At 43.3% G+C, this 63,856-nt stretch overlaps 1 protein-coding gene across 1 annotated transcript; it reads right to left on the bottom strand.

Moving 5' to 3' along the window:
• Positions 1-3,161: 3,161 nt before the first annotated feature.
• On the bottom strand, positions 3,162-17,084 carry npy (neuropeptide Y). Its single transcript, XM_078228331.1, has 3 exons — positions 16,897-17,084; positions 9,500-9,580; positions 3,162-3,268 (listed from the first exon to the last, which is right to left on the bottom strand). The coding sequence occupies exons 1-3, from the start codon at positions 17,082-17,084 to the stop codon at positions 3,244-3,246; spliced, it is 294 nt and encodes a 97-aa protein (XP_078084457.1). The 3' UTR covers positions 3,162-3,243.
• Positions 17,085-63,856: the final 46,772 nt, after the last annotated feature.

Here is a 63,856-nt window from a genome sequence, read left to right as displayed (position 1 = left end):
TGGGGTGTCCATCCGTTTCATGTTTAATACTCCAGTATTTGTTTTCAGTATCATTTATCTCCCCTACGAAAGTTATTTCCTTTTTCTGTGGATCGTCCACTTCTTGCATGTGGCCCTGTTTTAATATTTTCTTTCTTTTTACAGACTGTCACTGCTTTTGAGCGTCAGGTAGTTTTTTTCCCCCCACAGTTGTGGCAATCTGCTCCCCCTGCTCAGCATTCTATCACTTGTACACTTTGTTCCTGCCACAATATATTTTACCCCATTTTGGCAGGCTTAATCATAGAATAGAATCATAGCAACATAGAAACTAGAAGCAGGAGTAGGCCATTCGGCCCTTTGAGCCTGCTCCACCATTCATTTTGATCATGGCTGATCACCAAATTCAATGTCCTGATCCTGTCTTCCCCTCATATCTCTTGATCCCTTTAGCCCCAAGAGCTATAATTAATTTCTTCTTGAAATCACACAACATTTTGGTGTGATCTGTAGGGATTATAGAATCCCTACAGTGCAGAAGGAGCCATTTGGCCCATCAAGCCTACACCGACAACAATCCCACCCAGCCCCTATCTCTGCAACCCCACATATTTACCTTGCCAACCCCCCTAACCTACACATCTTGGGACACTAAGGGACAATTTAGCATGGCTAATCCACCTAACCCACACATATTTGGACTCTGGGAGAGAACTGGAGCATCCAGAGGAAACCCACGCAGACATGGGGAGAATGTGCAAACTCCACACAGTCACTTGAGGCCGAAATTGAACCCAGGTCCCTGGTCCCTGAGGCAGCAGTGCTAACCACTGTGCCAATGTGCCACACCAAGTTTTGGCACACTTTCTCACTTATGACCTACAAGCTAAATGGTCTCGCTTGATCTTCTCCATAGGATATTGCCTTCTCCACAATCAAAAGCCCAATTTTGCTTTCTGAGCTTAGTTTGCAATTTGTACTGCTTTGACCAGTGTTAAATCCTCACTTGTCTGCAAGAGATGTGATGATGCTTTGTCTAGGACCTCTCCTATGATTCTGCCTTGAATCAATTCACCTCTTAAGATTCCATAGTTGCAGTTTCCTGCCAGCCTGTATACATCGTTGATGAATGAATCCAAGCTTTCTCTTGGATTTTACCGTCTCTTGTTAAATTTTACTTTTTCTACAATTAAGTTGCTACAGGGGCTGAAATATGAATCAAATGTTTGCAGGACTTCTTAAGGAGTTGAAGTTTCACCAACTCCCTACCTTGATATCACATAATTGACAATAGATCCAAGTGTGTAAAGTTGTGTACTGACCTGACCTTTTTGATCTTCTTTTGTGCAAGTCAGAAGCAGCTCCATATCTTATCAATTTCTTTCTCCATTTGTCCCAGTTCTGAGCCTGTTGCAAGCTTTCAGCATTCCAGAATGGTGCTGGGAGTGGTAGTGTGGATTCTATGGAATTGTTGTTGCTTTGCTGGTGTTGCTTGTTGCTGTGAGTCAATGCTCATGGCTGCCTGGACTTTGAGGCTGTCTCAGTTTACGCCTGCTGCAGCCAAGATGCCCAATGGAGTCTGGAATCTGTTCTTTTCAGCCTTCTTTCAAGGATCTCTTGATTTGCTGGGTCTGTAGCTGCTTAACTTTTTCTGGATCTTTTGCTCACTGTCCGCCACCACCATGTTTTGTTATGTATTCAGGGTCTAGATGGGGTTATTTGGAGCTTATCTATTCTTCCAAAGAAGGCTACTTGAGACTGTAGTTTGTTAAAACCATCATTCTTTATTTACGGCTACTGTGTACATGTGGGAACTCTGCATGAGGCTGGGACTTCTCCTTCCTCCAGATCTCGGTTACTCAATCATGTGATGTTACATCATCATCACATCAGCAGCCTGACAACTGAGGGAAGGTTTGAGGGAATGGGGTCCTGCTGGAAAGTGCATTTAAGGCAAGGCACAGGCATGTCAATCGTTCGCCCACCAAGTTTACATTCACACAATCAACATCAAGGTTGACCAACTCCCCCTCTCTGTGATGTCTGACATTCCTTTGCACCTCTCCCTCCAGCTGCAATCCTGACCAACTATCAGTCTTACTGGCTGTGGCTGGATAACCAGTGAAAAATCTGAAGTAAATTCTGCCTCAATTTGTTAGGACTAAGAGAAAACCATTTCTTCTGGGTTTATAGACTGCAAGTCCTCTTCCAACACCTCCCACTTCTCCATTTTTCCCTAAGCTTTCATAACTAAAGGGTCTTGCAGCTACGTTACCAAAACGTTGAAGTTAATAGATTGGGTTAACAACTGGGCAGGATGCATTCAAAACTTCAGTTTCGCTCACTGTGGTTACAACTATTGATAACAACTCTTCAAATATCTTCACCATACGGAATTATTCTGTGTACACAAGAGTGCACCAGCTATAAACTTAAAGCTACATACCCCCATGTTTCCATGAAGAGCGTAATCTGCTTGGTTCATGAAAGTAAAATCAACCTTAGTATAGGTTAGCACTACTTACATGAGCATATTTTATTACCAGAGATTGAAGATCTTTATTCCTGTTCTTCTCTAAAATGTTGAGTTCATTAAAACACATTGCCCTTTACCATCTCGTCCTCAAAGAATTGAGTACAACCAATGTAATAAACTAAACATACTAATGAAGTCGCTTCATTTGCTTCTGAGTGAAGCCTAATTTTTCACAGTAGGAAGAGACTGGCATTCTTGACTTGCACTCAAATTGCACCAACACGCGAAGAAGATTTAGGCTTAGTATTTAGTGGTTGTGTTGAAGTAGTATATATTTTGATGTTGGATAAGTACACTGTTGTGAAAACTCATTTATAATCCACAGGAGCTGCAGTGAAGTATGATACACACAACAATTCCACATAGTTCACAAACACTATTAATAGATAACAAGTTTTTCTTGTTCAGCTTTATGTCATGATTAGATAAGTTTATACACATCTCCATTTAGACTGTATTGTTTTATTACTGAATTTTAATAGCACAAACCAGTCCTCACCATACAAAGAATAATTTCCTTTTCACTGTTGTAATGGATTACATATTTAAATAAACATTATATACAATATATGGTGCAGGAAAAAAAAGTTCTACAGATTTCAGTGATGGTTACATGCATTGGCTGCCTTTGAATGTAAAATAAGGGTCTTTAAAACAGTGAGAATGTCTCATTTCCATCACAATGGATGTTGAAGTGTAGGTCACATTAAAGAAAATATGTATTTTCATCACCACATGGAAGGTTCATCATACCTGCAAGCAGAAACAAAGAATGAGTAAATGTGACTTCCAATATAAAATTGAAGACACGTTCAGCATGCAAAGCAATGTTTTTCTGGGCAATGCACTCATTTTCTTGTCTTTCACAAATACAAGTGCCTCAGGTGGAGGCTTTTATCTTCTGCCTCCCTGCCCACGCAATCCCCAACCCCCTCCACCCCACAAGTTTTTTTTTACTGAGACTAGTTGCAGCTAGCAGTTTTGCTGCTATTCCAATTAGACAACTATTTGGCATCACTTTTTCTGCTCTATTTGACACAGTACCACAACAGACCATGCACTGATCCAATGATAAATGTTTGCGAGATGAATTCAATTGACATTTGTAATTATTTTTTTAAATGAACGAAAATATTGGCTGTTCAGTTTTTAGTTTAAAACCTTTCAGACACACACCAAGACTTTCTAGTCCCACCATGGTGGGATTTTCTGGGGCAGAAGCAGCGATCCATTTAAATCCCCATTGACTTTGGCAAGACTGGATGAGCCTGTCAGCGAAAGGGAATGGAAAATCCCTCCCCACAGCCCGTCTGTGGGAGAGACTAGAAAATCCCCTCTCACCAGTACTTACTAGGGGAATCCTATTGAATAGCAGAGCAGGCTTAAAGAACTAAATGACTATTTCTGCTTCTATTTCATACATTCTTATTGCACTTTTAATGCAAAGTTAATTATAGGATCATCTGTAAACTAAACACAATATTGATTATTCCAAAGTTTAAAATCTTTGCAGCCTCGTTCCAATAATGCAATGATAATTATAATGCTATCAGGCTATAGCTTCTGTCTTCTTGTTACACTTGATTTGTTCAGCTCCACCATTCCCATATTCTTCACACCAAATACTCACCTCACCATCGATTAGGTCATATTCTGATAGCATGGAAATAAAGCTGAATTTATGTTTGTGTATCAAATTCAAAGTACAAGTTGAATGTTTGTGCAAGATAGTGGAGCTAAGGAATAACACGATAGCAAACTTTGGTAGTTGTTTATTGGCTACCAATAGTATTGGTAAAGTAGGGCATGGTATAAATCAAGCAATTAGAAGTGCCTGTAACATGGGGAATACAGTAATAATGGGGGACATCAACTCTACATTTAGACTGGGTAAACCCAATTGTTCTAATGCTGTGGAGGACAAGTTCTTGGAAATTATGAGAGATTGTTTTCTAGAACAGTGTGTTGAGAAACCATTGAGAAAATAGGTAATTTTAGGTCTAGTATTGTGCAATGCGAAAGGTCGAATTAATAATCTTGTTATAAAGGAGTCTTCAGAGAAGATTGACCATAATATGATAGAATTTGACATTACGTTTGAAAGTGATGCAGTTCAATTTGAAACTAGGGTCTTAAATCTAAACAAAAGAAACTACAAGGGTATGAGGGCAAGATTGGGAAACTACATTAAAAGCTATCACAGTAGGCAGGCATCTAAAGACTCATGATCTGTAACAAATTTATATTCCTTGAAGGCACAAAACCCCAACAGAAAAAGTGATCCAAATATGGTTAACAAGAGAAGTTAAAGATCGTATGAGATTAAACGAAGAGGCTTATAAATTGCCAAAACCAATAGTAAGCATTTTAGAATTCAGCAAAGGAGAACCAAGAAACTGACAAAAGGAAAAATAGAATATAAAAATAAACTAGCAAGAAACAAAAATGGAGTGTAAAAGCTTCTATATGTAAAAAGGAAAAAATAATACAGGAAAAGACAAGAGAATTTATGATAGGGAGAAATGAAATGGCATAGAAACTAAAAAAAGATTTTGGGTGAGATTTAGGCAGACCCATCCACTGTGGGTGCAAATCCTGTTATTGCCGCTAAATCTCACACCATAATGGGCCATAATGGGATTTGCACCAGAGAGGTCTCTGTTTCAGATGTCTCCCCCCCCACCCCACCCCATCCCGTCTGTGACATAATGAATTTCAACCTCATTATAAGGCCTTTATGTCCGGCATGGTTGAATACTGCCCCCCCCCCCCCCCCCATCCCCATTTCCCCCATTTCTTAGAATCTTAGAAACCCTACAGCACAGAAAGAGGCCATTCGGCCCATCGAGTCTGCACCGACCACAATCGGTGGAGAATGAATGCGTGGCTGAGGGACTGGAGCAAGGGACAAGGATTTGGGTACTTGGATCATTGGGACCTCTTTAGGGGCAGGTGTGACCTGTTTAAAAAAGACGGGTGGCACTTGAATCCCAGGGGGACCAATATCCTGGCGGGAAGGTTGGCTAAGGCTACTGGAGAGACTTTAAACTAGAAAGGTTGGGGGGAGGGAATCGAAATGAGGGGACTGAGAGCGAGGAGGTTAGCTCGCAAATAGATAAGGAATGTAAACAGGGTAAGAGGGAGGTTAGACGAGTGATGGAGAAGGGAAGTGCTCAGGCTGAAGGTCTGAGATGTGTCTATTTTAATGCCAGGAGTGTAGTGAATAAAGTGGATGAGCTTAGAGCGTGGATTGCTGCTTCGAATTGTGATGTGGTGGCCATTACGGAGACTTGGATGTCTCAGGGACAGGACTGGGTGCTTCAGGTGCCGGGTTTTAGATGTTTCAGGAAGGACAGGGAGGGAGACAAGAGAGGGGGGGGAGTGGCACTGTTGATCAGGGATAGTGTCACGGCTGTAGAGAAGGTGGACGCCGTGGAGGGATTGACTACGGAGTCTCGGTGGGTGGAGGTTAGGAACAGGAAGGGGTTGGTAACGTTGCTGGGTGTTTTCTATAGGCCGCCCAATAGTAACAGAGATGTTGAGGAGCAGATGGGGAAACAGATCCTGGAGAGATGTAGGAATAACAGAGTTGTCGTGATGGGAGATTTTAATTTCCCAAACATAGATTGGAATATCCCTAGGGCTAGGGGTTTGGATGGAGAGGAGTTTGTTAGGTGTGTCCAGGAGAGTTTCCTGACACAGTATGTGGATAAGCCTACTAGAGGAGAGGCTGTACTTGATCTGGTGCTGGCTAATGAACCTGGACAGGTGGAAGATCTCTCGGTGGGTGAGCATCTTGGGGATAGCGATCATAATTCTATCTCCTTCACGATAGCATTGGAAAGAGATAGGATCAGGCAGGCTAGGAAAGTGTTTCTCTGGAGTAAAGGGAAATACAGTGTCATCAGGGAGGAAATTAGACGGGTAAATTGGAAGGAGGCATTCTTGGGGAAAAGTACCGAAGGAAAGTGGAGGATTTTCAAGGAATGTTTGTCTGGAGCTCTGCATGACAACGTTCCGATGAGACAGGGGGGTGTTGGTAGGGTACGGGAACCGTGGTGCACGAAGGTTGTGATGAACCTGGTGAATAAGAAAAGAGAGGCGTACAGAAGGTTCAGAGAGCTAGGAGGTGTTAAGGATTTAGAGGAGTATACGGGATGTAGGAAGGAGCTTAAGAAGGAAATTAGGAGAGCGAGAAGGGGTCATGAGAAGGCCTTGGCGGGTAAGATTAAGGAGAATCCCAAGGCTTTCTACAAATATGTCAAGAGTAAAAGGATGAGATGTGAAGGCATAGGACCCTTAAAAGGTGAAGGGGGAAAAGTTTGTGCGGAACCGTTAGAAATGGCGGAGCTGCTTAATGAATACTTTACCTCGGTATTCACGGTGGAAAGGGATCTGGGTGGTTGTACTGCTGGTTTGCGGTGGACAGAAAGGATCGAGCATGTGGACATAAAGAAAGAGGATGTGTTGGAACTATTGAATGGCATCAAGGTTGGTAAGTCGCCGGGACCGGATGGGATGTACCCCAGGTTACTGTGGGAGGCGAGGGAGGAGATTGCGGAGCCTTTGGCGATGATCTTTGCATCGTCGATGGAGACGGGAGAGGTTCCGGAGGATTGGAGGATTGCAGATGTGGTCCCTATATTCAAGAAAGGGAACAGGGACAGCCCGGGAAATTACCGACCGGTGAGTCTAACCTCAGTGGTTGGTAAGTTGATGGAGAGGATCCTGAGAGACAGGATTTATGATCATCTAGAGAAGTTTAGTATGATCAAAAGTAGTCAGCACGGCTTTGTCAAGGGCAGGTCGTGCCTTACGAGCCTGGTTGAGTTCTTTGAAAATGTGACCAAACACATTGACGAAGGAAGAGCGGTGGATGTGGTCTATATGGACTTCAGCAAGGCGTTCGATAAGGTCCCCCATGCAAGACTTCTTGAGAAAGTGAGAGGGCATGGGATCCAAGGGGCTGTTGCCTTGTGGATCCAGAACTGGCTTGCCTGCAGAAGGCAGAGAGTGGCTGTGGAGGGGTCTTTCTCTGCATGGAGGTCAGTGACCAGTGGAGTGCCCCAGGGATCTGTTCTGGGACCCTTGCTGTTTGTCATTTTCATAAATGACCTGGATGAGGAAGTGGAGGGATGGGTTGGTAAGTTTGCTGACGACACCAAGGTAGGTGGTGTTGTGGATAGTTTGGAGGGATGTCAGAAGTTGCAGCGAGACATAGATAGAATGCAAGACTGGGCGGAGAAGTGGCAGATGGACTTCAACCCGGATAAGTGTGTGGTGATCCATTTTGGCAGATCCAATGGGGTGAAGCAGCAGTATAATATGAAGGGTACCATAGGACTCTTAAATCAGCCTCGCAGGTGGAGGATGCGGTCAAGAAGGCGTACTGGCCTTCATTAATCGAGGGATTGAGTTTAGGAGTCGGGAGATAATGCTGCAGCTTTATAGGACCCTGGTTAGACCCCACTTGGAGTACTGCGCGCAGTTCTGGTCACCTCATTACAGGAAAGATGTTGAAGCCATTGAAAGGGTGCAGAGGAGATTTACAAGGATGTTGCCTGGATTGGGGGGCATGCCTTATGAGGATAGGTTGAGGGAGCTTGGTCTCTTCTCCCTGGAGAGACGAAGGATGAGAGGTGACCTGATAGAGGTTTACAAGATGTTGAGAGGTCTGGATAGGGTAGACTCTCAGAAGCTATTTCCAAGGGCTGAAATGGTTGCTACGAGAGGACACAGGTTTAAGGTGCTGGGGGGTAGGTACAGAGGAGATGTCAGGGGTAAGTTTTTCACTCAGAGGGTGGTGGGTGAGTGGAATCGGCTGACGTCGGTGGTGGTGGAGGCAAACTCGTTGGGGTCTTTTAAGAGACTTCTGGATGAGTACATGGGATTTAATGGGATTGAGGGCTATAGATAGGCCTAGAGGTGGGGATGTGATCGGCGCAACTTGTGGGCCGAAGGGCCTGTTTGTGCTGTGGCTTTCTATGTTCTATGTTCTATAATCCCACCCAGGGCCTACCACCATATCCCTACATATTTACCCACTACTCCCTCTAACCTACGGACACTAAGGGCAATTTTTAGCATGGCCAATCAACCTAACCCGCACATCTTTGGACTGTGGGAGGAAACCAGAGCACCCGGAGGAAACCCACGCAGACACGAGGAGAATGTGCAAACTCCACACAGACAGTGACCCAAGCCGGGAATCGAACCCAGGTCCCTGGAGCTGTGAAGCAGCAGTGCTAACCACTGTGCTACCGTGCCGCCCACTGTACACTTCTATCATGATTTGACGTCACACTGGCAGGAATCACCACTGGTTTTCAAAGATGAAAACTAAGTCGTGATGACCATGCCCTGTAAAGCGCCTGGGTAGTGAGGGACATGGGTGGGCAGTGCCCTATCACACTGGCAGTGTTGAGGGGCCAAATGGCCTGCTCCTACATTCTTGATGCCAGCCTTATTGCTTTAATGCGTTTCACTTTTATTCTAGTTAACCTTTTACCTCACACCAGTTAGAACAGCAAAGTTGAATTTAAATCCTACCTTTTTCTTTCTAGCAATCAAATTAGCTTTGACAGATTTACTTTTACATTGTTCATTTTCTTGAACATTCCTTTTACTTTAAAATCCATGGATCATTGGAAATATTACAAGGCACTATTAAAAATCTAGACTAATTGTTACAGGAAATTGGTGTTAGGTATTTCCATGATGTGACTGTGATATGGCAAAAAGAATTGAATTTCAGATGGACTTTCCCATCAATTCTTAGATGTTTGAACCTACCATTATTTAAATATGTTCCTTCAACCTAGACTAAACTAATTAACTTTAATGAAGCTGCAGAAGTCAATTAATGCATATCCACCCCCATCTTTCAAATGGTGCATCTGGTGCTGTCACTACTGAATTGCTTGTAGCTGTACACTTCTGTCATGAAAAGCTGCATTACTAAATATTCTTGCCATGTATACTCACCTATATTTCGGAAAACTTTCTGAGTTTTCACTCAGCAGCAGATCAGTGATCACTGCCTCAGGGCTGGATCTCTTTCCATACCTGTTGCAGACAAAAGAGCCAAATGTTTTAAACCATTAGCAAAATTGTTCAGTTGATTAATTCAGCAAATTTTCCATTTTTTAAAAAAAAGCATGCATGTCAAACAAATTCTACTATTCATACTATTACTTCTGAATCACTCAATCGCATTTCTTGTTTTCATAGGTGGACAAATATGCTAATAATTATGCTTCCATTATGGTCTTAGATCTGGGTAATAAATATTTATGTAGTAATAGATAAACTATTGAAGAGGGTGCAAAATGATTTATGAGGATGACACCAGGAATGTAAAGTTATACTTATCATGAAAGGGTGGACAGGTTGGTCACTGTTCACTTGAAAAGGCTGAGGGTTGATTTAACCAACTGTGAGTACAAACACTATAAATAAAAACAACTAAAAATAGATAGTCCACAGTAAGTCAATCGGAACCTGAAGGAAGAAAGGTATTTCAGGTGCAACACTACCTCAGAACCGGCCAGAAACTGATCGCTTCATGAACTGGCCCCTATTGAAGAAGTGAAACATCATCTTTTTTTTAAGCAAATGGTGAAAAGTTAGGAAAAGTGAATGTTCAAAGAGATTTATGAGTGTACGTGCACTGATCATTAAAATGCTGTAGTTAGTTGCAAATAAAAATGAAAAAGATTAAATAAATGTTCGCCTTTATCTCTACAGGGTAACCGCTCAGGATGGCCCTGTAAAAATAAAAGGGTGAAAGTTATGTTATAACTATACAAAGCCCTGGGTAAATCACATTTTGAATGCTATGTACAGTGCAGACTCACCAGGACTCAGAGGGTTAAACTATGTGGAGAGATTACATAGACTGTAAAACACAAACAGGTGATTTGGCCCAAATGGTGGCATTTACGTTCTTCACATCGAACTATCAGAATAATTTTCTATTCCCTTCATCCTCATTTGTTGTCTGGCTTCCCCATAACTGTGTCTATATTATTTGCTTGACTACTCTGTGGTGACAAACTCCATATTCTCACTACATCCTTAGTAAAGAAATTTGTTCTGATTTCCCTATTTAATTTCATGGTTTTTTTAAATGATAGCCTCTAGTTTTGCTCTGTGTCTATCCTACGGAAGCACTTCATAATTTTAAAGACATTGGTTAAGTTAACACTCAGCCTTCTCTTTTCTGTCCAACCTTTCATTCCTGGTATATCCTCACATTCTTTTTGCACCCTCACGAGTACTTTGATCTCCGTTACTACATATATACTGATTATATTAAATAACTATAGATTATGTAAGCTAGACTTGTATTCAAAGATATTTAGGACTTTGTACACCGATCACTAAAGTGTAGTAGTCTGATTTGATTGAGGTTTAAGATTTTAAAAGCAATTGATTTGATAAATTGAATGTTTTTTGCATCAAGGGTTACAATCTTCAACTCAGAGCCAGGTCAATGAGAGATGTTAGGAAACATTGCTTCACACAAAGAAATGGGAGTCTTTCTGCCACAAAAAACAGCAGATGCCACCCTAATTAATAATTTAAAATCTGAGGTTGATAGATTTTTGCCAGCCAATGGTATTGCAGGATATGGTGTCAAGACAGGTGGATGGAATTTGGATACAGATCAGCCATCATTTCACAGAAATGTGGAACAGATGTGAGGAGCTCAATGTCTACGCCTGTTTCTATCCGATTCCCCCATCCAAAAGCTGAAAATTTGAGATGATAAATGCACCCATTTGTCAATACTATTAATCATCTGCACCAGGCGTAGTTTATCAGTCACAGACACAATTAAATTTTTACATATATAAAAGGGCTTCACCAAGATAAATATCTCAGCAGGCAAGGAAAACTCAGCATTGTATAATGTCAATGATACAGACCCATGTCTGGTGTGTGGAGTCTGCTTGAAACTAGCACTTTACATTAGCTGCAATCACATGATGAGGTCTGTTAGAAATCATAGAAACCCTACAGTACAGAAAGAGGCCATTCGGCCCATCGAGTCTGCACTGACCACAATCCCACCCAGGCCCTATCCACATATCCCTACATATTTACCCACTAATCCCTCTAACCTACACATCTCCGGACACTAAGGGGCAATTTAACCATGGCCAATCAACCTAACCCACACATCTTTGGAATGTGGGAGGAAACCGGAGCACCCAGAGGAAACCCACACAGACATGAGGAGAATGTGCAAACTCCACACAGACAGTGACCTAAGCCGGGAATCGAACCCAGGTCCCTGGAGCTGTGAAGCAGCAGTGCTAACCACTGAGCTACCGTGCCGCCCTGTTCAACTGTTCAACATTTAAGAACAGCAGGCTTGTGCATACACATACTCTGTCTTGGTAACTGCAATATTTTTCTTAAGTGTGGATTTTGCTTTGAGGCATATAACTTTGTTCATTTGTATTCTGCCTCAAGTTTTAAAATGGTGCAAACAGTATGTGATACTAAGAAATGTAGAGTACTGTACACAATGTCGGTGGAAAGTGACAATGTTCCAACAGCTGTACGTGAAATTAAAAAGACCTACAAATGTTAGGCTCAACACGTAACAGGGGTGAAATTGGCCAATGTCAGTGGCAAAAAAAAGGCAAAGAAAATTGGCACAGTGTAAGCAAGCTGTCAATTCATAATCATTGAGCTATTGCCATTTACTGATTTTTACCCTCAATATAGCCAACCAATGATGAGTAGCAGCCAAAAAACAACTGAATACCCGAGGAAGAAATAGTGGACAGAGTCAGAGAAAGCCATGATCACACTGCACTCTAGTCAGACCACATCTTGACCATCAACATGAAACATTAATTTTGTTTCTCTTTCTGTGTTTCTGCCTGACCAGATGACATTTCTTTGACTGACTGATGTCTCCTTGACCATGAGGTCCAGTTCTAGTCAGGGAAACACGAGGGAGACAAGTTAGTGTTGGAGGAAATGCAGAGAAGAAGCACAAAGATGATCCCTAGTGCCAGGGATCTGAATTACATGGATTAACTGGGTACCTTGTTTTCATTGTTGCCTGAAAAGAGGTGTGTAAGGGGTAGAATTGGAATATTTCTTGTGAATGTAGAACAATTGGATACAGATTCAAATTTCTGAAAGGACTTGTATTCAAAAATATTTCTTTCCACAAGGAGTGAACAACACATTGAATGGACTTCTAGATACACAGATTAAAACCATGGAATCATTTCACAATTGAATGTTATAATGGGAAGATTCTAAGATCTGAATTAAGATGGCCCAAATGACCTCTCATCTGTAATTGTCTGGTGAAATAATTCAGGACAAAATGTTGCAATACCTATTTCTTAACATATCAAGAGCATTTGTATGGTATCTGAAAAAATATCATGGTTAAAATTGGATTTTGTAAAATGTAATACATTGAAAATGCTTGACATATTCAACAGAATGGATACAGCTGGAATCCTGGAAGCTTTTCAGTTCCATTATATTTTCACAATGAGCTACTATGTTAAGACTGTCAGCTGATTGTAAGAGCATCAGTGGCTCCCATCAATTTATCATTCTAGTTGTATCTCTCAGACGTACATTGAGTAAATAATCTGGCATTTTAGTTTATTGAACCAAGTAGTCTTTGGATTGTTAAGGTTAAATTAAATGTTTTTGCATTGAATCACAGGTATCTGTTATTCAATTTAAATTATATTAACAAATTCCAATACTTCAAAATCATTAAAGCGTTTGTTTTCCTTGGGGCATTAATACTTAAGAGACTTCAGAGAGGCAATGATGTTAGGCTATGGATTGTTGGTTTCTTAAAGCAAAGACTATTGTAAATAATCCCAGCTAATAAACCATAAACAAATGATGCAATGGGATCACCACAATTTTACTCCCTGGTAAAGATCTACACTGTAATTTCCTATTTCTTTTATGTACAAGAAATATCATGGTGTATATTCTCTTCTTATACTTACAGGAATGGAGAGTCTTATAGGATCACATGTATAATTCTTTGAAGGGGTCAGCAGAAAGTGGTGAAGTTAAAACAAACAAGTGGGATGTTGGCTTTATTAATACAGGCGGAGTACCAAAGCAAAGAGTTGTGGCAAACCTTCTATAAATCATTACTCTATCCAATTCCAGGCTTTAGGGGAGGTGAAGGCCAAGTGGTATTATCATTAGATTATTAATCCAGAAACTCAGCTAATGTCCTGGGGACCCGAGTTCGAATCCCATCATGGCAGATGGTAGAATTTGATTTCAATATTAAAATAAGAATCTGAAATTAAGAATCTATTGATGACCAGGAGACCATTGTCGATTGTTGGGGAAAAACCACATCTGGTTCACTAATGTCCTTTGGGGGAAGAAAATCTGTCGTTCTTACCTGGTCTGGCCCACGTGTGCCTCCAGAGCCACAGAAATGTGGTTGACTCTCCACTACCCTCCAAGGGCAATTAGGGATGGGCAATAAATGCTGGCCAGCCAGTGATGCCCATGTATGAATAAAAAAGGATGCCAGGCCTTGGCAAAAGTGCAGAGGAGATTTACCAGGGATTTTGTTGTGGAGAGGACAGAGAAGTTGGGGTTGCTCCTATTATGCAGGGAAGGTTCATGTAATTATGAAGAATCTTGATAAGGAACTGTCAGTTCGATGAGTAACCCGAGTACACTTTTCAAACAAATACCAAAAGCACTGGAGGGAAGATTGGGACAATTATTTTAAAGGCTGGCAATTGTTTAGATTTGGAATGCACTGAGTGGGTGGTGGAAAGAGACTCGTTGTAACTTTCTATAGATAATTGGTTATTCCCCGAGAAGGAATATTTATGAGGCTATGAGGGCAGAGCAGAGCATTCATTTGAATAGCTCTTTCAAGGAGCTGTTGAGACAATGATGGGCCGAATGGCTCCATTTTGCTCGTTGCACTAATGACGGGGAAATGCGGCCTGAATTAGAAGATTGCCAGCTGACGGACCACATCCAAGGTGGAGTTTACCATCAATACTCTGCCAAACTATCCTTTAGTGACTCCGTTTTTAAACAGCAAGTTGCAGAAAAAACAACTTCTCATATAAATAAAGTATATCCCCTAACGCCCTGGTTCGCATTGCCAAAACACCAGCACAAGAACTTAGTTGTCCCGCACTCCTTGTCACAATCTTTTATTTCCAATCCTAGACTACCTGTTGATTTACTGCTCTGCATTATTAAATCCCTTAGTACTGGACCTGCAGACTTGAGCATGAATACTTCACATGGACTCCATTTCAGCCCCCGGGACAGAACATGCTCTGGAGATGCTGCGAAGACGGAACATTCTGCTGAAATGGGATCGCTGGGTGGCAGTGTGGGATAATTCTATGAACTCAGTAAGCCATGTTTCAGCGTGGCATTGAAGTCTGGTGTGGATCAATAACTAGGAAAGAAACTGGATCAGAAACAATGAGTTCCCATAAAGTGAAGTGTCAAGTAATTGGATAAAGGGACATTAAACGGGCGATGAAAGTACAGACGGGAAACGGCAGCTCCAGCTCTCCCGGATGCGGCCAGATCTGCTGAGTATTTTCAGCATTTTCCATGCTATTTCAGAGCTCCAGCACCCGCACCGTTTCAGTTTAGGTGGAGGTTCTATGAAAAGAGCTTGGAATTCTGATCTTTCTCTCTCAACCAATATGGTGTTAAAAAGGACATTTATCTCACTTGTCCTTGTGGCTCCCTTGCTGTATGTTAGCTGTCATTTACTTGCTTTACGACGATTGCGCCTCAGAAGTCACTCAACGCTCCTCAGAAGTCACTCTTATGCTCCTTGGACGCTTTACACCTTCCCTTGGTCCCGCCATGTATTCTGGAACAAACTAATTGACCAAACATCCGATCTCTCAATCTAACTGAGAAAAGTTGTGGTGTTCAGGTTTTCCAGCCACAGTATATTACATAGTAACTTTCTGTAACCTGCTATTAATTGCCATTCCACAGACATGTGGATAGACATTTTAGTGCCTCCCCAATCTCTGGTGTTGGAGGCCATTTAAAATGCAACAGTCAGGGCGAACCGGTGCAATAACGTCAGTCGGTTCAGCTTAGTTACACTTCGTGAAATAATAGTGAATGGGTTTGAAAGCAGGAACTGATCGAACGAATTTCCTCTTAGACCTGGGCATCGAGGAACAAAACGCCTGGGGACCATATGTACCAGATCAGACATACAGACCAAAACCACAGACAATTTACTAACTGTATCCTCTGTTTAAAGCAAAGAGAAAAGGCAAAATGTAATTATGGTCCATTTGTGACCACGAAATCAATTGCCTGAAAGTTATCGGTCCAGAGATTAGACCAAGGCCAAGTCCTTATCACATCACTTACGGGATGTTACTGCTTTCACTCTGTGCAAATGTTGGCCAATATTATTAGTTGTTTCTGGTCTATTAGCTTCACAATTGTCAACTCCACAGTGGAATTAACTCTTACAGAAATTGCCCCAATCCACCAAAACATTTCATTTGCATAGACCCTAACCTTGCATGGGAACCAATTCGTTCGAAGTCCGGTGTATTTAAGTCGTTACTCGGGGCGGGGGGGGGGGGGGACTCTACCCTGAGGCAGTGTTCACAAAGCTAATAGAAGTGAAGCTTCTCTGGACTCAATTCGTTTTAAATACGGCAAATACATCAGAAACACAGATTCATTTGAAAAAAACAAACTAGTGTTGCAGCAATCATCTTCTATATAGGTGATAAGAGATATGGGTTATGCGATATTCCCCGTTCCTGTTATATTCAGCTCTATTTTTCCCGCATTGGGCTCTGCGGGTGAAACTCAACCAGACCCAGTGGGAAGGCGCCACCGCCAGTTATTTTGCACAGCCTCGCTCTATCGCTCTCATTTATCCAGAGAAGGCAGCGGACACTGGACCAATCTCCCAAACTGTATGACAGATCTAATAGAAACGTGTTGTTACATGAGATATGCCGAGACAAAGCAGTTAATTTATTGAGTATTTATAAAGAATACCTTCACAACATTTAAGAAGCATTGAGATGAGCACTTGAAACGTCATAGCATGCAAGGCTACAGATCGTGCTGGAAAATTGGATTAGAATAGATAGGTGCTTGATGGCCAGCACAGACAGGATGGACCGAAGGGCCCTTTTCTGTGCTGTAAAACTCTCAAGTTAAAAAAACCTGTGATTGAGGTGAATCTTACACTAGCTGTCACATTGCCAATTTCAGCCTCTTCCCTCCTGTTGGTTCTGTCCTAAACCGCAAAGAAATAAGCGTGCAGCAAATGTTTAATTGCGACAAGCCCGATTGAAAGTGATACACTTGCCAGCATGTGGTCTCACCTCTGCCTTGTGATGAGGTTAATGTAGTGCCTCAATGCGGAGTAATATTTGGCCAGGTCCTCTGCGGGGGCACCTTCCCCGGGGTTGTCAGGCTTGGAGGGGTAAGCATCGGCAAATGTCCCTATGCAGATCAGCATGCAAAATGCAAATGTGAACACTCCCAGCCAGAGCTTCATGGTGCCCTGCATCTGAAAGGGGGGGAAAAACAAGTAAAGGAAGAGGAACATTTTCCAGACACGCTGTAGTTCGTGATCATTTAAACACAAACATTGATCTTTATTCCTTTGTTAAGGTGGAAGGGGAAATGACATTCGCAGCATTGTAAAATGCGCCCCAGAATGCTGCCACTTACTGTGGGTCACACATATAGAAGAGGAATTGTCAGTGTCATTGTAAAGGGATTGTCACTCACATCCTTTAGCTCCACATAAGGATCAGCGCAATTTCTCTCCCCAAAGGCGCCTACACACAAATCGGCCCCTTTTAAAGTTCTGTCCCACAAATAAAGTGTTTTATTTCCATTTTCGCTGGAGACCAGTTATTCACTTTTCATAATCCCCTGAATAATAACCGTTTGATATCGGTATAAGAAATGTTTTAACCAATGCTCGCTGCTAAATACATTCATTGAGAAAGTTTTAAACATAATCTTCAAAATTATTAACTCCTGGTTTTAAGATGCATCCAGCCATTCAAAATCACAACCGGCCAAACTATATCGATTCACACGCCCCGCGTTCTGGATTGCATTACCCATCACATTTAATGTGTACATTATATAAACCTGAACCTTTCTACCCCGGAACCACCTGGAATGCACTAACTGATCTATTGCCGAGTGCTGTCCCAAGTCCACATACTCACATTTCAGCTCTGCGGATGGTTGGAATCTGTTAGGAATCTGACAGGAGGTTGCCGCTGCTCTCTGGCTGATCGCTGCCTTTTTGAGTCTGAGCAGCTATTGACATGTCATGCTTTTTATGTGTTCCCTTGGTGGAATGAGGGAGGTTCCTGGTCACACTCAACTGACCAGAATTCGTTATCACATTCCTGCAAAGGCGAAACTACGTCAGTAGCGCCGGTGCTGGAGTCCTGTCACTTAGCGTCCTGATGCATGACTGATAACAGTGATTGCTTTCCACCCAATCAAAGGAAACTTCACGTCGTATCTACTCTGCATTCTTCCTCCTCTAATATCCCAAAGGAGAACCTGCAAGACAATGGCATTTAAAATAAACTTTAGCGACTCATAACTATTATCTATTAAGAACACTATATCTGAACACTTAGATTACCAGCCTCGTCATTCCCTGGACTGGCATCTGAGCAAATTGCTTCATGGCTCACTCACGCGGTGCATTTGCCGGCATAAGCACAACACATAAAATCACGTTTAATTCTGTTTGGGAGCCCACGGCTCCTGTAATAACTAAAAAAACTGTCCAGTGTAATTTTCTGAGTATATTACACCTAATTAACCCCATTTCCCCATCCTTTGTTTCTGATGTAGGCTGTCAGGCGACAGAGATTTAATAAAACATAATTAATACTAGTGCAGACACATTTTAAATATATCAACAATACCACTACAATGGGGTTATAAGTGCTTCGGGTCGATGTTTAATTAAAAGCACACTACTTTTCTGGAGTGCCTGGGACGTTTAACCCTTCAGTAGGTTCCAAATATTCAAATATGCACCAGAAGATACCTTGGCGTATTTCGAAAGGCTCTGAATAAAGTCAATATTGTATTTGCAATCTTGCAAGTTTTATTCTGCTTGGTGTAAATATATATGTGGTGCAAGTCGCTTCGATGTTTTTTAATGAAACGTCCCATCCCCATTCGCTGGATTTTCAAAAGGAGCTAAATGTTTTATGTACATATGGTATTTTTTGCAACTTAAATGAAGATTAAATGCAGTTCTTCCAAGAAGTGGGTGAATCATTACTCCCCCCCCCCCCTCCCCCACTCTATTTTGGCTGATTGTGAACGGCGCCTTGAATAATGTCACAGTTTTGTGTGCACAGCTGGTGTGCGTGGAATTGGGAATGTCCAATACTGCTGCAAAAAATCGCAGTAAAGCCGGCTCCAGCCAGGGGGAACATCATTTACTCCTACTAAACACCATGGGTACAAAGTTAAAGATCAAGGAACGCGCCATTCCCATGACATTTATCAAAAAGTCAATTTCAGTCTCTGAGCTCCACACACAAATCGCACACTGCCAGTCCTTGGCTCTTACACATTATTAATTAACAGGGGGGGAGAGAACCCTGCTTTCTGTACCACACAGTCACATTTTAAACATTAAGATTTTTGAAATACACCGGGAAATAAAAATACATTGCTTTATTTTCTTGGAGGCTTTCGGTGTTTGCAAATTAGTGTCTAAGATACTCGAGTGACGGCAGCTATTCCTGCTCAGGGGGTAACATTTGGGACACAATCCTTCGTTGCTGAGAATGCAGTGGCCAGCAGGCAGCAAGATGCAGAGAAAATGTGTTTGCTTACTGAATACTATGAAGTGCGACAGATGTGTTAAAAATGACACCCTGATCTCTGATTCATAGGAGGGGGAAAAAACCGTTTGCTGTTTCTGAATCACAGTATAACATCAGATGCTATTTGTCTGAGGAGTGAGATGTGCTCCTACGCTATCCAGACTTTCCGAAGTAACAGTGGGCGAAGGTAGGGAGAGGAAATCACTGAACTCGGTAATGGAGTAGACGTAATTGCAAAGTTCAGCAATTCATTTGAAAGAACACGTCAGCAAGGACCCCGAAGTGAAAGCTGCACCTGTTCTCGCAATAAGGCTGAATACTGATGATAGCAATACATTCAGACATCATTAGATAGGCAGTATAACGTGTGCTAAACTGATGGTCGTGATGGTGATCATATTCGGTGTGGAAGTTTATACATTTAAAAAAAGGAAAACCGGAAATCTAAAGGCTGAAAGAGATAAATATGTTCCCATCTTCTGCAAACTCTCCTCTGAAGTTAACTTGTGATTGGTTCTTACAGCCAAATATGTTAATTTCTAAATGAACACTGAACAATCACATTTTGCAGTTTACTGTGTGATGTATAGGACACCAAAATCCAAAAAGATCAGGGCACAGTGATGACAAAAGTTGGGGAAAAAAAACTACGCTGTTTTCTCTGGGGCAAGAAAGGCTGAGAGGAGATTTACTCCAGCTTTTTAAAACTTTGAATGGGTTTGTCGGAGTGAATGGAGAAAGACTATGCTTTCTTGGTTGGAAGTCAGTGGCAAGAGATGATCGATTTAACATTGGCACTGATTAAATAAGGAACAAGAGCAAGTTTGAGAGATATTTCTGCACACAGAGAATTTGTTAGAGGACTGCATGCTTTGCTACAAGGAATGGCTGAGAAAGACCTCTGCGGGTTTTAAGGGAAGTGTAAATGAACATTTGGGTCAGGGTGAGATTCAAGACTCTGAGGAGGAGTGGATGAGTGTGCGGGTGGGATTACTTTATGGTTGCTCTAGCAAAATGCTGACAGAAATAGTATGAACCATGGACTCCTGTTCTAAAAAATCTATGACTTTCATCTGGATATTCTGAGATAAGTTTTAAAATGTTTTCAAATGACAGTGGGGCTGGCGTGAGAAACCGAAAGAGATGAAAAATGATCCTTCGCCCTTGAAGTTTAAATTCTGATAGAGGTTTAAAGTGAAACATTAATAAAGATATTAATGTCCTGTCTGTTCTTTTCTCCACACTCTTTCTCACTCTCTTACACATTTTTTGGATGGCCTTGCTTTGTGAAGAAGATACCTCAAATGTCAAATGGACCACCCAACTATTCGGATTGAACACTGGTTCAGCAACATCACTGAGTAACCATAGGTACTGCCGTTCTCTTTGAGTAAGATCAATAAGTTTAATTGGTGAGCTTCATTAACCCAGTAGCAGCACTCGTGGCAAGACCTCCATTGGCTACCTACAGTACATATAGAACTGGGGAAGCGATGGCCTCATGGTACTTTTCGCTGGACTATTAATCCAGAAACTCAGCTAATGTTCTGGGGACCTGGATTCTAATCCCGCTACGGCAGGATGGAATTCCAATTCAATTAAAATAAACAAATCTGGAATTAAGAATCTACTAATGACCATGAAACCATTGCCAATTGTTGGGAAAAAACATCTGGTTCACTAATATCCTTTAGGAAGGAAATCTGCCGTCCTTACCTGGTCTGGCTGACACATGGCTCCAGACCCACAGCAATGTGGTTGACTCTCAACTGCCCTCTGAAATGGTCAAGCAAACTATTCAGTTCAAGTGCAACTCGGGATGGGCATTAAATGCTGGTCCAGCCAGCATGTCCCACGAATGAATAAAAAATATAGAGATATCATGACCACAATTAAACAACTACTTTTATTTATATAGCAACCTCCAAAGGCAGTGCGATGGAGTATAACCAAACAAAATTTGACACTGATGGGAACATTTTCCCCTTCCTAACAGCACTGTGGGTGTACCTACAGCACGTGGACTGCAGTGGTTCAAGAGGCAGCTTATCACCACCTTCTCCAGGCCAATAGGGATGGGCAACAATGTTAACCTAGCCAGTGATGGCTATATCCTGTGAAAGAATAAAGGAAAACAGCCATACAAGAAAATATAATGACAGGTGATCAACATCTTGGTCAAATGCATGGGTGTTAAGGGGTATTTTAATGAAGAAGAGAATAGTGAAAAGTGGAGAGATTTTGGAAGGGAATACCAGAACTTTGGGATTGAGCAGCTAAAGCCACAGACACTGTACTGGTGAAATGATTAAAATTGAGGAATTGAGGAGCAGAAAAATCTCTGTAAGTTGTAGGGCTGGAGGAGGTTATAAAGAAAGGAAGGGAAAGGCCATGTGGGATTTGAAAATAAGGAAGAGAAGCCGGGGCCTGTGCCGGTCCCTGAGTAGATGATGAGTGAATGCAAGTTAGGATATGGGCAGCAGAGTTTTTGGACATATTACAACCTGAAACTTCTGTCTGACATTAATCTGTTGATAATAGCAACCCAATTTGTGATTCACTGCTGACATGTTGCATTAACTTTTTCTTCAGTACTTCCTTACCATCTCACCCCAAACAAAATATTGATTAATTGTTCTTTGGGAAGCTGCCTGATAGAATGGTCCAGCACGGCCCATTGTGCTGTACCAAATGCTTAATGCCCCTGTCTTCGGGTGAGAAAAACAGCATACTTCTTGGTGAGCAGCCGAATCATAGGTTAACAGAAAATCGCAGTTAATTTAATGGCTTTCCATCTTACAACATAAGATCAAATATTGAATTACTGGGAGTAGATTGGCAGTGACAGTATTAAATGCTTGCTAAGTATGTGAAGATATCTGACCGTTGATGAAAATTAAGATGTGAAGGTATCAGTGGTGTGTGAATGTGTGTGAACATGCTCAATGTGAATATGAGTGGATAGTAAGGTCTTCTGTTTTATTTTGAGAAGTTGTGTGTAAGCATCACCATCTGAACATGATTGCATGTATATAATTGGAGAATCATAGAATCTACAGTACAGAAGGAGGCCATTTGGCCCATCTAGTCTGTACCGACCACAATCCCATCTAGGCCCTATTCCCGTAATCCTACATATTTACCCTGCTAATCCCCCTGACACTAGGGACAAGTTGCCATGGCCAATCAATATAACTCACACATCTTTGGACTGTGGGAGGAAACCTGGAGAAGCATCATGATCTGTAGCCACGTGCAATGTTTCATTCATTTGATTTGAATAATTATTTTAATTACTTTGCTCCTTAATCCATGGATATATATGCAAACACACATATAACGGTGAGTATGTAATTGTGCAAGTAATGACCTGTAAGTATTGAAGAAAAACGGTGATTTGTGATCTACAATTGTGTGAAAGAGCCAAACATGGAAGTACGCTACTTAGTATCTCAGGCTCAGAACCAAGTATCTTCCTCATTAGTGATAATATCATCATATTTTGTTCAGACATGTTGGAGGTAAAATGTTAGAAATTGATGCAGTATTTTAGGAAGAAAACCATAAATAAACAGTGGTTTGTAAAGCCTGTTTGGAGTTCACTGAGCCGCTGCAAAACTTCAAACCCAATCCTGTCTTCACCTGCTTTATCATCTCTTCCAGTTCATATGCTGTCGCACCAGTTTAGCACCAATCACTTCCAGCTCAAGGATATATCATTTTGAACAGTTCCAATTATTCCAGCAGCTGCTTCCATCACATTAGATTGGATCTTGAATGTTTGAACTCAGTGCTGGTTTCATTTTATTTTTGTCTGCAATTTCCAGAGCTGTATTTCCCTGTCCTCACACACTTAATAGTTGATTTTAACAACCCTTGCTCCCCTCAGCCACAACCACTTGGCAGGAACAATGTAGGTGTAGGGAGTGGAGTGGGATGGGAGGGTGGGTTGTTAGTTAAGATTTCAGACAGGGACTTCCATTACATTTCTGATGTGATCCCGCCATGCACTTTACTCTCCTGAATTTTTCCATGGGAAGCATGTCTGCTCTTGAGGAATGAAAGCCTAATTTAACAGGAAAGACTGTTTCAATGATATCATTTTGACCGTGTTCTCGTCTAAGGCTTGTCCAATTGTCAAACTGCCAGAAAAGCTGCAGGCAGCAATGATCCTGGCCAAATTAGACTATAGTAAGTGATCTTTAATTCTTTTCTTAAAGTTTTTCTGTATGGCCAGAGGCAGCAGGAGTGCACCTCCTTGCCGCAGCAGGATATTTTGGGCCTTTCCTCATCTAGCTTTCCCTCCACAGATTATGGACTTGCTGGCTCCTCACAAATCCTTATTTATCCTGCGGGAGATCATTTCCATGGGGTCCTGATGGAAGAATGAGATCCTCCCCACCCCAGGAGCACCACCCCTCCCCCCACCCTCCACCCCCACCCCAGCAATGGCCCATCGGAGTGACATCATTCATGTTTTAGAGGCAACCAGGGAGCAAGCTATTTTAGACCCAGTAATGTGTAATGAGACAGGATTAATTAATGATTTCAAAGTAAAGGAGTCTCGAGGCGACAGAAATTGTAACAAGCTAGAATTACATATTTGGTTTGAGGGTGAGACACAGGGATCTAAGATTAGTGTCTTAAGCTTAAATAAAGGCAATTCCAAAGGCATGAAGACAAGAGTTGGAATCATGGGAATCATAGAATCCCTGCAGTGCAGAAGGAGGCCAGTCAGCTCATTGCACTGATCCACCTTTTTATCTTACCCAGGCCCTATTCCCGCAACCCCACATACTTACCCCACTAATCCTCCAATCTACACACCCTGGCTAAAGTAGACTATAAAAATGGGTTTAAATGTAGAATGGCAGGGAGACAATGGCAGGGATTTAAGGAAATATTACATAACTTTCAACAAAAATATATTCCGCTGAGAAAGAAAGACTTTATAAAAAAGATGCACCATCCTTGGCAAACAAAGAAAGTTAAGGATAGTATTGAATTTAAAGATAACGGGCAATCTTACAGACTGCCATGCTGGTTGAGGCTTATTTAAATATTCATTAGTTAATTTAAATGTTATTAGTGAGTCCCGGATGCAATTGTCCGGCCTCGCTTGCTGTTATCTCCTCACCAGTGGATCATATATGATCCCTACCAATGAGGACCTGACATGATGGCCTTGCCGGTGGGGCCAGAGGACATTCATAGAATCATAGAATCATAGAATCCCTACAGTGCAGAGGGAGGCCATTTGGCCCATTGAGTCTGCACCAACCACTATCCCACCCAGGCCCTCTTCCCATAACCCAATGCATTTACCCTAGCTAGTTCCCCTGACACTAAGCCAATCCACCTAACTCGCACATCTTTGGACTGTGGGAGGAAACCGGAGCATCCAGAGGAAACCCACACAGACACGGGGAGAATGTGCAAACTCCACATAGACAGTGACCCAAGCTGGGAATCGAACCCAGGTCCTTGGCGCTGTGAGGCAGCAGTCCTAACCACTGTGCCACCACTGAGGCTCCTCCAGGTGGATGGGGCCAGGGGCAGGCAGCCTGGCACCCAGGCAGTGCCAATGGGGTGCTACCTGAATGGGGTAGGGTCTGATGGGGCAGGGTCTGAAGGGGCCAGGCCTATGATGGGGAGGCAAAGGGGTATCTCCATATGTGGGGGTACTGTGCATTGTGGGGGGGGAGGGGGGCAATTGGCCAGGGGGTATCGGGAGTGGCAATCTAGGGTATCGGAGGGAAGTGATTGGCCGGGGGGGACGGGATCGGTAGTGGTGATTGGCCAGGGGGTGTTTGGGGGTGGTAATCAGCAGGGGTGACAATCGGCCAGGGTGGCGATCAGGTCTGGGATACAATATCCAGGGGCACGATTGGGAGAGTGTGAAGTCTGGGGGGGTGGGGGGAAGTGACTGATCTCTCAGGGCACTCTGTGCATACTGTACACAGTGCACTGGGAGATCAGGGCACCTGCGCAATGGCGCCCCTACAGCTCAGCAGCCAGCTTCCCAGCGTAAATAGGCTTTACCCACTACCTCTACTTGTGAGAATCACACTTTGCTTCATTTTATTTCGAAGTGCCATATGACTGTGTCTGGGAGTTCTCCCTAAAAATGGGCACAATTCCTGTTTTCACACTCATTAAGCACTTAGAATCTTTTTTGGTAAGCTCTGGTAAGCTTTGGTAAGTTTAGAAACCAGCCAAGAATGACAAAAAAATCAGGAGGGAAGAATTAGAGTATGAGAGAAAGTTATCAAGAATTATAAAAACAGAGTTTCTGCAAGCATATAAAAGCAAAAATAATAACTAAAGTAAGTATTTGTCCCTTAGAGGGTAAGACCGGGGAACTAATAATGGGAAACAAAGAACTGGCAGAAATGTTGAACAGGTATTTGTATCAGTCTTCACTATAGCAAACACAAAAGGCATCCCAAGAATAGTTATAAATTGAAGAGAAAAAAGGAAGAGAGGAAGTTAACACAATTATTATCCCTAAGGAAAATGTATTAGGAAAACTATTGGAACCAAAAAACCTATATGTCTATGGACCTGATGGCTTGTATTCTAGGCTCTTAAAAGAAGTGGTTGCAGAAACAGTGAATGCATTGGTTGTAATCTTCCAAAACTCTCTGGTTCAGGAAAAATCTGGTCGGATTGGAAAACCACAGATGTATCACCTCTATTCAAAAAAGAAAAGAGGCAGAAAGCAGGAAATTATAGGCCAGTTAGCCTAACCCTAGCATCTGTCACAGGGAAGATGCATTAATCCATTATTAAAGGGCTTGTAGCCGTCATTTACAAAATTATAATACAGTCAGGCAGAGTCAACATGGTTTTGTGAAACGTTTATTTGGTAAGTGTATTAGAGCTCTTTGAAGAAGTGATAAGCAGGGTGAATGATGGGTAGCCAATAGATGTTGTAAATTTTGATTTCCTAAAGGTATTCAGTAAGATGTCACATAAAAGATTACTATAGAGCTTTATGATAATCATAGAAACCCTACAGTACAGAAAGAGGCCATTCGGCCCATCGAGTCTGCACCGACCACAATCCCACCCAGGCCCTACCACCATATCCCTACAGATTTACCCACTAATCCCTCTAACCTACGCATCTCAGGACACTAAGGGCAATTTTTAGCATGGCCAATCAACCTAACCCGCACATCTTTGGACTGTGAGAGGAAACCGGAGCACCCGGAGGAAACACACGCAGACACGAGGAGAATGTGCAAACTCCACACAGACAGTGACCCAAGCCAGGAATCGAACCCAGGTCCCTGGAGCTGTGAAGCAGCAGTGCTAACCACTGTGCTACCGTGCCGCCCAAGTAACATATTAGCATGAATAGAGGATTGGTTAGCTAAGAGGAAGCAGACGGAAGGGATAAATGGGTCAATTACTAGTGGAGTACCATAAGGATCAGTGCTAGGTCCTCAACTATTTACCATCTGTATTAATGACTTGGATGAAGGGACGAAGTGTATGTTATCTAAATTTGCTGTTCATCAGGGCCTAAAGGAGGGGGATGCAGATGGTTCCAACACCAGGGCCTGAGGTCTGGCGGGTAGCCCGTGCTCAGTGTATCAGTTTCTCATTGTCTATGCTGAGCAGCCAGAAGATAAATATTCAAAAGGAAAATATATTAAAAGCAATAGTGGGTTTAAAGTAAGAAAGTTACCAGGACCAGATGATACATATCCTTGGCCAACACAACACTAGAATTGATTTTACTCATTTTGTGTAACTTATGTCAGAATACTAAAACCTGAGGCAAAATCTATCTGAATGTCACTGCGACTATATACTCACAATTCTTCAGTCAGTTCAATTATATCTTTATTCACAGATCCAGGTGTTAACTGAGGATAGCGTTTACCACATGATTCACTGAGCCACCTCACTTAAAGGGAACTGAGTAAGTATTTGGAAAGAAAGAATATAAGAGGAGGCTGGAAAAGGGCAGGAAAGTGGGATTCGAGTGAATAGCTGCATTGATGCTGTGGAACCTTAAAGAAAGATTTGTGACAAATTGCTGTCAGTGCTTTACTGTAATTTACAAATTAGCTTGGGTATATTCCCATTAAGAGAGCAAAAAGAATCTTTTACACTTCCAGTGGCTGTACACATTAGTTTCACAGCAGTTCATGTGTATTCTTTCAGCCTTAATAATGATCTTTGATATAGTTAACATGAAGAATGGTTTAATTTGTAACTATGCATGCAGCACACACCCTGGTGATCAACACAATGCTAGAACAATTAAAAGGAAAATCTCCATGTACAAATATAATTATGCAAGGTCAACATGGTTGCTTGTAATGCTGAACAGAACATTCCACCTTAAGTTTTGCATTGCAACTGTTCACAGGCTTCAGAAACTAACAAACCCAGATCTGACAGCCTCGGTGTGTTTCTCAATATAATAAAAACTGACGGCTTAAATTTTCTCCTGTGATGGGACTTTTGCCAGAAGTGCTCTGGGGAAGAATACCTGATATTATGCTCCCACTTTCACCCCGGTAGATATTCCAGGGTCGGGCTGCGAGAAGTATTTATGATTCACAGTGCTATTCTCTTTTGGGAGAATGCCTCTGGCAGTTAGATGATGGGGGAAGAGAAGGAAAATAACTGATCGCTCATGCTGTGGTGTAACGTAACTAATGGCACTGGCTGAAGAATTTTATTTTAGATAGGCAAGCCAGCCGTTTCATTTTGGTACTTCACTTCTATCTCCACAACAATACTAGATGCCAGGGATATTCTCATATCATGCAGTGCTAAGGCATTTATGACAGGAAATATGTTATCTGATGATTTTCATTTGCTTACGTCTATCAAACTATGGTTAGGCATATGTCCTTCTGCTGCTACTTCTGGTGGAAGTCGAAGAAATGGCAGCAGGCTTCAGGAGTCCAGTGGAATACCTCTTTGGCATAATTTCTACTGCTCAGTAAAAGAGTCCTGCAATTCCAATGCTGAAAAGGCTGATAAAATAATATCCTGTTTTTAATTTTGTTCTGATGTGCACTCAAACCCTGTAAGATGGATCACTGAGGCCCGTTCAGTATCAACGGAATGTTGTACGGGATGGACTTGGATCCAACACATGCATTAGAGCAAAGAACAAAAACAAAGAACAGTACAGTAAAGGAACAGACCCTTCGGCCCACCAAGTCTGTGCCGACACAGGTGCCTCTCTTGTGACACTAATAAATAAACATTAAACTTTAATATTTTCTTGCCTCTATATGGTCCATATCCCTCTATTCTCTGCCTATTCATGTATCTATCCAGAAGACTCTTGCCGTTGTTATAGCATCTGCTTTCACCACCTCCTCAGGCAGCATGTTCCAGGCATTCCCCACCCTCTGTGTGAAAAATTTGCCCCTTACATCTCTTTTAAACGTTCCCCCTCTCACTCTCAACCTAAGCCCCCGGGTAATTGACCCTTCGACCCTGGGGAAAAGACGCTGACCATCCACTCTATCCAAGCCTGTCATAATCTTCTAAACCTCTATCAGGTCCCCCCTCATCCTCCGACACTCCAATGAAAACAATCCAAGTTCAATCAACCTTTCTTCGTAGCCCATATCCTCCAAACCAGGCAACATCCCGGTAAATCTTTTCTGCACCCTTCCCAATGCATCAACATCCTTCCAGCAGTGTGACAACCAGAATTGTACACGATACTCCAAATGCAGCCTAACCAAAGTATTATGCAGCTGCAACATGATTTTCCAATTCCTATACTCAATGCCCCGACCGATGAAGGCCAGCATGCCATATGCATTCTTGACCATCTTGTCCACCTGAGTTGTCGCCTTCAGCAAATTGTGCATCTGCACGCCTAGATCACACTTCCCTTCACAAAACCATGCTGCCTATCGCTAATAAACCTATTCTCTTCCAGATGTGTGTACATCCTGTCTCTAAGAATCTTCTCCAATAATTTCCCCACTGATATAAGGCTCATAGGCCTGTAATTTGCCAGATTGTCTCTTCTGCCCTTCTTAAACAGAGGAATAATGTTAGCTGCTCTCCAGTCCTCTCGTACCTCGCTCGTGGTTAAAGAGGATACAAAGATTTTGGCCAAGGCCTCAGCAATTTCTTCCCTCACCTCTTTCAGTAATCTGGGATAGACCTATCTGGCCCTGGGGACTTGTCCACCTTAATGTTTTTCAAAATATCCAATACCTCCTCCCTGTTTATCTCAACATGTCCTAGAATATCAACATCCTCCTTTCTACACTCACCATCCACCACATTCTTCTCCTTTAGGCTATCCTTGCGGATAGCGATGAGGACCATTAGAGGATACAGCAGAATATAGATCAGTTGGAGACTTGGGCGGAGAGATGACAGATGAAGTTTAATCCGGACAAATGTGAGGTAATGCATTTTGGAAGGTCTAATACAGATAGGAAATATACAGTAAATGGCAGAACCCTTAAGAGTATTGATAGGCAAAGGGATCTGGGTGTACAGGTACACAGGTCACTGAAAGTGACAATGCAGGTGGAGAAGGTAGTTAAGAAGACATACAGCATGCTTGCCTTCATCGGCCGGGGTATTGAGTTTAAAAATTGGCAAGTCATGTTGCAGCTTTGTAGAACCTTAGTTAGGCCGCACTTGGAATCTAGTGTTCAATTCTGGTCGCCACACTACCAGAAGGATGTGGAGGCTTTGGAGAGGGTACAGAAAAGATTTACCAGGATGTTGCCTGGTATGGAGGGCATGAGCTATGAGGAGAGGTTGGAGAAACTTGGTTTGTTCTCACTGGAGCGACGGAGGTTGAGGGGAGACCTGATAGAAGTCTACAAGATTATGAGAGGCATGGACAGAGTGGATAGTCAGAAGAGTCAATTACTAGGGGGCATAGGTTTAAGGTGCGAGGGGCAAGGTTTAAACGAGATGTCCGAGGCAGATTTTTTACACAGAGAGTAGTGGGTGCCTGGAACTCGTTGCCGGGGGAGGTAGTGGAAGCGGATACGATAGTGACTTTTAAGGGGTGTCTTGACAAGTACATGAATAGGATGGGAATGGAGGGATATGGTCCCCGGAAGGGTTGGGTGTTTTAGTTAAGTCGGGCAGTATGGTCGGTGCAGGCTTGGAGGGCCGAAGGGCCTGTTTCTGTGCTGTAATTTTCTTTGTTCTTTGTTCTTTATGACTACTGATGCAAAGTACTCGTTAAGGACCTCACCCACCTCATCTGGCTCCACAGACAAATTCTCTCCACTGTCCTTGAGTGAACCTACCCTTTCCTTAGCTACCCTCTTCCTCCTTATAAAACATAAAAAGCCTTGGGATTCTCCTTAATCCTGCCTGCCAACGACATTTCATGGCTCCTTTTTGCCCTCCTAAGTCCCTGTTTAAGCTCTTTCCGGCTATCTTTGTATTCCTCAAGAGCCTTATCCCTTTCCAATTTCTTGAAATGTATATATGTCTCCTTCTTTTTCACTAAGCTCACAATCATCCAGGGTTCCCGAATCTTGCCATCTTTATCCTTCATTTTTACAAGGACAAACTTGTCCTGAATTGTGAACAACTGACTTTTAAAAGACTCCCACATATTGGATGTGGATTTACCCTCAAACGGCTGCCTCCAGTCTACATGCCCGGGCTCCTACCTAATACTGTCGTAGTTAGCCTTCCCCCAGTTTAGTACTTTCACTCTGGGACTACTTCTACCTTTTTCTTCAAGTATCTTGAAACTTATAGAATTATGATCATTATTCCCAAAGTGGTTCCCCAATGAGACATCAATCACCTATCCGGGCTTGTTTCCCAGAACCATGACTAAGATAGCCCCTTCCCTTCACAAAACCATGCTGCCTATCGCTAACAAACCTATTCTCTTCCAGATGTGAGTACATCCTGTCCCGAAGAATCTTCTCCAATAATTTCCCCACTGATGTAAGGCTCACAGGCCTGTAATTTGCCAGATTGTCTCTTCTGCCCTTCTTAAACAGAGGAATAATGTTAGCTGCTCTCCAGTCCTCTCGTACCTCACTCGTGGTTAAAGAGGATACAAAGATTTTGGCCAAGGCCTCAGCAATTTCTTCCCTCGCCTCTTTCAGTAATCTGGGATAGACCTATCTGGCCCTGGGGACTTGTCCACCTTAATGTTTTTCAAAATATCCAAAGTTGGAGAATCTACATATTGCCTCAAGAAGCACTCTTGGACATACTGAACAAACTCTGCCCTGTCCACAAGCCACTGGCGCTAAAGGAATCCCAGTCTATGTTGGGGAAGTTAAAATCGTCCATCACCACAGCCCGGTTGTTTTTACATCTTCCCATAATCTGCTGACATATCCGTTCCTCCACTTCACGCTGGCTGTTGGGAGGTCTGTAGTACAACCTCAACAGTGTGATTGCACCGCTCCTGTTCCTGAGTTCTACCCATATGGCCTCACTGCATGATCCCACAAAGGTGTCCACCTTCTGTATAATTGTGACATTCTCCCTAATCAGTAAAGCAACATCCCCACCTCTTTTGTCACCCTCTCTATCTCACCTGAAGCATCTAAATCCTGGAATGCTAAGCTGCCAGTCCTGCCCTTTCATTCAAGTCTCCATAATTGCCACAACATCATAGTTCTATGCAGTAATCCAAGCTTTAAGTTCATCCACCTTACCTGTCATACTCCTTGCGTTAAAGCAAACACACCTCAGAACATCTGTCCTGTCATGTTTTGTACACCTGTGTTTTATTTCTCTTAGCCTTACTGGACCCATTCACTGAGTTCTCCACAGTCTCTGTACTCTGTACAGTGGCCCTTTTTGATTTTTGTCTTTGGTTTCTCTGCCTTCCACTTTTCCCCTATCTGCCCTACTGCACATTAATGTCCCCCAAAATATCATCATAAGATAATGAGAGTGCCTAATTATAAAGAGAGCACCTAAACAGCATGCAAGGTGGCTCATTTCAAACGGGTCTTACCTCGGTATCATACTTGTCTCCTCTCACTCGAAGCAGACCAGCAGATTTTTTTAATTTGTTAATTTGATGCGTTTCCAGAATTGAACGTAAATACCACAGAATTGAATTCTATTGCACCTGCACTTTTGGTATTAAAGCAGCACATTGGTATCAAAATGACATCCACTACACACAAGCACAGCATGATCATTGTCTTGGCGAGGGCATTAGAGAAGGCGTCAGGAATGAGTGCCAGAATATACACAGTAGGCAGATCATGACATTAATTTACGATTGATGCGGATTTGATGCCACTGCAGCCCTTTTTGCTTTTGTTGCTCCAGCTGATGCTGTCTCTTAAACACGCAGAGCTCAATATGTGTTCAGTAACATGAAGGACAACACCCCGACCCCCAATCCCATCCCCCACCGCGCCTCCTACAAACATTATTTAAAAGGATCATCAACTACTTGCAGGTTAGTTGCTGATTAGCATCTGTTGGCTCTCTTTGAGTTTGTGGGAGTGTTTGGCAGTTTAAAGAGTTGATTAAAGTTGGTGAAGTAGACAAAGAGTGGTGCTGCACATGGAGAAGGCCTTGGTTGTAACTATTTTTCTCTCTAAGTTACATGGCTATGTTGTCACACGATAAATTCAAAGTTCCTGTGCAGGCCATACACAAGTTGTGCACTTTCAGGGCAGTATGGTTCCAAAAAATGTGTGGGATGATTGCGGTCCGGTCTACGCTGGATGGCTCAGAGTGGACCGCAATCATCCCACATTTTAGGCTGCAATTGAATGAGTGAGAAAATGAGAGTTATTCATGAGCCATGCATCGTGATCTTATGATGTTTTGATGTGATTCTCGCCAGCATGGACTTCCCAGACAAATGACTCACCCAAAGTGGCTGCAGCTGTACAGTGTTAACAAGGGAGAACTGCATATGAGCGCTAACGCTGGACTCACAGGCAGTCACACTAGGAAGATGGCACCTCAGAGTGTAACCCCAAGGTGTACTGAGGGAGAGCTGGGCTGAAATCTGAAGGAGGGGAGGGACATTTTCTTCCCATGGAACGGGCAATGACCCAGGGATTGGGCCGACAACCAGGCCTGGGAGGTGGTGCCAGCGGCAGTTAGTGCCCGTGCAGGGGGCATCTGACAGATTTCAGGTGGATAACACAATTAAGAATTAGGTCCAATAAAGAAGATTCAGAGGGGAATTGAAAGAACAAATAAGAGAAACAAAGAGAGCGAATGAGACAAGACTATCATTAAAGGCAATTAACACATTTTCTCTGGGTGTATAAGTAATAAAATGGAGGTAAGAGGAAGAGTGGGCTGATTATGGACCCAAAAAAGGATTTATACTCGGAGGCAGGCGATATGAGTTTGTTTGAAATGAATACTTTGCATCTGTTGTTACCAAGGAAGAAGCTGTTTCCCAAGTCATAGTGGCAAAGAAGATTGAGATGTTTGACTGGTTTAAAATTGGTAAGGAGATGTATCATTAGATTGATTAGTTATACTTAAATCTGATGAGTCATCAGAACTAGATGGGATGCATCCAAGGACTTTGAGGGAAGTAAAGGTGGAAATTGTGGAAGCATTGGCCATACTGTTCCAATTTGCCTAGTTACAGGGGTAGTGCCAGAGGACTGGAGAATTGTAAATGTAATACGTTTGTTCACAAAAGTGTGTAAGGATAAACACTGCAGCTATAGGCTGATCAGTTTAACCTCAGTGGAAAGCTTTTAGAAACCATAATTCGGGTCAAAACAGTGACTTGGGTAAACGTGGATTAATTAAGAAAAGTCAACATGGATTTGTTAAGGACAAATTGCATTGAACTTACTTGGAGGTAATCAAAATTATGAGGGGTCTGACCAGAGAGGGAGATAGGGAGAGCCTATACCCAGTTGGTGGAATGATCAAAAACCAGAGGACGCTGATTTAGGGTGAAAGAAGCAATAGCAACACGAGGATTGTTTTTAGCGTAGTGAGTGGTTAGGTAGTGGAATGCACTGCCTGATTGTGGGGGATGCAGATTAAATCATGACTCTCAGTAGAGAATTGGAACATTGGCTGAAGAGGAAAAAATTGCAGGGTTATAGGGAAAAGGTGGGGAAGTGACACCGGATGTATTGTTCTTTCTGAGGGCCAGTACAGACATGACAGACTAAATGGCCTCCTGTTATGCTGTAACCATTTTATGATTCTGTTAATCTTGTCGAAGAATAATAGCTGAAGAAAGCCTTGCTGAAAGAGTCAATGCAAAATCAGGTCCAATAAGGTAACAAAATACTTTGTGCAGAGGCAGATTCAAGACAGGTGTAGAAAACAAAACATTAGCCTCTAAGTACTTCTGCAGATCTGACCAAAGTGTTTGATACAATCAGCTGGGATAGACTTTGGAGGATACTGTCTAAATTGGGGTGTCCTCCAATGTTCCTCACCATCTTCTGTCAATGCAAGATTCCAGAAAGGTCAGGTCAAGCAGAATGGAGTGCTTTCAGTCAGCTCCCCTATCTCCAATGGTGTTAAGCAAAGATTCTTGCATTGACTCTTTTCTCTATTTTCTTCAATATGATGCTTCATGAGGCAAAGACAGGCATGGTGGAGGGGATTATAAATCAGCTTCTGGACAGACAGGAGTGTCTCCCACCTACGATGACTCTTGGCACATTCCAAAACCACAGAAGCTCATCATGGAGCTTCTGTTTGCTGACAATTGTTCACTCCTGGCCCAGCCAGAGGAGGCAATGCTGTTCACTGTAAACTGTTTCTGTGAGCCATCAAATGCCTTTCACATAGAAACATAGAAACATAGAAAACTACAGCACAAAACAGGTCTTTCGACCCCACAAGTTGTGCCGAACATATCCCTACCTTTTAGGCCTACCTATAACCCTCCATCCTATTAAGTCCCATGTACTCATCCAGGAGTCTCTTAAAAGACCCTATTGAGTTCGCCTCCACCACCACTGACGGCAGCCGATTCCACTCGCCCACCACCCTCTGTGTGAAAAACTTCCCCCTAACATTTCCCCTGTACCTACACCCCAGCACCTTAAACCTGTGTCCTCTCATAGCAGCCATTTCCACCCTGGGAAAAAGTCTCTGAGAGTCCACCCAATCTATGCCTCTCAACATCTTATATACCTCTATTAGGTCTCTTCTCATCCTACGTCTCTTCAAGGAGAAAAGACCGAGCTCCCTCAGCCTATCCCCATAAGGCATGCCACTCAATCCAGGCAACATCCTTGTAAATCGCCTCTGCACCCTTTCAATCTTTTCCACATCCTTCCTGTAATGAGGCGACCAGAACTGAGCACAGTACTCCAAGTGGGGTCTGACGAGGGTCTTATATAGCTGCATCATTATCCCCAGACTCCTAAACTCAATCCCTCGATTGATAAAGGCCAGCACACCATACACCTTCTTAACCACCTCCTCCACCTGCGGGGACGATTTTAGAGTCCTATGGACCCGGACACCAAGGTCCTTCTGATCCTCCACAGTACTAAGAGTCTTTCCCTTTTAGCCTGAAGAAATCATAAGTTTTGTCCCAACCACAACCCAGCAAAAATTACAATCCACCTCAGATCAGCATTAACAGCAGCAACTTCAATGCAGTAGAACAGTTGACCTGTCTTGTTAACATTATGTCAAATGCCACCCTCAACAAGGACATGAACAATCAATTGTCCAAACCAACAGCTTCTTTGGTTACCTCTCAAAGTGTGTCTGGTAAAACCATTCACTATACATCTCTACCAAAACTCAAGTACACAATGCAGAACGATTCTGAAACTCATTTTCTTTCTGAAACCTGTGTTATCAAATAAAGCTTGTTTTGATATAAAAATCCCTACTTTGTCAGTGAAATCACTCTGGAGTGAACTCTCTTCTCACTCTTCTCACATTTCTGTCAAAAAAAGGAAAAATTGTTGGGGTCTACTCTGGCTTCCTATTATAACTTGGGGTTATGGTCCAGAACCCCAATCCAATCATCTTCCTTTGCAAAGATACGACTCCAGTCAATGTTGTTGCTGAAATTTCGGAAACTGCCTTCCTAACAGCACTGAGGGTGTTCCTAAAACACATGGACTGCAACGTTCAAGAGGCAGCTCACCATCATCTTCTCAAGAGCAATTAGGGATGGGCAATAAATGCTGGCCTAGCTAGCGATGCCCACATCAAGTGAACAGATATATAAAAACCAAGAATTCGCATTTATGTCATGTTTCTCATGTAGGAAGACATCACAAGATGCTTTACAGAGGCATAAGAAAAATGAATACCAAACCACAGGAGGAAACATTAGAAGGAGTTGTGACCAAAAACTTGGTCAAATATGTGTGTTTTGAGAAGATGACCAATATGGAAGTTGATCAGTTTATTTTAGTTTATTTTAATTGGTGTCATAAGTAGGCTTACATTAACACTGCAATGAAGTCACTGTGAAAATCCCCTAGTCGCCACACTCTGGCACCTGTTTGGTTACACTGAGGAAGAATTTAGCATGGCTAATGCATCTAAACCATCATGTCTTTCGGACTGTGGGAGGAAACTGGAGCACCCGGAGGAAACCCACACAGACACAGGGAGAACATGCAGACTCCGCATAGACAGTGACCCAAACCAGGAATCAAACCCAGGTCCCTGATGCTGTGAGGCAGCAGTGCTAGCCATTGTGCCACCATGCTTTAGATAGGACTGAGGGAGCTGGAAGTACAACTTCCAAAGTGAGCCCAGGAAAAGTGTGAAATTAACAAGAAATAGAATTGATCAGATGCCTTCAAATAAATATTAATATTATCATTAAACTGTGTCTCTTTTACTTGTCCTTTATCCACAAAGCATAGACTATTGGCAAGAGTTTCATTCCATTGAGAATAAGGACAGAAAATAGCTAGTTCTTCAGTTCTGGAGATTGGCTCTGAGTCAAGGTTAAAATCCAGTCTTGATTCTCATTTAAACATGATTTTACTCAATAGACTGGTAGCATCAGCAATGCTTTGGCGCACGCTGTAATCTTTTTACTAGTCACAGGTCAGATCAGTGACAGCAGGGAGTCTGGATGGTGGCATTTCCACTCATTTTTAAATGGATTTCAACTTCTTTTATCTCATTTCTATCCCTTTAATGTATTTCTTTGCTGTTAGGTTGCACACTCATAACATAATGTTGGCCATTTACAAAGGTTGGCATTATGCCAGGGTACTTATGTTACAAAGTGTTCCATGAATGGGTATTTTCAGGAACTTTGCTTTCATTTCTTCAATTTGCAGTATCCTTGTCTGTTTCAACAATGTAAGTGTGCACTTGGACTGTCCCTCCTGTTATTTGGCATTTTACAATTAAAATTGACAAACTTAATCTGGACATTTGAGCATCTGGGAGAAATTGCAGTAGTTTTACACTATCACTCCCATTTACATCAAAGTGCTGTCCTATAGTGGGGCAATGTCTATGAAAGGTTAATATTGATGCAAGGACTCCTTAACTGTAAAGGTGTGTGAGTCTGTTGATTTTTAAAAATAACCTGAAATCAGCATTTTGCCTCCAGGGTTACAATCTGGTGCAAAATCTGCATTGACCACCTGAGAAAAGTGCCTACAAATTAAAGAAAACACATAAAAAATGGTGTTAGTGGCACTGAGCTAACTGTAAAAGCTGTGTCCATATCACATAGTGTGTAGTGAAGTACCATCTGGAACTGAATAAGAGTGTGTGTGCATTTTGTATACACTGTTATCCCAGCTGATTGTATCTGTGACCTGCCTGAGGACATTCACTAGCCTAGAAGTAGTCGAGGCAGCTCACGGAGCTATGGCTATTGCACCTTGACCTAATCTTTGCCTAGCAACAAACATTGCGATAATGCACCATGCATGTGGTTAATATAATCAAATACATTTTACTGTCTTTTCAGACTGGTCAAGTACAATGCAGTTTAGTTTTACAGCATAGTACTCAAGATAAGTATCATAAAATTAGTGATTTGAGTGGGTTCCCACAGCAGACAAATTGAATCAAATATGAGATTAAATTGCTTTTACTGTTATTTTGTGCAGTATTTCAAAAGCACAGAGAAAAATCAAATAAAAAGTATATTTTTGAATTATTTTTCATTTCCCTTTGTTACTTTTTCTACGTGGACTTTTATAATCAATTGCAAGACTTACAGTAAATGTTTAGCAAGAGAGGTAAACATTACTTTCACTAGGTTGAATGTAATGTCATCCCAGGAGTCATGCAGGCTTTGACAAAGGTTATGCAAGTTCATTTTGATCCATTCTAAGGGAATGGACTGACTGAAGTCCATCATTCATTATATAAAATGGGGAGTAAGGTAGCTGAAGCTTATAAGTATATTGATTAACAAAGATCATAGGGGAAATTGATAGGATGGACCATAGGTGAAATCAGGGCAGTGTTCTTAGAGGAGATGTGGTATCACAAATGAAGACTAGTTCATCTATGGGGAAACTGAACATAAATGGAAGCAAACAGACATTTTAAAAACTTACAACACTTCATTTTCAATCCAAGTCAAATACAACATAAGCAGCATGTGCCCAGAATCTAACTGGGGACTACACTCCAAGCAAGGGGTTTAGGAATGCCTTCTGGAGGTTGCCTCATACCTGCTTGGTCTTTGTGATGCATTACTGACCAGAATAAAACCAAAGTTCCTTTCAGGTCTTAAGATCACCATAGAATTTTCTGAATTTAATTGTCTCTTTGACAACATTAAAAGTGTAATTTAAAAGCTGGTGGGTGTGTACAGGCAATGCTGCCTGTGCAGGACTCCATTGCCACTGGTGGAGACCAACACTGAAGCAGGCTGTTCACTAGACCTTAAACCCTACACAGCTTAGTATCACTGGCTCCATTGAGGTGTGTCAGTGGTTAGGGGTTCAAGTTCCAATTCAGAAACTTGAGCATCAAACCTAGTTTGGCACTCCAGCGGAACACCTAAAGAGTTCTGCCCAACTGCGAGGGGGGGGGTGCATTTTTCAGATGAGATGTTAAACTAAGGCTCTGCATCTCAGGTGGATTTTAAAGATCCCTTGACAATAATCAAAGGAGAACAGGGTAATAATAGTCAATCTTTATCCCTCAACCAACATCACTGAAAATATATCTCAAGAGAACTAAAATGTCCCCCCATTTTTGTTTGCCGTCTTAGATTATTTGAAAATTAGAAAATCCCTCTCTTTAATTTACAAGTACAGCATTGCAGGGGTACAAACTTAAATGACCAAATGCCTTTTTTCTATGCTGCAATTTCTCTAACTCTATCCATTGCATTAATATAAGTGAGGTTGAAAAATAATTGTCTGCTTTTTGTGTGTAAATGAATTGCAAATTAATAATTATAACCAACGTTTTTGAGTTACGATACTTTTTGTTTTGAACATTGATTGTCATTTCAGTATATATGACCGACTGGTCTGTGCTTCAATCTTACTGTAATATCGAACAGAAATGAAAAATGATATTTTCAGAATCTACTGATTAAAGTTGTCTCATGATATCGGGCTACAACAACTTACAGAGATGAATTGGAGTTGTTCAGACTGAGACACCAGTTTTGTAACGTCAGCACAGTCCCGCCTTTTCTGACACTCAGGAAGGCTGATGTTATTGAACTGTGCAAGGCTGCTGTACCCTCCATGTCCCCCTCCACTCCATCATATCCCTTCCATGAATAAATTGGTGTAACCAATTCTGCAGTTTCCTGCCTCCCTGGTGTTTTTTTTCTTTGACTCCTTTGCTGTACCTCATTCAGAATGGTTTGAAAGTTGATCTCAAATGTTGCATATTTTACTTCTGTATCTTTGCAAAAATCTATCGTCTTTTATTTGGGTCATTCAGCCAGGTGCGCCACTTGGAAAATTGCTTCAAAAGGGGCACAAAACCTCACCTTGAACCAAACTGTACAATTGCCCGACAGTCAACTCATTGAACTTTCCTACTAACTCCAGGCTGCTCCACTGCAACTTTCAGCTATTCTTGGCTTTTTAACTGTAGGTTAAAGCCTCTCCTCTGCCTCATGCACAACTCTTGGTTTACATACCAGCTCAACAGCCACCTCTCCCCAACCACCTAAATGCAGCAGAACCCATGCATTCACTACCCTCTTCCTTCAGGAGTCCTGACCAACACCTTCCCCCCACTTTCTTCCCCCACACAAATATACGCCCCCCCCCCCCCCCTGTCCACCACCCCGCATCAAAAAACTAACATGATTTGATTTATTATTGTCACATGTATTAATATACAGTGAAAAGTATTGTTTCTTGCGTATTATACAGACAAAGCATACCGTTCATAGAGCAGGAAAGGAGAGAATGCAGAATGTAGTGTTCCAGCCATAGCTAGGGTGTAGAGAAAGATCAACTTAATACAAGGTAGGTAATAATAATAGAAAAAGGAAAAGGCCCAGGAGACAAGAAGACAACAAGCCACAATATATGGATAGGGCAGCACAAGGGGCAACAAGGGTTGGACGTGAGCCAAAGGAAAAGAAGCAGAGCAAGTAGAAAAAGGGTCATGTCCTCTCTCTCTGTCCGACCCCAAAAACACAACTCTTGGTTTACATGTGAGCTGTGTTTCTGATTCACCAATGGATACTTAAATGAGCTGGTCCTGAAAACCATGGGGACTTCCCCCTGCAGAGGGTCAGCTGGTGGAAGTCTCAGCTCAGGGAACAGATAGCAAGCGGCCTGATTGAATTTCAGATCATCAAATTTCAACTCAGAGCAGTTTTCCTTACTGTGCCTATTTAAATCTTTTCACTTCCTAAATCAGGATGTTTCTGTGTTTTGTAACTGAGATTGCCAATTTCATGCAAAATGTTGTTTGATCTTAAGATCAAGTGACAAAGTAAAAAATGTAATTTTTTTTACCTCCAAAAATGTAGAAATTTTCCTGTCCCACCAAAGACAGAATACTTTAATATTTCCTGCAATTTCATATGCAGCATCCTTGATTTCTCTCTCTGTGAGATTTAATCTGACATTTTTGAATCTTGTTAACTAAATATCATTTAATTTCTCAAAAAAGATATTTTGATGTCTAATTCCATGACTGAACCATTTACTAAATTCCCGGGGAACACAAGTACATTTTAACAGTATTAATGTAACCTCTCAAGACAATGATGGCATGAATGTGCTCCTTCTGTTAGTTCCATCCCTTGGAAGTTCATGACTGTGGAATTGAATTGTCAGGAAAAGTGCGGATATATTTGGATAATTAGGGAAACTGGAACAAATTGGAATAAGGGACATCGTTCAAAGAATGGAACGAATGATTAAAGAGAAAAGAGGATGAATCATTAAAATGGCACAGGCAGAGTATAACTGGGTAACTATGGATATAGTTTTGGAAAGAAAGTATATAGCATCTATCATGACCTTTAGGGCATCGCATATGCTTTACAGCCAATCAAGTGCTTTTCAAGTGATGCCACTCTTGTAATGTAAGAAATGATGCAACCAATTTGTATAGCGAGGTCCCACAAGTAAAGGTGCCATTATCTCAGATAGCCATAGACAGTGATTTAACCTGAGGATCACCATACCTCAAGAAAAGGGTAAGTTTGAGAAGGTGGCTTTCATGTATAACCTCAGCCAGTACAGGAATTGAACCCATGCTGTTGGCAGCACTCTGCATCACTAATTAGCTGTCCAGCCAACTGAGCTAAACCAAGCCCCACAGGTCCCAGAAGTAACAATGGGACAAATGACCAGATTGATCTGTTTATTAGTGATAGAGTGGAGGCACAATTATAGCAAGGATACCAAGAAGAATCATAGATAGAAACCCTACAGTACAGAAAGAGGCCATTTGGCCCATCGAGTCTGCACCGACCACAATCCCACCCAGGCCCTACCCCCATATCCCTACACATTTTACCCACTAATCCCTCTAATCTACGCATCCCAGGACACTAAGGGGCAATTGTAGCATGGCCAATCAACCTAACCCGCACATCTTTGGACTGTGGGAGGAAACCGGAGCACCCAGAGGAAACCCACGCAGACACGAGGAGAATGTGCAAACTCCACACAGACAGTGACCTAAGCTGGGAATCGAACCCAGGTCCCTGGAGCTGTGAAGCAGCAGTGCTAACCACTGTGCTACCGTGCCGCCCTGGTGCTAAGAATGGTGCTATGTGATCTGCTACATTCATCTGAGAGGAGGTAAGACCTTGGTTTGATGTTGATGCACTATCAACCAAGCAAAGACTAGTTTGTATGCAAGAACAAATAGGTTTTTATTAGCAAAAGACTTGGCGCACACCCATGCCGATGAACTGGTCCAGAGACTGAGCCAGGGGGTGGGGAGCAGTCACCTTTATACCTGGACCAGGGGGGAGGGGTCCCAGGCAGGGCCGGCAGGGGCGTGTCCAGGCTTGTCACACACACACAGTCAATAAGCTTAACAGTGGTTTACCACATTCACCCCCTGCTTTTTAAAAAAGAGTCCGGTGGGGGTGAGGTGGGTGGAATGATATTTACAGAATTACAAATTTACAAATTCAGTCTCTCTGGGGGTTTGATCTGCCGCTGCGACTGCCGTAGTGCCGGTTGTGGTGTCGGTTCCGGTGGCCGCGGTGTTGGTTCAGGCGCCAGGCCATAGCCGCTCGAGTCGTCTGTAGTCCCTTCCGATTGTCAGGTGCGTGGTGACGGGTCCTGGGGCTCAAGCGTGCTGTATATAGGGGTTGGGGGTGTGGGGTTGTGGGTCATCGTGGTCCCTGGGGCACCTGCGGGTGCCAGGTCTCGAATAGAGACCGTGTCCTCCCGCCCGTCGGGGTACGCCACATAGGTGTATTGGGGGTTGGCGTGGAGGAGTTAGACCCTTTTGACCAGGGGATCCGACTTATGGGTCCTCACGTGCTTCCGGAGCAGGACAGGGCCTGGGGACGTCAGCTACGACGGTAGTGAGGTCCCCGAGGAGGACTTTCTGGGGAAAACAAACATTCTTTCATGAGGGGTAGCATTGGTAGCTGTGCAAAGGGATGATCTAATCGAGTGTAGTGCATCAGGGAGGACCTCTTGCCAGCGGGTGACTGGAAGACCTTTAGACCTCAGAGCTAGTAAAGCGGCCTTCCAGACTGTCGCATTCTCCCTCTCTACCGGCCCGTTCCCCCTGGGGTTGTAGCTGGTGGTCCTGCTCGAGGCTATGCCTTTGGAGAGCAGGTACTGTCGCAGCTCATCACTCATAAAGGAGGATCCCCGGTCGCTATGGATATAGCTAGGGAAACCGAACAGGGTGAAGAGGCTGTGCAGGGCCCTGACGACCGTGGCCGAGGTCATATCCGGGCAGGGAATAGCGAAGGGGATACGTGAATATTCGTCAATGACGTTGAGGAAGTATATGTTGCGGTCAGAAGAGGGGAGGGGGCCTTTGAAGTCGACGTCTAGGCGTTCGAAAGGGCGGGTGGCCTTTATGAGGTGTGCTCTGTCTGGCCGATAGAAGTGCGGCTTGCACTCTGCGCAGACCTGGCAGTGTCTGGTTATAGACCTGACTTCCTCAATGCAGGGTACGGGCTTTAATGAAGTGAAAAAACCTGGTGACCCCCGGGTGGCAGAGGTCGTTGTGGAGAGTCTGCAATTGGTCTATTTGTGCGCTGGCACATATTCCCCGGGACAGGGCATCTGGGGGTCCATTGAGCTTCCTGGGCCGGTATAAGATATTGTAATTGTAGGTGGAAAGCTCAATTCTCCACCTCAATATTTTATCATTTTTGATCTTGCCCCGCTGCGTGTTATTAAACATGAATGCAACTGACCGTTGGTCCGTGAGTAGGGTGAATCATTTACCAGCTAATTAGTGGCGCCAGTGCCATACAGCTTCCACTATGGCTTGGGCCTCCTTCTCGACAGAGGAGTGTCGAATATCAGGGCCTTGGAGGGTTCGTGAGAAGAAGGCCACGGGTCTGCCCGCCTGGTTAAGGGTGGCGGCTAGGGCGAAGTCAGACGCATCGCTCTCCACCTGGAACGGGATGGATTCGTCTACAGCGTGCATCGTGGCCTTCGCGATGTCTGCTCTGATGCAGTCGAAGGCCAGGCGGGCCTCTGCCATCAGGGGAAAAAAGGTGGATTTGATGAGCGGACTGGCTTTATCCGCATAATTGGGGACCCACTGGGTGTAATACGAGAAGAAACCCAGGCATTACCTCAGTGCTTTGAGGCTGGTGGGGAGGGGGAGTTCCAGGAGGGGACGCATGTGGTCGGGATCGGGACCGATGACCCCGTTTTCCACAACACAACCAAGGATGGCGAGGTGGCGTGAGCGGAATACGCACTTCTCCTTATTTTAGGTCAGATTTAGGAGTGTGGCGGTGTGGAGGAATTTGTGGAGGTTGGCGTCGTGGTCCTGCTGATCATGGCGCAGATGGTGACGTTATCCAGGTACGGGAAGGTGGCCCACAGCCCGTTCTGGTCTACCATTCGGTCCATCTCGCACTGGAAAACCGAGACCCCGTTGGTGACACCGAAGGGGACCCTAAGGAAGTGATAGAGGTGGCCATCCGCCTCGAAGGCAGTATATTGGCGGTCTTCCGGGCGGATAGGGAGCTGGTGGTCTGCAGATTTTAAGTCGATGGTGGAGAACACCCGATATTGCGCAATCTGATTAACCATGTCAGATATGCGGGGAAGGGGGTACGCGTCCAGCTGCGTGTAGCGGTTAATGGTCTGACTGTAGTCAATGACCATGCAATGTTTCTCCCCAGTCTTAACAACTACTACTTGGGCTCTCCAGGGGCTGGTACTGGCCTTAATGATCCCTTCCCCCAGGAGCCGTTGTACTTCGGACCTGATAAAAGCCCTGTCTCCAGCACTGTACCGTCTGCTCTTGGTGGCGATGGGCTTGCAGTCGGGGGTGAGATTTTCAAACAGTGAGGGAGGGGCGACTTTAAGGGTCGAGAGGCTGCAGGTAGTGCGCGGTGGGCGATCTAAGAACTGCTGATTGCAAACGGAGAGCGGGGGAAAAGGCCCATTATACTCCATGGTGATGCTCTTAAGGTGACACAGGAAATCTAGCCCCAGGAGTACGGCAGCGCAGAGTTGTGGCAGCACGAGGAGCCTGAAATTTTTGTACACTGTGCCCCGTACAGTCAGGGTCGCCACGCAGTACCCGAGGACATCCACCAAGTGGGACTTTGAAGCCATGGAGATCATTTGCTTCACTGGCAGTACTGAAAGGGCGTAGCGACTCACTGTGTTCGGGTGAATAAAGCTCTCCGTACTCCCACAGTCAAATAAACAGTTTGTAGTGGGTGAACTTGCAGCGTGGATCAGTACCTGGGACTTCGATGTTGTGGCTATTTCAGAGACATGGATAGAGCAGGGGCAGGAATGGATGCTGCAGGTCCCGGGGTTCAAATGTTTTAGTCGAAGTAGGGAAGGAGGTAGAAGAGGGGGAGGGGTAGCATTATTGGTCAGAGATTGTATCACAGTGTCAGAGAGGAGGTTTGATGAGGACTTATCTGTTGAGGTAGTATGGGCGGAGATTAGAAATAGGAGAGGAGAGGTCACCCTGTTGGGAGTCTTTTATAGACCTCCTAAAAGTTCTAGAGAGGTTGAGGAAAGGATTGCGGAGTCAATCCTGCTTAGGAGTGAAAGTAATAGGGCAATTGTTATGGGGGATTTTAACTTGACTAATATTGACTGGAATTGTTATAGCTCTAGCTCGTTAGAGGGGTCAGTTTTTGTTCAAAGCGTGCAGGAAGGTTTTTTGACTCAGTATGTAGACAGGCCAACTAGAGGTGAGGCTATATTGGATCTGGTGCTGGGAAATGAGCCAGACCAGGTGCTAGACTTGGAAGTTGGTGTGCATTTTGGTGATAGTGACCACAATTCGGTTACGTTCACCTTAGTGATGGAAAGGGATAGGCATGAACCTCGGGCCAGTGGTTTTAGCTGGGGGAAGGGTAATTATGAGGCTATTAGGAGAGAATTAGGAAACATAGGTTGGACTAGGAGATTACAGGGACTGGGAACGTCCGACATGTGGAGTTTTTTCAAGGAGCAGCTACTGCGAGTCTGTGATAGGTATGTCCCTGTCAGGCAAGGAGGAATTGGTAGGGCTAGGGAACCGTGGTGCACCAAAAAAGTTTCTTTGTTGGTTAAAAAGAAAAAGGAGGCTTATGTTCGGATGAGACGTGAGCACTCGGGTAGTGCACTAGAAAGCTTTAGATTGGCTAAGAGGGAGTTGAAGAGCGAGCTTAGAAGGGCTAAAAGGGGACATGAGAAGACTTTGGCGGATAGGGTTAAAGAGAATCCTAAGGCGTTCTATAGGTATGTCAAGAACAGAAGGTTGGTTAGGGCAAGTTTAGGGCCAGTTATAGATGGCAGAGGGAAGTTATGTGTGGAACCGGAGGAGATTGGTGAAGCATTGAACCAATATTTCTCTTCGGTGTTCACGCAAGGGGACATGAATATAGCTGAGGAGGACACTGGGTTGCAAGGGAGTAGAATAGACAGTATTACAGTTGATAAGGAGGATGTGCAGGATATTCTGGAGGGTCTGAAAATAGATAAATCCCCTGGTCCGGATGGGATTTATCCAAGGATTCTCTGGGAGGCAAGAGAAGTGATTGCAGAGCCTCTGGCTCTGATCTTCAGGTCGTCGTTGGCCTCTGGTATAGTACCAGAAGATTGGAGGTTAGCGAATGTTGTCCCATTGTTTAAGAAGGGGAACAGAGACTTCCCCGGGAATTATAGACCGGTGAGTCTCACTTCTGTTGTCGGCAAGATGTTGGAAAAAATTATAAGGGATAGGATTTATAGTTATTTGGAGAGTAATGAATTGATAGGTGATAGTCAGCATGGTTTTGTGGCAGGTAGGTCGTGCCTTACTAACCTTATTGAGTTTTTTGAGAAAGTGACCAAGGAGGTGGATGGGGGCAAGGCAGTGGACGTGGTATATATGGATTTTAGTAAGGCGTTTGATAAGGTTCACCATGGTAGGCTTCTGCAGAAAATGCAGATGTATGGGATTGGGGGTGATCTAGGAAATTGGATCAGGAATTGGCTAGCGGATAGGAAACAGAGGGTGGTGGTTGATAGTAAATATTCATCATGGAGTGCGGTTACAAGTGGTGTACCTCAGGGATCTGTTTTGGGGCCACTGCTGTTTGTAATATTTATTAATGATCTGGATGAGGGTATAGTTGGGTGGATTAGCAAATTTGCTGATGACACCAAAGTCGGTGGTGTGGTAGACAGTGAGGAAGGGTGTCGTAGTTTGCAGGAAGACTTAGACAGGTTGCAAAGTTGGGCCGAGAGGTGGCGGATGGAGTTTAATGCGGAGAAGTGTGAGGTAATTCACTTTGGTAGGAATAACAGATGTGTTGAGTATAGGGCTAACGGGAGGACTTTGAATAGTGTGGAGGAGCAGAGGGATCTAGGTGTATGTGTGCATAGATCCCTGAAAGTTGGGAATCAAGTAGATAAGGTTGTTAAGAAGGCATATGGTGTCTTGGCGTTTATTGGTAGGGGGATTGAATTTAGGAGTCGTAGCGTTATGTTGCAACTGTACACAACTCTGGTGCGGCCGCACTTGGAGTACTGTGTGCAGTTCTGGTCCCCACATTACAGGAAGGATGTGGAGGCTTTGGAGAGGGTGCAGAGGAGGTTTACCAGGATGTTGCCTGGTATGGAGGGGAGATCCTATGAGGAGAGGCTGAGGGATTTGGGATTGTTTTCGCTGGAAAGGCGGCGGCTAAGAGGGGATCTTATTGAAACATATAAGATGATTAGAGGTTTAGATAGGGTGGATAGTGATAGCCTTTTTCCTCTGATGGAGAAATCCAGCACGAGGGGGCATGGCTTTAAATTGAGGGGGGGTAGTTATAGAACCGATGTCAGGGGTAGGTTCTTTACCCAGAGGGTGGTGAGGGATTGGAATGCCCTGCCAGCATCAGTAGTAAATGCGCCTAGTTTGGGGGCGTTTAAGAGATCCGTAGATAGGTTCATGGACGAAAAGAAATTGGTTTAGGTTGGAGGGTCACAGTTTTTTTTTTTAACTGGTCGGTGCAACATCGTGGGCCGAAGGGCCTGTTCTGCGCTGTAATGTTCTATGTTCTATGTTCTATGTAGTGCGACCGTTTACCTCGATGTCCATCATGGCGAGTTGGCGAGGCCTGGATTGGTCCAGCGTAATCGAAGCCACCGTTAGATTTTGCGATGCGGCTGACGGCGTCCAAATGGCGGCCCGCATGGCTCACACGCGGCTGATGGCGTCCAAGATGGTGGCCCGCACGGCTCACACGCTGCTGAAGGCGTCCAAGATGGCGGCCCGCACGGCTCACACGCGGCTACCGGCGCCCAAGATGGTGGCCCCCACGGGTCACACGTGGCGCTACTGGGCTTGGAGGTCGATTTCGCCCTGCATACCTTCACGTAATGGCCCTTCTTTCCACACCCGGAGGAGATCGCATCCTTCGCCAGCCTGCGTTGTCGGGGGTGCTTCCCCAGGCCGCAGAAGTCGCACTTCGGGCCTCCAGAGACTGCCGCAGCGGTCGGGTCATTGGTGGGACGTGGCGTGGCGTAGGCCTGCGGTCCTCCCGAGTACAGAGGTGGAGGCGATCGCGGTGCCCACGATGCGCCCCCGTGGTCGGGGGTGTAGGCCTCGAGATTACGGAAGGCCACCTCTAACGAGTCGGCAAGCGCCACAGTCTTTTGTCGATCCAGCCCACCCTGTTCCAGCAGTTGTTGTCGGATATAGTTTGACCTGATATCCGTGACATAGGCATCTCTGATTAAATCCTCAGTGTTTTGGGTGGCTGTTACGGCCTTGCAGTTGCAGGCCCTGCCAAGTGCTCACAACGCACGCAGGAATTGATCACCCGATTCTCCTGGCTGTTGTCTGCGAATAGCCAGAAGATGTCTGGCGTAGATTTCATTAGACTATTTGTTGTACTGGCCTTTTAAAAGTTCGATCGCGTCCTTGTCGAGAATACTTGATCGCTTACCCGGGCGTGGAGCACGTGGAGCTTGTTGGTTTCGGTCCGGACGACGGAGGCGGAGGTGGTGAGGAAAGTTTCGAAACATTGCAGCCAGTGATCGAAGCTGTTAGAAACTCCTACAGCTTGTGGATCCAATTCGAGTCTATCGGGTTTTAGTATCTGCTCCATCCCAAAACGTTTGCTAATAAAATTGATGCACCATCAATCAAGCAAAGACTAGTTTGTATGCTAGAACAAATAGGTTTTTATTAGCAAAAGACTTGGAGCACACCCATGCCGATGAACTGGTCCAGAGACTGAGGCAGGGGGTAGGGAGCGGTCACCTTTATACCTGGACCAGGGGGGAGGAGTCCCAGGCCGGGCCGGCAGGGGCATGTCCAGGCATGTCACACACACACAGGCAATAAGCTAACAGTGGTTTACCACAGATGTCTCATCGAAAAGTCAGTTCCTTCAACAGAGAAGCACTCTCTCACTGAAGTATCAGTGGCCTGTGAAATGAAAACCTCCTGATTCAGATGTAAAGTTGCTGCCACTGAGCCAAGACTGAGAAGATAATTGATTGTGACTTGGTTAACATTAATGTGGTTAGAGATGATGATTATCTAAAGTTTCAAAGCAGAGTCTAGACACCTCTAGATCAACAAGTTCACCCAATGGAAACTGCTAGACCTTGGTTCCTGTGCTATTTAATAGTTATCATGGAGGAACGTTACTCACACAATGGGTCCGATTTTACCATCGCGTTGCGCCCATTTTCAGGCGTGAAAACTTGGTAAAGTCGGGCGTAAGGCGAGTAGCGTGATCCGCGCCCACCTCCACGCCGGTTCCGCCTTTATCAAGGCCCAAAAATGGCCGCGATCGAAACCGCGCCTGAAATGGGTGTGACGGCCATTTAAATTTGCATGGGCTGCACATCCAACTTTACAGGCACTTCCCCCTTTACCACCGCGTTTGCCCATTAGATTCGTGGAGGAGAAGGGAGGATCCGCTGCCACTCTGCCTGAGATCGGTGGGGGGGAAGAGGGGGAGGGGCCCACGAACGATCTGGGTGGCAGGGGAGTAGGGGGATAAGGGGGTCAGTAATGTTCTGGGGATGGAGCAATGTCTGTGGGGGCCAGGGGGAGGCATTATCCGGCCCGGAAGAAATGTGGCAGGGGAGCAGCATTCTATCATTTCTTTTCTGCACATGCGCAGTTAGAGGCGCTGATCAGAACTGCAGGATTTCGGACATGTTAAGCCCCACCCACAGGCTTCTACAGCGTGATTCAGGTTTGCTGATACTTTTTCAGGCAGAGTGCATATGGGGGTACGTCAGAACAGGTCTAAAAGTCGGATCTGAAACTCTCCCAGTTTCAAGTCCGTCCAGCACTTAGAATCAAAGTGGCAAAATAGGGCTCAAAATATTTCAATAGCATATGTTCCGCAGATCAATGCTGAATTGATTTATTATTGTCACATGTATTGGTATACATTAAAAAGTATCTTTTCTTGTGGGCTATACAGACAAAGCATACCATTTGTAGAGTACATAGGGGAGAAGTAAAGTAGAGGGTGTAGAATATAGTGTTACAGTCATAGCTAGGGTGTAGAGAAAGATCAACTTAATATAAGGTAGGTCCATTCAAAAGTCTGATGGTAGCAAGGAAGAAACTGTTCTAGAGTCAGTTGGTACGTGATCTCAGACTTTTGTATCTTTTTCCCGACGGAAGAAGGTGGAAGAGAGAATGTCCGGGGTGCATGGGGTCCTTGATTATGCTGGCTGCTTTTCTGAGACAGTGGGAAATGTAGACGGAGTCAATGGATGGGAGGCTGGTTTGTGTGATGTACTGCGTTATGTTCACAACCCTTTGTAGTTTCTTGCAGTCTTAGTCAGAGCAGGAGCCATACCAAGCTGTGCTATACCCAGAAAGGATGCTTTCTATGGTGCATCTGTAAATATTAGTGAGACTTGTAGCGGACATGCCGAATTTCCTTAGCCTTCTGAGAAAGTAGAGGTATTGGTGGGCTTTCTTAACTATAGCCATGATGTGGAGGGACCAGGACAGGTTGTTGGTGATCTGGATAGCTAGAAACTTGAAGCTCTCGACCATTTCTACTTCATCCCCATTGATGTAGACAGGGGCATGTCCTTCACTATGCTTCCTGAAATCCCTATTCATCATTACAGTAAACAGTAGCCCATTTTTCCTCAATCCTTTCCATTACAATATTTAAAATTGACTGTTTTCTTAAGTGTTCAGTGTTTACTGCATAAATCAGCACTCATTTTTTCTAAGTTGAAGGTACTACTTATTATGATCTGTTACTATTATAGTCAGTAAGAAGTTTAACAACAACAGGTTAAAGTCCAACAGGTTTATTTGGTAGCAAAAGCCACACAAGCTTTCAGAGCTCCAAGCCCCTTCTTCAGGTGAGTGGGAATTCTGTTCACAAACAGGGCATATAAAGACACAGACTCAATTTACATGAATAATGGTTGGAATGCGAATACTTACAGCTAATCAAGTCTTTAAGATACAAACAACGTGAGTGGAGAGAGCATCAAGACAGGCTAAAAAGATGTGTATTGTCTCCAGACAAGACAGCCAGTGAAACTCTGCAGTTCCAGGCAGGTTGTGGGGGTTACAAATAGTGTGACATGAACCCAATATCCCGGTTGAGGCCGTCCTCGTGTGTGCGGAACTTGGCTATCAGTTTCTGCTCAGCGACTCTGCGCCGTCGTGTGTCGCGAAGGCCGCCTTGGAGAACGCTTACCCGAATATCAGAGGCCGAATGCCCGTGACCGCTGAAGTGCTCCCCAACAGGAAGAGAACAGTCTAGCCTGGTGATTTGCTGCAAGTATTCGCATTCCAACCATTATTCATGTAAATTGAGTCTGTGTCTTTATATGCCCTGTTTGTGAACAGAATTCCCACTCACCTGAAGAAGGGGCTTGGAGCTCCGAAAGCTTGTGTGGCATTTGCTACCAAATAAATCTGTTGGACTTTAACCTGGTGTTGTTAAACTTCTTACTGTGTTTACCCCAGTCCAACGCCGGCATCTCCACAACATGACTGTTATAATCAGCTTTGATTTTTCTTCATCCTTCATTGAAATTTAAACCTTTACATAACTTTTACCTAATTTTATAAACTTCAGAAAAATTGATGATGTGGCAGATTGCTGCAGGTATTCACATTGTTTATGCAACATTGAGATGACTCATCCACTCATAGTTGTCTCACAAAATCATTTTACATGTCGCGTTAAGTAACATTTGTGAATATGAATTCCATTTTCCAATCAGTCATGTACACTTACCATTGTGATCAGAAAGAGCAAGCATGGATCAAAGGAAATATTCTTCTGTACTCCACTTCTTTGGGATGACTGCTTTCAAAGTCTGGACATTTATTTTGGTCCCAGAGGGAAGTGGATGGCGAGACAGTAACGAGCATCGTTGGGTTTGATGGGGTACATGCCCCAGTGTCCAAGTCTTCTCTCATTTACATTGTTGAAGTGAACTACTCATGTGAAATGTGCTCTCTATAGACAGCTCCCCAAAGAGGAGGCCGAGGATTGAGCCTGAAGATTAAAGTGCAGATGCATTTAACTATGCCCAAAGCAAGGAAGCAGATCTGTTGAGCTGTAGGAAGGGGCAAACATTCTAGCTGCAAAGGGAAGGTGAGTTCATGATGGCCGGTGGGATGGGGTGTGGAGGGGGTGATTAAAAAGTGAAAAAGTGGTATTGGGCCAGGAAGCCAACAGGAACCCGCCACTTCCTGGTTTAACCCAGGAGGCAAGCAGGGAACATTTGTACAGACGTCGAATAGGTCACCAAAATATGCAAAGGGGCAGAGCCAGCTCGTGGGTTTCCTGAACTGCGTAGAGCTCACGAGAGTTAATACAGTGAGAGTACAGTGGGGAGTATTTCCTCAATGAAATGGGGAAGTGAATAATTCGCATTGTGCCTAGGTGAGAGACTGGTGCTCATAACACTTCCTCTGCGATTGTGCTCTTCATTGCTGACAAGTGATCTCCAACCTCCTGGAAGTCAGTTTACATTCTTGGACTTCACTCCCCTTGAAGTGCAGTTTCCTGTTGCCAGCCTTCAACCCTGCCTGGGAAAAGCTCATGCACCCCAACATGCACCTTTATGAGAAACAAGAGGAGCAACACCAACACCAGCAGGAGAAGGAACATACCAGCAGCAGCACCAGCTGCCTTCTCCTCAGCCACATGGCTTTCCACTGAAAGGGGGGATTGATATGGAGATCCAGCTCCAAGGAGGTGATACCCTCAGATAAGGGGCTGCAGGCAGAGGATCAGTTCCTCAGGAGGCTCAGGCTTTCACAGCATGTTGTTGCTGACATCTGCAGTTGCCTGGAACAAGAACCCTTCCGCAGTGGACCAGCTCGGCATCCATTGCCAGTGGTCGCCAAGGTGTCTGTCACTGGAGGATGCTCCCCTGACTCTGCTGCCCCTGCAGCTCTGCCTTCACCTTCAGTTTCATCCTGCATTTTCTAGTACCTGACTGCAGTGTGGAAAATAAATTAAATTATCTCACTATAAGTGCTCTTTCACATACTAATGCCACAGGATTCTACCGTTGTCTCAAGAATTAGTGTATCAATTCTTTGCACCAGTTGTAGCAGCTCTCAAGATGCTCATGCTGAAACCACACTGCTTTTAGACTTAATCATCACCTCTGCCTGAAACAGAGTTGGAGGGTGACTAAATGCTTCACTCAGATCATTGATTTCCTAAATTTTGCTCTGAAGGTGATTAGTACAATTGCTGAATTACAGCCTCATAGTTAGAGTAGCTCTGCAATTGAATAACATGTATAACCTGTACCTGGGTGGCACAATGGTTAGCACTGCTGCCTCACAGCTCCAGTGACCTGGGTTCGATTCCCGGCTTGATTCACTGTCTGTGCAGAGTCTGCACGTTCTCCCCGTCATGGTGTGGGTTTCCTCTGGGTGCTCTGGTTTCTTCCCACAGTCCAAAAGATGTGCGGGTTAGGTGCATTGGCTATGCTAAATTCTCCCTCAGTGTACCTGAACAGGTGCTGGTGTGTGGCAACTAGGAGATTTTCACAGTAACTTCATCGCAGTGTTAATGTAAGCTGACTTGTGACACTAATAAGTAAACTTTATTAGTTTATTATTTAAAAAGTTCATTCACATGTTCATGGAATATGGGCATACTTGCAAGGCCTGAATTTTATGCTCTTCTCTAATTGTCCTTGAGAAGTTGGTGGTGAACCAACTTCTTGAATCATCGCTGCCCTGGGGTGAAGGTGCTAACAGTGCTGTTAGGTAGGGAGTTCCAGGATCCTGACCCAGCAATGAGAAAGGGATGGCAATACATTTCTAAGTAAGAAGTCTCACAACATCAGGTTTATTTGGTAGCACAAGCCTTTGGAGTGTCGCTCCTTCTTCAGGTGAGTGAGGAGTTGTGTTCACAAACAGGGCATATACAGACACAAACTCAATTTACAAGATAATGGTTGGAATGCAAGTCTTTACAGGTAATCAAGTCTTAAAGGTGCAGACAATGTGAGTGGAGAGAGGGTTAAACACAGGACAGTTAGTGAGATTTTGCAAGCCCAGGCAAGTCATGGGGGTTACAGATAGTGTGACATGAACCCAAGATCCCGGTTGAGGCCGTCCTCATGTGTGCGGTACATTATGTAGCTTTAAGAGGAACCTGCAGGTGGTGATGTTTCCGTGTTTCTGCTGCCCTTGTTCTTCTAGGTGATAGAAAGTACAGGTTTGGAAGGTGCTATTGAAGATGATTTGGCAAATTGTTGCAGTGTATCTTGTAACTGGTACACACTGCAGCCATAGTGTGCCCGTAGTGGAGGTGGTGAATGTTTAAGGTGGCGGGTGATGTGTCAATCAATTGGGCTGCTTTGCCTGGATGGAGTAAAGCCTTTAAGGCCAGGATGTTTCGGTCCTCCCACACGACGGGATATCACGGCTGCAACGTAGTAAATGGCAATTTAAATGGGCTGCCGCATCTGTTGCAGGGAAACACACCCTGGGGAGAGCTGTAAAATCCTGACCCAAGTGTTTTTGGAGCTACGCTCATACAGGCAAGTGAAGAGCATGCCATCATACTTTTACATTCTGCCTTGTAGATGATGGACAGGGTGAGAGGAGTCAGGAAGTGAGTTACTCACTGCAGGAGTCACAGTATTCATATGGCTAGTCCAGTTTAGTTTCTGGTCAATGCTTACTCTCCAACCAAGTCCTACTGTTGTCAAAGTCACTGCAGCCCTGAATTTAGTTGCCAATCTGTAGTCCATGCTTTTCACTGCCTGTGACATTCAATGTTATTACCACCGCTGAATCCTAAAATTAGGCCCCATTACACCCAAGCAGACAGTAGTATAGTTTTCTTTAAAGAGATCTGACCTGTTAGGAAATTAAATTTGCCACTATCAAAGTTTATAAATCAATGTTCAATCTATATATTTTATATATGGAAAAATAGCAACTCATCATTTTGATATCAAATCTCTTGATTATTAAGAGTTTGTCTCCTGATTTATGAGAGCGAGGTTTTCATTACCAGAAGGTTTATGGTGAAATTTTGTGATTTTGTTGAGACTTATTGCTGAGAGGCAATTTGGAGAGAATCAGCACTTACATATATCTCTTCTTCCACACAAATTTCTAATTACTAATAATGGTGGGCAGTGTTAATTCATCATTGTTACATTTTTACATAAATTTCTGAGTCACTATTTGCCGCCCACTACCACCTTGCTTCTGAGTATAGACAAGGTTGATGTTGTCAAATAATATCTTACTATTCAATTTGTCTTGTTCTTATATGATTTGTGCTGCCTGGATAGTGTATAAGAAGCTGTTGCCTGTAACACTATGAACATCCTTTTCAGTAGCAGATAAAGAGGCTGAGAGTGGCTCACAAAACAACAGGAGTTAAATGTTTTTAATTGTCATGCAGCGAGCCTGCAGCTGAAAACGTTTGCCAAATGTCAGCATCGTAATGAAAGTTTTGTCATGGAATATAGACCGAATTAGTTATTTTTTAGTAGTTAACTGTTTATTATCATTCAGTAATCATAATCATAGATTCCTTATGGTGTAGTAAGAGGCCATTCAGCCCATCGGGTCTGCACCAGCAACAATCCCACCCAGGCCCCCTCCCCGTAACCCTACATATTTACCCTGCTAATCTCCCTGACTCAAAGGGGCAGTTTACCATGGCCAATCAACCTAACCTGCACATCTTTGGACTGTGGGAGGAAACTGGAGCACCCGGAAGAAACCCACGCAGACACGGGGAGCACGTGCAGACTCTACACAGACAGTCACCTGAGGCTGGAATTGAACCCGGGAGCCTGGCGCTGTGGGACAGCAGTACTAAGCACTGTGCCAGCATGCCAACCCTGTTGAAATCATTACTCTTTCCATGTGATTATTGTCATGTATCAACTGTTGTCCATTGGATTTAGTTACAACAACCACTGCCAGAATTGTGTTAAAAAATTGAAACCGTTTCCATAAACTTCAAGCTGGGTTCTTTAAAAGGAGCTTAGTAAAATTTGATTTTGAAAGGGGCTGGAGATTAAAGACTCTGTGGCGGTCTATGGTTCTAGCCCATTTGAAACAATGAGAATGATATTGGTGGATGCAGAGTTTGAAGTTAGTTTGAGAGTCAGAAAGAAATGCAGAAGTCCCTCTAACTTGGAACCTTATTCCTGTTTATTCCCCCTTTAAGAATCAATCTGCAGAGTAAAGGTCACATGACTTGGGGAACCAATCAGGGAGCAGGGTGGGGGGATCACTCTGGTAAGCAGGAGTTTCTGATCCAGAACCTGCTGAGGAGCTGATTGCAGTCATGAGGCTGCAAGCCTCTGTATAATTTTAACCTATAAATAAACATGTTGTTTTTCCCTTAACCGGTGAACAAGAATTATTACGCCTTTCCTGTGAGGTTAAGAGTACATAGCAATCCAAATTGTACATGTCCATTAAAATGAATAGCCTCAATCACTGAATATCACCCTTTCATTTTATGTCCTTTTGTGTTCTTAAGTGAATGATTTGAAGAATGTAACACAATTGATATTAAATCATTTGTCTTGAATTTCAAAATGTATGAAAGTACCACTGTAATGCGTAACTTCAATGTATCTACTAATCTCAACATGATCCTTAGTCACATAAAGGGTGGGTTTTCAACATCAGCTCTCCCAGTCTTTCACTGCAGCTTTAGTGGAAGTAGCCTTTGCATTAGGTGATTGAATATGTGCAAATCCTTTCAACTAGAAGTTGAACTGAAGGTTGTATATTCTGATGAGGAAGTGTCAAGGCTGCAGGCTGGTCTGTACCCTGGCATGTCCTGCTGCTCCAATACATTGTGACAATCAGTAAGAATATTTGGGTTGGATTAGCGTTCTCCACTTTGACAAAAAACCCATTCTGCACTCCTTGTAGCAAAATTACAAATATACTTAGAAGGAACAAATTAATTGTTGAATTTAATCTATGTCATTAAAGGGAAATTAACTGCAGAACATACTTTGGGGTAGAAATTGGTTATGACCTGCTTTTGAGCATGTAATCACTGGTGCTCTATTAGCACATGTCTGAGGTAGAAGGTCGGAAACTGAGCCTTGGAGCTGATCTATATTATTCGGACAAGCTGCTATCCCTGATCTTGCCTCCACAGGCAGCTCATCCATTTTAAGTAAATTCATTTCTGATCACCTTGATTTTGTGGAGACGTAAGAATACTTCCTTACAAAGGTTGAACATCTTTCTGACATCCTTGTGATATAAGCTATTGATCTCCAAAATCAGTCTTCATTGTACCCATTTGACACCTTTTCATCTATGTCCAATTTCTCTCTGGAATCTTACACAAAAAAAAATAGGTGAATCCACATTGATCGTAGAAATCAGAGAGACCCTACAGTGCAGAAGGAGGCCATTTGGCCCATTGAGTCTGCACTGACAACAATCCCACCCAGGCCCTATCCCTGTGATCACTCTCATGCACCTGCATGGGCCTAAAAGTGGCATCAATAGATTGCTATGTGATTAAATTTAATGGACAGAGAGTTGAGAAAGGAGACACATGCATATTGCCCATAATGAGCACTTGGCATGCAAAGCTCTATACTGAATGCACTAATTATCCCCAGCGGCCACAAAGGAAATAAAAAAGTTGAAAACTGTTGTTTTTCGTTGGTGGGTCTCTATAGTTTATTTCTTCTTTGTTCAGCCTTCTATTTACAGCAGATTCATGTTAAGCTAAAGACCAATCAGGCAGAGTAACATTGACCCCACACAGCATGCACAAGATTAGCTAAATAGCATTGCTGAGTTTCCGAAAAGCTGTAATGCTTTTACACTCATAATAGCTAGCAGCAAACATGAATTCAAAGAGCGAGATTGACTGTGTGTTTGCAAACAACACAAAACCTGCAGTTTGAAATTTATCAGGATTTTAAAAAGGTAAATAGTAATACTTTGATTCTTGTGATTGAATGTTAAGGCCTGAATCTTCCCAAGACGGAGCTGTCCGTCTGCATGGAAATGTTGACAGATACCCAAATATGAGAATCTTACCCTTGAACCTGGCTTCTGCCCTTTTTGTGGTGGTGGAGGGTCAAATAACACACTCCTGTTTCATGGAGGCAGCTGCCTTTATATATCTGCAGCTACCTCCACTGATGTGTGATTTTGGTGAGGTAGATGTCTAAAACCTGAAGTAAGCCAATTAGAACAGGTAAGAGCAGCTGTGAACCTTGTGGATTCATTTGGATATTCAGGATACCCTTTTGGAGAGGTTAGACCCTTTGGATATGGTTCCAGGACACCTTTGAGAGAGGTAATGTATCCTTTGGAAGAGGTAAGACATCCTTTGGCATAGGTCAGTTGTCCATTGGGATTGTTAAAAGTAGACGTGATTGTGCACAAGAACTGTCAAAGCTGCAAAAGAACTGTCAAACAACTGTCAAAGCCCATTGGGACTGTCAAAGCTGTCATGGGATTTAACTCTGTTGGCCTTTAAATTTAAAAAAATGTGGAATAAAAAAATCAGTGGTTGATACTTCACTCTGTTGACATCCTCAAGGTTATCATTATTCGATTTGTGCTGCTTGATTTATTTTAAACCAAACATTATCACATTGGGGTGCCTGTTAAGTGAGCAGTTTCACTTACAGCTCCAATAGTTATAAAATAGAAATGCTTGTTTTTATAAATGATTGATTGATGAAAGTTCAATATATTGAATGTTTACTTTTAACCAGTGTTTTATAAAATAGTGACATCTATAAACACCATAACTTTATTTTGTGTTGCTTGGCTCCTGAAGTTTGTCCATGGTGGATACCAAGTGAGGTGGCATGGAGAGCGTAATGGCAAAGGATGGTGTGTGGAGGGCATTTGTTGGCATGAGTTGGCACTAAGTTGTCATATGGGTTATAAAGGGATATGGAATGAGTGGAAGTCATGTGTTGGCATGGGGGTTGGATGGGAGGGCAAGAGGTGGCATGGGTTTGGGCATGGAGAGTGTGTGAGGTGTGGGAGGTGAGGGCTATCTTTTGTTTTGTTTATTTTTTAAAAATCAACCTTAAGAAAGTGCTTGAACACAGAGGCAAGCCTTCTGCCCAGCCCGCCTCTGCACCTGACAGCCTTTGCACTCATTACAGAGGTGGCAATCCTGACTCCCATGGGACTCCACCACACTGGAACAAAAATTCCAACTTCCTGGCTTCCTTTTCCCAGCTTGGATTGGCAGAACCAAGAAATTTCCCTCTCTGTGCTCCCAACTAGGAGCAAACATCCAGGCCTAAGGCCACATATCAACATGTTTCACAATTAAATCTACTTCATAATTATTGCAGTTCTATCAGTTTTTCTTTCAGCGGTAAACTGCACCCATTATTTATTGAATCATTTGTTACATTATGTTTTTGCAGGCAGTGTTTTGAAATGTGTTTTGCAAAATGTCAAACATCAAATCAAAGTAATTGAAAAATACATTTTCCATGCACGTACAACAAATATAAAAAAGTATTGTAAGTAGCAAAAACTTTGATATTATTGTTAGTAGTTACAAAGAATTGACAACCTTTTAAAGTCCACAATGTAATTGTAAAATGTTGATGCTGTCGGATCTTCTATAAATAATGACAAGCAACATCCCACTGTTACCACATATCAGGAGCATTAGACTAAAAAGGAGCTTTTGGTAACTTTTTTAATATTATGGACATGATACATTACGTCAAAATAAGCATCCCGTTGATAGTTGACCCAACTTGTGAGAAAGCCTTCAAACGTTGCTGGCTAATATCTTGAGAATGAGCAATGACCTGCCTAACCTTTAGAATCACACGTGATTTTACCAGTGTGAGTCACAAGCAATATAGAAAGCAAAGCTAGCCTAGAAACTATTCATAGTCTGCTGACACGGATCTGCGTGGTGGGTCATGTATGTGTACAGTCTGGTCTGAGGAGGATCAGCTGCTGTTTCTTTTTTAATTATATCACATTGTGTTATCTCTTGACACCTATTGTTATTTCCCTGACTTCAGACTGTAACAACCAAACATTTTCCTGTTCCTAATTTTTACACTAAGAACTTTTATCCAATTTCCCAAAACTGAAAGCTTTTTGTGTCCTTGTCGTTTTGCCATATTGAAAATAAGGGAAACCATCAAATCGGTTTCACCATATAATTTTAACCCCATTATCAGATTCCAGTCGAATCATGAAAGTGTTTAATAACAGCTGTTACAGATAAATAAGTGAAGCGAACAGAGAGTGCTCTGTGTGTTTATGATGACCCCTTATTCTAAATCATGCTTGAAAAACAATCATTTTATATTTATATTAACTAGAGAACCAAATATATTTCCTGCTGCAAAAGACCTGCCCTGGTAATTTCCCTGTGTGCTATTTTTATGCCTTAAAATTAATAGTTAACTGCTTTTTAGATAAGAAGTGTGACTATTGCTTGTGACTCACACAGAAGTTTGACAAATATGTTAACCAATACCTAAAAGTTATCACATAGAGAAATTTATTTCACTTGCCCATCATGCTCTTACTCCTAACTTCCTATTTTTAAATTTATGTCCTCTTGAATGTCAACTCTTTACAACTGTGCTAAGATTAATTTTGCCAATTCCTTTATTATAATCTTGAAAGCCAAAATCATACAATCTCAAAGTTTACACCTTCCCCATAAAAAACATATTAAATTATTCCTCACAACTAATGTTCCTAATACCCCGAATCCTTGTTGCTCAGCTCTGTAGCATCCATAGGGCATTAAATCCTTCCCATTGTAGTATAAAGGGTTAACAGAGAAAGAATGCTAATGTATGATGTGGATGATGACGTTGCACTGAATTCAATCTGTCACATATTAGATTCTCTCGAGAAAAATGTTGGAACACCATGTCTAGGATTAACATGCCTACGCTGCAACCTGCTTAGGTGTAGTCCTAGTAAGCAAGTATTAAGTAGATACCAGAGTATGACTGCAGTCTGTCCACTAACCAAGTACCACACCTGGAGATAACTGACAGAAGGACCATTTCAGAACACCCATGATTAGGTCATCAGGAAGCACCATGGTTAGCACTGCTGCCTCACAGTGCCAGGGACCCGGGTTCAATTCTGGCCTCGGGTCACTGTCTGTGTCGAGTCTGCATATTCTCCCCTTGTCTATGTGGGTTTCCTCCAGGTGCTCCAGTTTCCTCCCACACTCCAAATATGTGCGGGTTAGGTTGATTGGCTATGCAAAATTGCTGCTTAGTATCAGGGGGATTAGTGGGGTAAATATATGGGATTACGGGGTTAGGGCTGGGTGGGATTGTTGTCGGTGCAGGCTTAATGGACCGAATAGCCTCCTTCTGTATGGTTTGGATTCTATGATTCTACGAGGAGTGCCCACACTCCTTTGGAGTGAATCTGGCCAATGTTTGTTACTAAAACTATACAGATTAGTTGGCCACAAAATGCAGCTCCAGACCTTTGATGTTACAAGTGTAATTTTTGCCTCTAAAGTGGTATCCAAAGCACATATTTCTGTGATGAGAGTATTTCTGGTGCTGAGCCATGGTAAGAGCGTTAGTATGCAGACTGGGTGTGTCCACTGGAAAAATGCAAAGTAGGCAGATTGTGATGTCAATCAACATGCAATACTGATTTGATGGCATCACTGCCATTGGAGCTGAATGCTACAGGTAATGCCCTATCTGAAACACTCACAGCTGAACATGCATTTGATAGCTGGAATGACTCCCCACAAGTGCTTTTCAAATGATTGTTAAACCTCTTTCAGGATGGTTGCTCGTTGATTTCTGTTGCTGCAATTGTTGTCTATTTCTTTGCAGAATTGTTCAAAGTTGCAGAAGCCAGTTGCACATGTTGAAGGATTTAGTCTTAACTGCAATCTTTTTGCACAAACCACTGTCTCCTAAATATGGGTGCACTAGTATGTTTCTTCTATTGGCCTGTAGCATGACAGGGAAAATAAACAGAGGTGACACAAAGAAGGACAAACTGCTGGAAGAGGGAGGGGAGGCAGGACAATGGGTTGTCAGCAGGAAGCCACATCCATCCAAGATGTTTGAGTAGCAATTCTCCTAATTGAACCTCGGTGAGGAACAGGGTATCAGACATCTCCTCCTCAGTAAGATTGCCATCACTAAAATTTGCCACCGGTTGTAGCCAGAATCTCAGGGTGGATGGAATTGACCATGGCCATGATCTCGTATTCATCTAGTTTCTTCCAGGCTGGAGCTGGTGATATGTACAACATTTCACAACTTGCCATCACTATTCCATACAAGAGGCCACTGAGGTTTTGTATTCCAAAAGAGCTGAATTTGTTCCATTCTTGACAAAGAGAAGTAGATGAAGTAAGCACATAGTATTGTGAGGATTGCAAGTTTTTCGATGCTGCAGAGTGGCCATTGGCTGTCGCTTTGCAGGTGCTGCAAGCCAACTCTGAAATGTACACAACCAAAAAGGATTTCACTTCCCCAACATCCAGTTGGTGTGTAACTATACGCAGCATATCATGCAAGTCAATGTCACCCGTCTATCTTGACAGCGGTCATGATGCCTTCATTCTGCAGCAGTCTGCTATGCCATCTGCATTTGAGTCAGCATGACAAGCCTGAATGGTGACAAAAATCCTTTTCATTTCTGATTTTCAGCATCTGCCATATTTTGCTTTTGGAGTCAGGCATGTTCTCTTTTTACCCAAGTGAACGCATGGAGAATAAATCCTGTTCCCAAGACTTGTTTGAGGTTTTGTTTTCAGCTGAGCAAAACCATGATGAAATAATGTGCTTCTGGAACCTGTAGAGATTATCCGAGAGTACAGAGAGGATGATAAGGTGAAGGGGAAATCTATTTGAATTACTTATCATAGAGAATTGTCTCAAAGATTGTCAGTGCAATAGATGTAGCATCACTACATTGATAGAACTGATGTGGAACACAAAAACAAACTCAGGATGCTGATAGATTCTGA

This window comes from Mustelus asterias, chromosome 2 (genome assembly GCF_964213995.1).
Source record: "Mustelus asterias chromosome 2, sMusAst1.hap1.1, whole genome shotgun sequence".
Classification (NCBI taxonomy): Eukaryota; Metazoa; Chordata; class Chondrichthyes; order Carcharhiniformes; family Triakidae; genus Mustelus; species Mustelus asterias.
Note: the sequence above shows the minus strand (reverse complement) of the source record. Positions and strands in the feature narration are given on the sequence as shown.

Coding starts and splice junctions, on each gene's coding strand:
- npy (XM_078228331.1), bottom strand. CDS start 17,084: ATGCAGGGCACCATGAAGCTCTGGCTGGGAGTGTTCACATTTGCATTT. Junction 9,581..16,896: donor AACCTCATCACAAGGCAGAG/GTGAGACCACAT, acceptor TGTCTGCAACAG/GTATGGAAAGAGATCCAGCC. Junction 3,269..9,499: donor GAAAGTTTTCCGAAATATAG/GTGAGTATACAT, acceptor TTCTGCTTGCAG/GTATGATGAACCTTCCATGT.